The sequence below is a fragment of the Dendrobates tinctorius genome, unplaced genomic scaffold (assembly GCF_039654945.1).
Source record: "Dendrobates tinctorius isolate UK_male_01 unplaced genomic scaffold, ASM3965494v1 ptg000071l, whole genome shotgun sequence".
NCBI lineage: Eukaryota > Metazoa > Chordata > Amphibia > Anura > Dendrobatidae > Dendrobates > Dendrobates tinctorius.
In genome coordinates, this window is record NW_027361739.1 from 15,486,199 (window position 1) to 15,558,287 (window position 72,089).

The window sequence follows — 72,089 nt, forward strand, 5'->3', positions numbered from 1 at the left end:
ATTCTACAAGTCAACGGTGCTGGCAATGTGAGAAGTCAGATGTGTCTTTGTTGTAATCTCTGCACACGAGTCCTGGCTGGAGAAGTCGACATGTCAGTCTGGGCCAGATGAAAAAGACTGGAAAAGTGAACCCCACCTGAAAGAACGTTATCTGTAAGTCACCATCTATAACAGTACTGTAATCTCTTATATGTTGTGCAGGACTGGTATCTACCACTATATGTCACCATAAGGCAGTAATATCAGTGCTGGTCTTTGTATGGAGATTTACTTTTAATAACAGTGTGGTCATCTCCTGAGGTTCCCCTATACCACCATAGCTACAGTATAATCATGATTACCTGGTTAGAGGCCACAAGGAGGCACAGACAGAAAGGGCCCCTGTGCAAGAAGAATATATGGGCCCTTTGCAGCCCAAGAGCTCCTAAAAATGCAAAATTGCATCTTCTTTGGAGGTAGATATGGGCCCCCTTACCTCTTGCGCCCATGTGCGGTTGCGCAGGTACCACCATGAGTACATGAATGTACCAACAGTACCACCATGAGTACATGAACATATCACCAGTACCACCATGAGTGCATGAACATATCACCAGTACCACCATGAGTGCATGAACATATCACCAGTACCACCATGAGTGCATGAATGTATCACCAGTACCACCATGAGTACATGAACGAATCACCAGTACCACCATGAGTACATGAATGTATCACCAGTACCACCATGAGTACATGAACATATCACCAGTACCACCATGAGTGCATGAATGTATCACCAGTACCACCATGAGTGCATGAACATATCACCAGTACCACCATGAGTACATGAACATATCACCAGTACCACCATGAGTGCATGAATGTATCACCAGTACCACCATGAGTGCATGAACGTATCACCAGTATCACCATGAGTGCATGAATGTATCACCAGTAGGTCTCATGCTATGGCGAGGATGGGGTGCGTGGGGGGGGGCGTGGCGGCTTATCTCCCTGCAGTGCGGGAGGGTTGGAAACTATAACCGCAGTGCCCGCAGAGGGCTGGCGGCAGGAGAAACAGCCAGGCCAGTGGCCGCATCAGCTGGCCGCATCAGCGGCCCACATGACAGCGGCCCAGCGGGAAAATGCCCGGTTGGTTATATTACCAATCCGGGCCTGCCACCATGAGTACATGAACGTATCACCAGTACCACCATGAGTACATGAACATATCACCAGTACCACCATGAGTACATGAACATATCACCAGTACCACCATGAGTGCATGAATGTATCACCAGTACCACCATGAGTGCATGAACATATCACCAGTACCACCATGAGTACATGAATATATCACCAGTACCTCCATGAGTGCATGAACATATCACCAGTACCACCATGAGTGCATGAATGTATCACCAGTACCACCATGAGTACATGAACGTATCACCAGTACCACCATGAGTACATGAACGTATCACCAGTACCACCATGAGTACATGAACATATCACCAGTACCACCATGAGTACATGAATGTATCACCAGTACCACCATGAGTACATGAACATATCACCAGTACCACCATGAGTACATGAACATATCACCAGTACCACCATGAGTGCATGAATGTATCACCAGTACCACCATGAGTGCATGAACATATCACCAGTACCACCATGAGTACATGAACATATCACCAGTACCACCATGAGTGCATGAATGTATCACCAGTACCACCATGAGTGCATGAACGTATCACCAGTACCACCATGAGTACATGAATGTATCACCAGTACCACCATGAGTACATGAACATATCACCAGTACCACCATGAGTGCATGAATGTATCACCAGTACCACCATGAGTGCATGAACATATCACCAGTACCACCATGAGTACATGAACATATCACCAGTACCACCATGAGTGCATGAATGTATCACCAGTACCACCATGAGTGCATGAACGTATCACCAGTACCACCATGAGTACATGAATGTATCACCAGTACCAACATGAGTACATGAACATATCACCAGTACCACCATGAGTACATGAACATATCACCAGTACCACCATGAGTGCATGAATGTATCACCAGTACCACCATGAGTGCATGAACGTATCACCAGTACCACCATGAGTACATGAATGTATCACCAGTACCACCATGAGTACATGAACATATCACCAGTACCACCATGAGTACATGAACATATCACCAGTACCACCATGAGTGCATGAATGTATCACCAGTACCACCATGAGTGCATGAACATATCACCAGTACCACCATGAGTACATGAACATATCACCAGTACCACCATGAGTGCATGAATGTATCACCAGTACCACCATGAGTGCATGAACGTATCACCAGTATCACCATGAGTGCATGAATGTATCACCAGTAGGTCTCATGCTATGGCGAGGATGGGGTGCGTGGGGGGGGCGTGGCGGCTTATCTCCCTGCAGTGCGGGAGGGTTGGAAACTATAACCGCAGTGCCCGCAGATGGCTGGCGGCAGGAGAAACAGCCAGGCCAGTGGCCGCATCAGCTGGCAAGCGGCCAGATGATCGGGTGCTGCCGCCCGCGGCCCACATGACAGCGGCCCAGCGGGAAAATGCCCGGTTGGTTATATTACCAATCCGGGCCTGCCACCATGAGTACATGAACGTATCACCAGTACCACCATGAGTACATGAACGTATCGCCAGTACCACCATGAGTACATGAATGTATCACCAGTACCACCATGAGTGCATGAATGTATCACCAGTACCACCATGAGTGCATGAATGTATCACCAGTACCACCATGAGTACATGAACGTATCACCAGTACCACCATGAGTGCATGAATGTATCACCAGTACCACCATGAGTGCATGAATGTATCACCAGCACCACCATGAGTACATGAATATATCACCAGTACCACCATGAGTACATGAAAGTATCACCAGTACCACCATGAGTACATGAATGTATCACCAGTACCACCATGAGTGCATGAATGTATCACCAGTACCACCATGAGTGCATGAATGTATCACCAGCACCACCATGAGTACATGAATGTATCACCAGCACCACCATGAGTACATGAATATATCACCAGTACCACCATGAGTACATGAATGTATCACCAGTACCACCATGAGTACATGAATGTATCACCAGTACCACCATGAGTACATGAATGTATCACCAGCACCACCATGAGTACATGAATGTATCACCAGTACCACCATGAGTACATGAATATATTACCAGTACCACCATGAGTACATGAATGTATCACCAGCACCACCATGAGTACATGAATGTATCACCAGTACCACCATGAGTACATGAATATATCACCAGTACCACCATGAGTACATAAATATATTACCAGTACCACCATGAGTACATGAATGTATCACCAGTACCACCATGAGTACATGAATGTATTGTCAAGGTGAAAATATATTTTCTTATATAACTTTTATACTTTTATACTGTGAAACAATAAGTTTTTCCTAATTGCTTGCTAATGCAAATGTAACTGTATTAAAGATGGCTGCCAGTGTTCACTTTCACTTAAATTCAGTGTCTAAAGAGTTAAGTTAAGTTTCATTTCTCCTAAAAAAAGATAACTCAGGAATGTGAAGAAGAAGTAACCATCGGGAGACTTTTTGACGAATCAGAGAGAGACTGGACACTAGATGTATACTGCATAAACCCCGCCTAATGCACGCCTTCCCCTAACACTCAATATAGTATTGTGTATTTGTAAATAAAGCCAGTTGTTGTACTGCTCCTGACAGGTGTGGATGCGGGACATTAGCTAAGACTGAATCAGCTGCGTGTCTGAGTCATTCTTAATTGGTACCAGATGTTTTGCGCTCGCACAATGATTTGGAATGACTGGTGAATGAGGATTTATTGTCGTTTACGACCCCGACAATTTGGCGCCCAACGTGGGGCGTGGACAGTGATCCGAGGCTCCTCTGGACCCATGCCTGGATGTCTGTGGATGATACCTGTAGTGGCTGACCTCGAGGACTGATCACCCTCCAAAACACGGTAAGTGAGATCATATACACTGTATGTGTCACACTTGCTAGTGTCTCAGCCGTTATTGGTTTGTCTGTGGTCTCCTTGGGTCTGAGGGGTGACCGGTCGAGTGGTGAGACTGAGTGCGATCCTGTGCCACGCTCTGAACCAGCAACTGAGAGACGTCACATTCTGCGCGTCCTCGTGTACACCACACCTCCTCCACCGGTCATTGTACTCCATTTAACCACCCTACCCGTGACTATTGTCTAGTAGTGAAGTGGAGTGATAAATTGAGCTAGTTGCAGATTGTGGGGCAACTTAGAGGAAGGGATAGGAGACGCAGCCTCTGTGATATTGTACCAACTAGGTAATTAAGACGTCCCGAGAAGGGACCACCTGTATTTCTGTGGAGGGCTCTCACTAGGAGACCGCCTCCCGACTGTTGGAATATCGTGGCAGGATAATCTGTTAATCACTGCTGTTCAAGGTTAGGGAAAGGAAATATTGAGCGTGAGGCTCTTTTCCTAGTACGTCGAACGTGAGGCTCCGTACTGTGGAACATCAGTGTTGATATCGCTACCAGTGGTTTTTCTGCAGAGAACCATAGTATTCTGTAAGAGTCATGCTGCGTATCTTAAAGCAGAGGAAGTCTGTGCCCCACAAGTTAGATGAGGATGCTGTGGAGGTCAAGGCAATAGTAGCGTCACGGGAAGGCAAGAAGGCAGTCAAGAATGTTGAGAGATTGTATAAGCATGTAGGATTGCCCTCGTCAGGGAGATTACAGCCGGCTATGTGGCATAATCTCATAGAGAACAAACGAGGCATGTTGAAAGATAAAGGATTGTTAGAACAAGCACAAGCTCATCTGCGAGTTGCGCGAGGCTTGAAGAATGAAGGATGGAAAGAGATTGATGGGGAAGGAGGATCAGACAATGCGGAACCTGTGTTTGGTTATAAAATGCCTTTGAACTGTGATCTTATAGATTGTAAAATGGCCGCCGTGCCACTGATGATGAAAATGCAGTCCCAACCACCGCCCTATAATGGCGACAAGACGAGCTCTCCAGAAGCGTGGGTGTGTCCTGTTTGTGGCGTGCAGAATCCAACCTGGGTGGAAACCTGCCGTGTGTGTGGGGCGGGCCGTCCTTGGGGTTCCGCCCAGACCATGGACGGAAGTGGGGCATGCCACGCCTCCACCGGCAGCCATCTTGGTGCACCCGGAATTCCTCCCCAGCCACTATGTCCGCTGGTAACACTTTCCGGCGAGTACTATCAGGGACCACCACTTCCTGAGAAACCTCCGGCACCGACCGATGCTGTTCCCACCTCTAATGTTCCTGTTTCTGTTCCGGCCTCTGGGCCTAGTCTCCCGGTGCAACCCACTGTGATATTTGTAAATACACCTGGTCAAGGTCCCTTCACTCTTGATGCCCTGACCGGCAGTACGGCTTTCCGGTCCGTAATGCGTATGAGGCGCCAAGCTATCGGAGATGATGAGGGATCAGAAGATTCTGACAATCAGGTTGCTACAATTCCCCCTGCCCCGCCACTGCTATTAGGTCCGTTCGAATCCCCCCGGCCCGGAAGGAGCCCACTACCTACCTCTCTCAACAAATCCTCTAGGTTGCCCCATGACCCTGAAATCTGGTTCCCCTGTCATTCACGCTATTACATCACACCTCAGGGCTCCCAGGTTCTTTTCTCAGTGGGGTATGGGGACATAGTTACCCACCAGGTAGGAGCCATAGTGAACCCAGCTAACTCTACCCTGTCGCATAGAGGTGGTTTGGCCCAACAGATAGCTAAAAAGGGAGGCCCAGCCATAACCCAAGAGTGTCAGGCCTACCTTACCAATTATGGCCCCTTGCATCCAGGAGACGCTATGTCCACCCAGGGAGGGAATTTGCCCTGTGATATAGTGTTACACACTGCAGGCCCTATATATGATTACAGGACACCCGAGCATTGCCGTACAATATTGCAGACCGCCTTACAGACAGTGCTTATCTTTGCAGGACGGCTAGGGAGAGATACACTTCCTCGTAGAACTTTGGCTATACCATTGATATCTTCAGGACTCTTTGGATACCCACTGGGCCCCTGTATGAAGGAACACGTTGAAGTCATCAAGAATTGTCTCCAATCAACCCCAGATCTCGATTTACAAGAAGTTAGGATCGTCTGTTACCATGAATCCGGATTAGAGGGCATCATGCCCTTGGTAGCTGAATACATGATACCACTGATGCACACAGGTATAAAGCCCCTGGATGAGGTAATACCCACAGCACCCCCAACTGCCCCGAAGGATGAGGCAGTGACACATGACGAAGAAGAAGAAGGGCTGAAGCTGAAATACAAACCCTTCACTCCGGTACAAATTGATGCTATTGTTAACAAGTTACCTGACCCGGACAAATTTCCCATGCAGTATGTAAGGAAACTGGAACAGACTAGGAGCATCTACGGGGCTACATGGTCTGATCTATCAGGCATCACCTCAATCAAAGCCTCCGAATATTTTCTCCCCACCATCATGAAGGAATTGGACCCCACTAAAGCAGGACCTCTCAACAAGTTCAAGTCTGGAAAGGAGTTTATCGCTCAACTCACAAAGTGGGCCCAGGATCGTCTCTGTGACGAAGCAGGATCAATACAGGATATACAACAAGAATCTGGTGAAGCTGTGGAGAAATACGCTGCCAGACTAACTATGCAGTTTGAAGACTTGGGTTATTCAACTCATGTGAAGACGCAGGCAGCCTTGTTGGTCCGTGCTTTTATTGATGGTCTGGAAGATCCACTGAAGGATAAGGTCATGAAGCTTCGTCCCGAATTACCTGATGGTCCCCTAAAACAGGCCCTCACTGTTGTGAAGAGTTATCAGAAAATGCTTCAAAGGGAACAAAAAGAAGCAGAAAAGGAAGCAGAGAAGGAAGCACAGAAGGACAAAGGCAAGAAGAAACCAGCCATGTATATGGCAGAAGCCTCAGAAGTACCTGTTATGGTGTATCAGGCTCAGGATCGGTATGGATCACCACGCTTGAGGCCGAGAGGGTCCCAGGGCCAAAACTACAGGGACAGACCAGTTCGTGATGACCAAGGGAGACCTCTGTGTTGGGAGTGTGCCAGCCCTGGTCATATGAGAAGAAGTTATCCTCGCAGGGGGCACCCTCAGAGACCTCTTCCTCCTCTACACTCATGAAGTTCAGGCCAACCGGTGCCCACTTTTCCCGCCACCTGTACTTCCTCGTCTTGTGGTACAGTGACCCTGGAAGTGGACAATCAACCTCTCAAGTTCTTAGTGGACACTGGGGCGGCCACCTCTGTTATCTCGTCATCTCAGCTGCCTCCTACAATCTCCCTGTCTTCAGATTTCCTCACATGTATTGGAGTTGAAGGTCAACAAACCTCATCACCACTCACTGTTCCCGTCCCAGCTGGCCCATTCTCTGGTGTCTTTGCCAAATTTCTGGTGTCTGAAACCTGCCCCGTCAACCTTCTAGGAGCTGACCTCCTTCAAAGGCTTCACGCTACCATCATCTTCGGTGATCAAGGGATGGAATTGCAATTACAAGATCCTGCCTCACAACAAGGCACTGAAGATCGTTGTGTCCTTAAGGCTTTCCCTCTGATGATGATGACTCTGCAAACGACACCTTCCCCAGATTTGCCCAATCTACCTACCACTCTGTGGTCAACTGGACCTGAGGATGTGGGTCTGCTCAAAGTGCCTCCAGTAAAAGTCCACCTCAAACCTGGGCACCCATACCCCAGACTACCTCAGTATCCGCTTAAGGCTGCCCAAGAGCGGAGCCTTGGAGTTCAGATTACCTCCCTCTTACATTCTGGAGTGCTAATCAGATGTGTTTCACCCTGTAACACACCCCTGTTTCCAGTGAAGAAGAAGACAGCTCCTGGAGACCCTCCGAAGTACAGACTTGTACAGGACCTCAGAGCAGTCAATTCAGCCACCATCTTGGAAACTCCTGTGGTACCCAACCCAAACACCTTGCTTTCTCAAGTGCCTACTTCAGCAACACTCTTCACCGTTATTGACCTGGCTAATGCTTTCTTCAGTGTCCCGCTTCATGAAGACTCACAGTTTTTATTTGCCTTCACGTTTCAAGGATCTCAGCTGACCTGGACCAGGACACCACAGGGTGCCCAGAACTCCCCTAACCAGTTCACTCATGCTATGAAGATGACCCTGGATCCGTGGGTGTTACAGAATCTTCATGTCACGCTTCTCCAGTATGTTGATGACCTACTCCTCTGTGGAACTGAAGAGAATCTGTTTGCTGCTTCTGAGTCCTTGCTCCTTTTTCTTCATTCTGCCAACTGCAAAGTCTCAAAGGCCAAGGTCCAGTGGTGCAAAGAGAAAGTCGTCTTCCTCGGACACTGCATCTCTCAAGGCTCGAGACACCTCACCGAGGACAGAAAACATGCAATCGAGGATATCCCTTATCCAAAGACATACTCTGCTATGCAGTCTTTCTTAGGACTCATTACCTACTGCAGACAGTGGATTCCGGATGCTTCAAGACTCATGCAACCTTTGTATGATTGCCTCAAGACTGGAGGACCGGATTGGGATCATGCTGAAAATCCGTATATCTATGCTCAGCAAAAGGACTGTTTCCTGGCTCTCAAGGAAGCTGTTGTCAGCGCCCCTGCTCTGGGTCTCCCTGACTACACTCAGCCGTTTCATCTCTTTGTTTCAGAATCTGAAGGACATGCCTCTGGTGTGCTGGCACAGAAACATGCTGATCGTTTCCGTCCTCTGGCCTACTACTCAGCCAGGCTAGACCCTGTTGCCAGAACTGCTCCTTCCTGCCTCAAGGCTGTGCATGCAGCCCATGTTCTTCTGGATAAGTCTGCTGACATAGCACTTGGTCATGACTTGGTCATTCAAGCTGGACATGATCTCTCTGCTGTCCTCCAACAAACATCTCCTAAGCATCTAACGAGCCAAAGACATCTCAGACTTCAGTGCTCTCTACTTCTGCCCTCCAACATCACCTTCCAGAAATGTACTACCATCAACCCAGCCACTTTGCTTCCACATTCTAGGGGGGAGTTCCCTGACGGGTATAAGGATTTACCAGACGGGAGGTCACCTGATGACCCGCATGACTGTGTAAAAGCACTGGAACAAGAAGCCTCTGCACCACAAAATGTGGTAACTCAAGAACTTCTCAACCCTGATTTGCAACTATGGACTGATGGATCTCGATTTGCAGACTCTTATGGCAAGTTCCACACTGGATATGCGGTCACCACTGAAACAGAAGTCCTTCTGGCTGAAGCCTTGCCACCTCACCTTTCGGCTCAAGAAGCCGAACTTGTGGCCCTACAACAAGCATGTTATCTAGCAGAAGGGAAGACGGCCAATGTCTACACTGACTCAAGATACGGCTATGGAATCTGTCACGATTTTGGATTCCTGTGGAAGTCCCGAGGGTTCATTACGGCTACAGGAACCCCTGTTAAACATGCACTAAGGATTAAAGCCCTGATGAAGGCATTGGAGCTACCTGTACAAATTGCGGTGATCAAGGTCAAAGCTCACGGGAAAGTCAATTCGAAGGAGACTAGAGGAAACCATTTAGCAGATCAAGCTGCCAAAGCTGCTGCCATAAAGAATGTCTCAGCAAAGTGGGAAGAAGAAGAAACAGCACCAGAAAAACCCTGTTGGGAAGGCACTGATACACCTGTGATGCCTGTGCTTACCAGAGCACAAACAAGAGAACAGGCAACCAAAGAAGCTACCCAAGCCGAAGAAGAACGAGACTTTGAGAAGTCCGAAGCCCGAAGAAAGAAGAGGGAGTTGATAGAAGACATGGAAATGGAATACCCTGCCACCGGATCTGTCTGGAAGCCAGCCCGACCACCTGAAGAGAGATTGTGAGAAGAACAAAAGTTGACCTCTAAAGAAGAAAAGAAGCAGTGGGAAGCTGCAGGAGCCATTCATGGGAATCGTAGTTCTGCCGGACAATACCAATTTCCTAGACTCTATAAGGTGGATGGGAAACCCTGTCTACCCAAAAGAATGTATCCAGCCGTTGCAGCATGGGCTCATGGATCAACTCATCGAGGAAAGAACCAAGCTCTGGCCTGTATCAAGAAGCTCTACTGGGCCCCAGGAATCTCTACCACTGTCACAGCCTACTCAAGAGCCTGCCCAGTCTGTGCCATCTGTAACCCAACAGCCACCGCCAAGGTTCCACTTCAGCATCTTGCCAAACCAGACTACCCTTGGCAGAGAATCCAGGTTGATCATATTCAGATGCCCAAGTCAGGAAAGTATGAGTACGTCCTAGTGGCTGTGGATATGTTCTCAGGATGGCCCGAAGCCTACTCAGTGACCAACATGACTGCCAAAACTACAGCTAAGAAGCTCATCACTGAAATTTCGTGCAGATTTGGAATTCCCGAAGTTGTTGAATCAGATCAAGGCCCAGCCTTCACTGCCAATGTCTACGAGGAATTGTGGCACATGTTAGGGACAGATTTGGGTCTGCACACCCCCTATCACCCCTCCAGTTCAGCCAAAGTTGAGAGAATGAACTCCACAATTAAGACCCAGTTGCTTAAAATGAGCCAGGACCACCCACTCCCATGGCCAGATTTGCTCCCCGTGGTCCTATACCATATCAGACACACCCCACAGGGAAAACACGGCCTGACTCCCTTTGAGATTCTTTTTGGTGCTCCACCTAAAATAGGAGACATTAGGCCACAAGAGTTGTCTGAGACAAATGATAAAGTTGTACAATTTGTGATTGCATTGTCTAAGGAACTGTCTAACACCCACTCTACAGTTTCTGCTTCTCTTCCAGAATCCACAGGTGACGTGGTCCATGACTTTGTGCCAGGAGACCTGGTGTATGTGAAAAAGTTTGTGCGCAGAGATTGTCTCCAGCCGAGATTTGAAGGACCCCACACGGTGATCCTGGTCACCCCCACTGCAGTAAAACTTGAAGGAAAGAGCACCTGGATTCATGCTTCACACTGTAAAAGAGACCGAACCAGTGTTTAGTCACAGTAGTGACTGAAGGGAAATGTTGCTGTTGTTTTTGACCTTGGGACTGGGGGCCATCCTCGCCCCTACCTCTTCGGCCCCTATTGTAAATAAGAATTCTGGTCCCTTTATTCTCTGGGTAAACCTGACAGCCCCGGTGAATATCTGGCGATTTGATTTCTGTGATGTAGTCAAGTGCCTTGAGACTGAACGGGTGGTAGAGGGGATCATCCAGTTCTATATGTGTGTTACCAGACAAGACAACAATAATTGTCATTATTGGACAGATGCTGCCTGGAGTACGGGGAATGATTGGGGATATAAACCTAGCGAAGCCATGTTCCCCAAGGATGGGACGGGTAGGAGTCTTCGTGAGAGAATGCATCTAACAGCCCTTCTGCAACCATTTAGGGGCTGTAAATGGGGTAGAAGCTGTCACCCCCTTCTCCTAAATCTTGAAAGCCCTCAATCTGCTGATCTGCAGACGTTCGTACTAGGAAGGCATTATAATTATGTATTTAGTGCTGGACCTTATGCGTATTTAGGCCATATACGGCTTCAGGATATTAGCTTCAGACCAACCAAGGCCCCCGTTACCAGTACACCTAAAATAGGCCCAGGTGAGCGTTTGCAAAATGTAGTTAATGAAGTGATCCCCATTCCAGGTCTCAGTTGGCAAGAGGTTTTCTCCATAGAAACACAAACAGCCCCAAGGAAAAATTTGTGGTTAGAATGGGTGAGGTACAATGTAAAAGTCCAGAATATCTCTGTAGGATGTATTGCTTGTGCTGCTGCGAATACACACCTATACACACATGCATTGCTTTTCCCTGATGACAACACCACTGCCTGTGTCATGAATTTGTTGAAAGGTTTGAAGCCCACTGATTGCCCAGATTACGTCCCACTAATTCATAAGGAACCCAAACTAAAGGTCCCAGGAGAAGTAACTGTATTAGCTGACAATTACACCTGCTATAATTCCCACGACACCACAGGTACACCAGTAGGGATCTTCGAGACAGGTTTCTGCAAAGAGAATAGTTCTCTAGATACTGACTTGTTAATCAAACATACACAATATATGTATGACATTTATTGGTTATGTGGAGATGGTAAGCTCCGTCCTAGGTTGCCAAATGCCTGGACAGGCCAATGCACCCTTGTTAAACTAGCTATGCAGTTCAAGATTCTACCCTGGGATCCAAAGATACCTGATGAACCTACCAGGAAAAGGAGAAGCCTCGATCAGCTCCATATGAGTTATGAAGAAGATCCACTAGTATATATTGATGCTATTGGAGTGCCAAGGGGGGTGCCTGACCAATTTAAAGCCCAGAACCAGATCTATGCTGGCTTTGCTTCTATAATCCCACAGGTGCAGATTAATAAAAATGTTGAATGGATCAATTACATATATTACAGTGAACAAAGGTTTGTCAATTTCAGCCAAGATGCCTTCCAAGGTATAGTTGAAGAATTGGGCCCTAACACTAGAATGACACTCCAAAATCGACTAGCCCTTGATATGATATTAGCTGAGAAAGGAGGAGTTTGTGGGATGGTGGGAGAGGAGTGTTGTACCTATATCCCTCAGAACTCTGGAGTGAATGGAAAAACCATGATAGCCCTTAAAAAGATAACTGGGTTAGCAGCAGAATTGAAAACTAATGCTGGAGTAGACACATCTTTCTTTTCCGGCTGGTTGGGTGGACTCAAGGGATTCCTTCAACAAGCTTGTATAGTACTGATTGCCCTCCTTGTAATTGGATCGATAACTCTTTGTTGTGTTATTCCCTTGTATAAAAAGGTTATTGCCAAAGCAACTCCGACTGGCACCTTCCTCAATCAAGAAGTAGACCCACCAGAGTACGATGGTACTGATCTAGGGGAGATCCCTAAGTATATTCCCCTCAAGAGAGTAGACAAAACCCCCCATTCTCAGATGATGTTAAGAGACTTAGTTTAGGGACAGCGGGAGAACTCCATGTGAGGTTAGTGAAGGGTTCAGCTGCCTGGAGGCCTCTCGCTAGGGGAGAGCTTCTGAGGTGTCTGGATGAAGAAATCCACCTCCCCTTTTCCCATCGCATGGACAGTCTCGAAGGATCTTTCATTAAGGGAAAAACTTAGTGTTTAGGGGGGATTGTCAAGGTGAAAATATATTTTCTTATATAACTTTTATACTTTTATACTGTGAAACAATAAGTTTTTCCTAATTGCTTGCTAATGCAAATGTAACTGTATTAAAGATGGCTGCCAGTGTTCACTTTCACTTAAATTCAGTGTCTAAAGAGTTAAGTTAAGTTTCATTTCTCCTAAAAAAAGATAACTCAGGAATGTGAAGAAGAAGTAACCATCGGGAGACTTTTTGACGAATCAGAGAGAGACTGGACACTAGATGTATACTGCATAAACCCCGCCTAATGCACGCCTTCCCCTAACACTCAATATAGTATTGTGTATTTGTAAATAAAGCCAGTTGTTGTACTGCTCCTGACAGGTGTGGATGCGGGACATTAGCTAAGACTGAATCAGCTGCGTGTCTGAGTCATTCTTAATTGGTACCAGATGTTTTGCGCTCGCACAATGATTTGGAATGACTGGTGAATGAGGATTTATTGTCGTTTACGACCCCGACAGTATCACCAGTACCACCATGAGTACATGAATATATCACCAGTACCACCATGAGTACATAAATATATTACCAGTACCACCATGAGTACATGAATGTATCACCAGTACCACCATGAGTACATGAATGTATCACCAGTACCACCATGAGTACATGAATGCATCTTTTTCCCCTTTTTCAGTGCATTATGTGGTAAAACAAATATTGGCAATGGGTCCGACAGAAAAGTAAAAAATTTAGAGCACTTGGAAAAAAAATGAAAGGATAGGAAAATTGTCTGAAGAGTTTACAAAGCTGTGCACTTAAGGTGCCACTCATGGCAGCCTCTGGAGTGGGCACTAAAGTTGGCACGTCTGTGGTTGAGTCACTTATGGTGACTAGAGTTGAGCGAAACGGGTCGAAAAATTTCAAAAGTCGCCGACTTTTGGCAAAGTCGGGTTTCATGAAACGAAACCCGACCCTAGGATGAGGTCGGCCACGAGGTTGGCGACTTCCGCGCCAAAGTCGCATTTCAAAAGTTTGTTTTGCGCTCTTTTTCAGCCAATCAGGATCCACGGACACTGTGGGCAACGTGATGACATAGGCACGGGTCACCACCATCTTTCAGAAGGGCATGCAAGTGATTGGCTTGCTTTGGTGGGCGTCACAGGGGGTATAAAAGGGCGTGCACGCCGACCGCCATCTTACTTCTGCCGATCTTAGCATAGGGAGAGGTTGCTGCTGATTCTGTAGGGAGAGTGTTAGGCAGGGAAGAAGAAAAAAAACCTGCTTCTGCTGCTAGCGATTGTGCCTGTACAACACACCAGTCACTGTGTGTGCAGTGCAAGGGGAGGCTATATTGTGGTGTATCAGTGGTGTTGGTTGTTGGGCTGCCTTCTAAGGCTTCCTGACAGCTGCATTGCTGTTTACCCACTGCTCTGCAAACTGCTTTTTTAAAAGCAATCCCAATTTTTTTTTTTGTCCTGCTGAGGTACTGAGCTGCAAACTGCTTTTTTAAAAGCAATCCCAATTTTTTTTTTTTGTCCTGCTGAGGTACTGAGCGTGCATTTTTTCACACCATACAGCGGTGTACGCTCCTCACACAGTACCGTATAACGGCTGTTATCACAGCCACAGTGAAGCTATCTGTGTCACTCTGTGAGAATAAGTCGAGGACATGTTCCGTTCTTACAGACCTGCACTCTAGGGAGATTCCTACTCTGCCCAATTCTACATACACCTTGTAGTTTGTGATACACTAGCCAATTTCTGCCTGTGACATAGCGCTGTGATATTCAGTGGGCCTCACACAATCCAAAAGTGTCCAGTGTCCACAAGTGTGTGCAGAAATTCAAAATCTCCCTTATCCTCTAGTCACTTTGGTCACAGCTGTGCCATCGAGCCTGTGACATAGCGCTCAGATATTCAGTGGGCCTCACACAATCCAAAAGTGTCCAGTGTCTGCAGAAATTCAAAATCTCACTTATCCTCTAGTCACTTTGGTCACAGCTGTGCCATCGAGCCTGTGATATAGCGCTCAGATATTCAGTGGGCCTCACACAATCCAAAAGTGTCCAGTGTCCACAAGTGTCTGCAGAAATTCAAAATCTCACTTATCCTCTAGTCACTTTGGTCACAGCTGTGCCATCGAGCCTGTGACATAGCGCTCAGATATTCAGTGGGCCTCACACAATCCAAAAGTGTCCAGTGTACGCAAGTGTCTGCAGAAATTCAAAATCTCACTTATCCTCTAGTTACTTTGGTCACAGCTGTGCCATCGAGCCTGTGACATAGCGCTCAGATATTCAGTGGGCCTCACACAATCCAAAAGTGTCCAGTGTCCACAAGTGTCTGCAGAAATTCAAAATCTCACTTATCCTCTAGTCACTTTGGTCACAGCTGTGCCATCGAGCCTGTGACATAGCGCTCAGATATTCAGTGGGCCTCACACAATCCAAAAGTGTCCAGTGTCCACTAGTGTGAGCAGAAATTCAAAATCTCACTTATCCTCTAGTCACTTTGGTCACAGCTGTGCCATCGAGCCTGTGACATAGCGCTCAGATATTCAGTGGGCCTCACACAATCCAAAAGTGTCCAGTGTCCACAAGTGTCTGCAGAAATTCAAAATCTCACTTATCCTCTAGTCACTTTGGTCACAGCTGTGCCATCGAGCCTGTGACATAGCGCTCAGATATTCAGTGGGCCTCACACAATCCAAAAGTGTCCAGTGTCCACAGGTGTCTGCAGAAATTCAAAATCTCACTTATCCTCTAGTCACTTTGGTCACAGCTGTGCCATCGAGCCTGTGACATAGCGCTCAGATATTCAGTGGGCCTCACACAATCCAAAAGTGTCCAGTGTCCACAAGTGTCTGCAGAAATTCAAAATCTCACTTATCCTCTAGTCACTTTGGTCACAGCTGTGCCATCGAGCCTGTGACATAGCGCTCAGATATTCAGTGGGCCTCACACAATCCAAAAGTGTCCAGTGTCCACTAGTGTGAGCAGAAATTCAAAATCTCACTTATCCTCTAGTCACTTTGGTCACAGCTGTGCCATCGAGCCTGTGACATAGCGCTCAGATATTCAGTGGGCCTCACACAATCCAAAAGTGTCCAGTGTCCACAAGTGTCTGCAGAAATTCAAAATCTCACTTATCCTCTAGTCACTTTGGTCACAGCTGTGCCATCGAGCCTGTGACATAGCGCTCAGATATTCAGTGGGCCTCACACAATCCAAAAGTGTCCAGTGTCCACAAGTGTCTGCAGAAATTCAAAATCTCACTTATCCTCTAGTCACTTTGGTCACAGCTGTGCCATCGAGCCTGTGACATAGCGCTCAGATATTCAGTGGGCCTCACACAATCCAAAAGTGTCCAGTGTCCACAAGTGTCTGCAGAAATTCAAAATCTCACTTATCCTCTAGTCACTTTGGTCACAGCTGTGCCATCGAGCCTGTGACATAGCGCTCAGATATTCAGTGGGCCTCACACAATCCAAAAGTGTCCAGTGTCCACTAGTGTGAGCAGAAATTCAAAATCTCACTTATCCTCTAGTCACTTTGGTCACAGCTGTGTCATCGAGCCTGTGACATAGCGCTCAGATATTCAGTGGGCCTCACACAATCCAAAAGTGTCCAGTGTCCACTAGTGTGAGCAGAAATTCAAAATCTCCCCTGTCCTATAGACACCTTGTACCTTGTTTTACATTACTATATAGTTTGTTGGATTTTGTCTACATTTCTACCAAAAATGAGGAAGGCTGGTGGAAGAGGCCGTGGAATTGGGCGGGGGTTGGCAGCTGGTAATGATGGTGTTGGTGGTGGATCTGATGGTAGTGGCAAGAGCAAAATAGGACCGAATGCAGGAGGTGTTGAGCCTGCGTCATCGTCTGGCTCCATAAGGCTTCGAAGGCTTAGTTTTCTAGGAGTTGGCAAACCGCTTTTAAAGCCAGAGCATCAGGAAAAAGTTTTGTCTTACATTGCTGACTCAGCCTCCAGCTCTATCACCTCCTCTTCTTCAGTTGTAAAAAGCAAAAGCACTGAGTCGTCATTGGAAGCTCATGTTCATGAACCACACCTTTCCTTGTGTCCTTCACCCCAACCAAGATTGAAGGATGACGCTGGCCATACTACTGATTACTCCATGGAGCTGTTTTCACATACCATGCCTGGATTATCAAGTCAAATGGTGAATTACCCAGGCCAAGATGAATCTGACATGGAGTGCACTGATGCACAGCCGCTGATGGATGATTCTGCTGGTACATTCACTCAGAGCACTACATTGTCCTCGCAGTGTACAGAGCCAGATTCTGACCCTGTTGAGACTCAGGTGCCCCTTCCCGCACACTATACCACCATACACGGTGACTCAGAGGAAGGTGCACATGACATTGAAGAGGAGGTGATGGATGACCCAGTTGTTGACCCAGATTGGCATCCATTGGGGGAAGAGGGTGCTGCTTCCAATAGCTCAGATGAGGAGCATCCACAGCAGACATCGACATCGCAACAGCTGTTATCTGGCAGGCCCGGAGCACTCCAAAGACAGGTTCCAAACATCAAAAGAGTTGCTGGACAGCTTGTCCAGAGGGTCAAAAGATCACAGCGTGCTAGGCCGCAAAATGTCTGCCAAAGTAGGAAGAGTGCAGTGTGGCACTTTTTTGAACAAAATCCTCATGATCAGGCCAAGGTTATCTGTAAGAAGTGGGCAAAGACCTTTAGCCGAGGGAAAAATCTGAAAAATTTGAATACCAGTTGCATGCTTAGACATTTAAACACCATGCACTTGCAAGTGTGGACACAACACCAAACCTCAAGTGCCACATGTGCAACTGATCACAACGAAGGTAGTCAGCAATGCTACATTGTTTCCCCCACTGTAAGCCCACCGGTTAGCACAGCAGCAAATGTTGAGGTGTCGTTGCAAGGCCACAGCAGTCAGGGAATCCCACTGTTATATCAACGAAAGACTGATTCTAGGCCATCAGAAAGAACACCAACTCCATCACCATCATCAACCCTCTCTCAGTCCGCCCTGTCCACCGCTACTTCCACCATATGCAGCTCTCAAGTCCAGCTCACCCTCCCAGACACTATGAGTAGGTCAAGAAAGTACTCAGTCTCTCATCCGCGTACACTGGGTTTGAACGCCCACATTGCCAAACTAATCTCGTTTGAGATGATGCCCTTTCCGTTGGTGGAAAGCGCAGCTTTCCGCGAACTCATGGCCTGTGCAGTACCACGCTATGACCTACCCAGTCGCCACTTCTTCTCTCGCAAAGCCATCCCAGCCCTCCACCATCATGTGAAAGACCGCATTGTCCATGCACTCAAGCAGTCAGTGAGCGGAAAGGTGCACCTCACAACTGATGCATGGTCCAGTCGGCATGGCCAGGGCCGTTACGTGTCCATCACTGCGTACTGGGTTAATGTGGTGGATGCAGGGTCCACAGGGCACAGCGGTGGTGGGACAGTGCTGCCTAGCCCACGGTATAGGAAACAGTTGGCTGTAGGCGTTCGACCCTCCTCCAGAAGCGAAAGCTCGTCCACAGAGCGCAGTCGTACGAGCACTCCATCTGCAGCTGCCACTGTTGCACACGAGGTGTCCCCCTATCGAGCAGCTAGTGGAAAGCGTCAGCAGGCTGTGTTGCAGATGATGTGTTTGGGCGACAGACACACCGCCGAGGTGCTGGCCGAGTACTTGAAGCGACAAACTGAGTCATGGCTGGGCAGTGTACATCTTGAGGCAGGCAAGGTAGTTAGTGATAACGGCCGTAATTTTGTGGCAGCCATAGCCCTTTCAAAACTCAGCCACATACCTTGCTTGGCTCACACCTTGAACCTGGTGGTGCAGTGCTTCCTCAAAAATTATCCAGAGTTAACAGCCCTGATCCAGAAGGTGCAAAGACTGTGCGCGCACATCCGCCGGTCGCCTGTACACTCCGTTCGTATGCAGAAGCTGCAGCGATTGCTCCACCTTCCCAACCACCGCCTCATTATCGACATTGCAACAAGGTGGAACTCCACCCTGCACAAGGTGGAGCGGCTGTGCGAGCAGAGGCAGGCCATAATGCATTTGTGGGAGGATACACGGCCAGGCACTTTGAGAGCAGACATGGAGTTGACAGGTGTGCAGTGGTCGAAGCTGAAAGACCTCTGTAAAGTCCTTCAGTGTTTTGAGGAATGCACACGGCTGGTAAGCGCAGACGACGCCATCCTAAGCATGAGCATCCCACTTATGCGTCTGCTCATGCAAACTTTGATGCACCTTAAGGAGCAGGCGTCTGCAGCCAATGTTGATGAGGAGGAAGAGGAGGAGGGAATCCTTGATGACATTCAGCCATTGTCTGCTCAGGGACCTCTCCTGGACGAGGTGGAGGAAGAAGAGGAGGAGGAGGATGATTGGGATGATTACTTAGGGGAGGAGGATGCATCTCGTGGGGCAAGTGAAAATGTTGGCGTGGCAAGGTCTGGTACAGGGTTTGTGCGTGACTGGAGGGATGTGGATTTGCCAGAAAGTGCTCCTCCAACCAGCACTCGCAGTGCATCATTGACACCGGGAACATTGGCCCACATGTCAGATTATGCCTTGCAGATCCTAAAAAGGGACCCCCGCATTGCCAAAATGATGAACGATGACGACTACTGGTTGGCCAGCATCCTGGATCCACGCTATAAAGGCAAATTACAAAACATCATGCCACAGGAGAACCTTGACCTAATATTGGCTAATAAACAAGCAACTCTGGTAAATCGGTTGCTTGAGGCATTCCCAGCACACAGCAGCAGTGATGGTTCTCACACGAGCCGTACGGGCCGGGGTCAGCTTGGCAGAGGTGTTCGTGGTGCACACAGCAGAAGTGGCGTTGGAGACAGGGGTTTCATGACAATGTTGTGGACTGATTTTTCAAGTACCGCTCACACAACTGGTAATACTGCATCGATGGAAAGTGACAGGAGACAGCAGTTGTCAACTATGGTTACAAACTACTTTTCCTCCCATATCGATGTTCTCCCACACAGGTCATTCCCCTTTGACTATTGGGCCGCTAAACTGGACACCTGGCCTGAATTGGCCCAATATGCCTTACAGGAGCTCGCTTGCCCAGCTGCAAGTGTGCTATCGGAAAGAGTCTTCAGTGCAGCTGGATCAATCCTGACAGAAAAAAGGACCCGTCTGTCAACCCAAAATATGGATGATCTAACCTTCATTAAAATGAACCACGCATGGGTTTCCAAGGATTTTGTCCCACCTTCCACTGATGACACATAGGGTGACAGAAAAATGGCTTGCTTTGGTCCACCTCTTCCTGGGACTTGACCTATTTCACCTTTTGCATCAGCTGAATGTCCAACATCAACATATGCCACTTTCTAAAACTCCCTAACTGTGCCGCCTCCCCCCCCATGGCCGGGGTCACCACCTAGCGCACGACACCGTGCGAGTGCCGTTGCCCTGGACAGGTGGGTAGGCCGACTCTTGGGCGCGGGCACTGGCACAGGGTCCCTCATAGTGCAATCAAGTGTCTCTGACGGTGGTGGTGCACACCCGCCGTCAGACACACCGCCGTACTATGAGGGGCCCAGTGCCAGTACCGACGCCCACGAGTGGGCCCCCCTTGCTTGGGCAGGGCCCCAGCATTTGCAATCTTTACCTCTCCCTGCTCCTCCGCTGTGTAGTCTGGGCCGTCAAATCCATACTGTGCCTGACACCGTTTGAGCCTGCCTCCTGATGTATAGACATATATTTTGAATGTGTACGCTATCCATACATGTTATCTGGGGATACGGTACCCTTTCTCACCTTTGTGCAATCACGTGCAGTCCATACTGGGCCTAACACCGTCTGAGCCTGCCTCCTGATGTATAGACATATATTTTGAATGTGTACACTATCCATACATGTTATCTGGGGATACGGTACCCTTTCTCACCTTTGTGCAATCACGTGCAATCCATACTGGGCCTAACACCGTCTGAGCCTGCCTCCTGATGTATAGACATATATTTTGAATGTGTACGCTATCCATACATGTTATCTGGGGATACGGTACCCTTTCTAACCTTTGTGCAATCATGTGCAATCCATACTGGGCCTAACACCGTCTGAGCCTGCCTCCTGATGTATAGACATATATTTTGAATGTGTTCGCTATCCATACATGTTATCTGGGGATACGGTACCCTTTCTCACCTTTGTGCAATCACGTGTAATCCATACTGGGCGTGAGAACGGCTGGCGAGCTGTTAAGCAAGCTACAGCACCTGTGGTTTGCATACGTAAGTTTTTCATTTTTTCAGGAATGACGGTTAGGCCTAATTCCGGAACTGCGGTTGACCTGCACTTACTGGGAAATCATTGTTCGTGGGTAATAATTGTAATCAGTGATCCCCATCACTAACGTTGTTCAGCGGGTTATCTGCACCTGTAAGCGACAAACGCTGGCCTTTTCAGTGTAGCGCACATGCAGCCACGGACATGTAAGGGCATGACACACCAGTTATTGGCCAATCTCATGTGCCAGAGCCTCACGTGTCCCTCTAGTAAGCCGGACTCGGACCGCGGGGCATGACGGAGTCTCGTTCGTTAACGGAATTAAGCTTGCAATGTGTGCATCTGTTCTGTAGCTGGCATGGTTGAGGTTTCCCAGGTGGAGTTGAATTTAACCATAGGCTCCACTCCTGGTGGTGCCCTTCTGGACATTCCTTTAAGGTTCAGCTTTGCAACCATACTGCCCACGTAAAACAAACACTTTGCCTTCATGAACGCTGTTTGGAGGGTCATGACTCATGGGAATAACGCCTATCAGTTAACCTGCTAGAGAGATCGTTCGTTGCTCCCAAGCATGACATCACACTCCCTAGGAGGAAGGTAATGCCACTGTGGCGACCGTACTCCTGGGGGCGACACAAGTGCACTGATGCCCAGCCACTGCTCGATGAATCTGCTGGTACATTGACCCAGACCACTACATTCCCCTCGCACGCTACCCGGCCTGAATCTGACCCTGATGAAACTCAGGTTACCCTTCCCATATACAGTTCCATCTTACACGGTGACAAAGAGGAAGCTGCAGATGAAAGTGCAGGTTCGGCCCACCCGCCATCAGACACACCACCGTACTATCAGGGGCCCTGTGCCAGTGCCGTCGCCAACGAGTGGGCCCCCCTGCTTGCTCAGGATCACAGCACTTGCAAAGTTGAAATACTGTGCAGTGAGATGGAAGATGGGGACGACGAGGAGTCCAGACAAGTACAGGGATTCCCTAGCGAGGAGACTTATTTGATTGTTTTCAATGTTGGGACAGCAATTTTTGGGGAGCACTATACTCTGGAGAATGATAGATGGGGCCCACCATACACTGGAACATTCCAAAGGTGGACATCAGACACTGGAGCAGCATTTACAGGGCCCATTATACACTAGAGCATTAGAAATGGGGCCCATTATGTTTGGAGCATTATTTGGGCCCATAAGACAGTGGAGCTTCATCCATGGGGACCAACATATACTGTAGCATTATGTGGAGCTCATCATATACTGTTTCAAACATTATATGGGACCAACGATTCTGTATGGAGAAATAGATGGGCCTCGTCATGAGATGTAAAAAGTGAAGTATTTTTCATTGTACTATACCGCTATTTCTCTGCCGTATCGGAGCATGATGAGTTGTGGTATTATGTGTTAAAGGGGCGCTCTTTCGCCCAGGGCACATGAAAACCTGGAGCCAGCCCTACCCCCCCACAACTTTAGCCAAATAACCCCCATTTTTCAGTGCGTAACTAGTATTATGAAGTTAATTAAGGTTGACAAGCTTATGTAAGAAGAATTGATGCTTTTGGCATTCAAATGGGCGCTGTAGGTGTGTTTCCTGTCCTCCTCTCACTGCTGACTTTTATTCCCCATTGACTTACATTGGGTTTCGTGTTTCGGGACGACCCCGACTTTTCCCTATAATCGGACGATCTTGCTCGTCGGGTTTCACGAAACGAAACGCGACCCTAAAAAACCAAAAGTCGCTCAACTCTAATGGTGACATCTGTGGTCTGCGGTGAGGTAACGCCACGTGCACCGGGCAACCAGTCACAATTACACAAAAATACAGGAGGTTGAAGAGTACATAGGTGCATTATTAGATATGTCAGGGGTAGGAAACCCCCAAATAATTGCGTGACAGCGGGAAATCACCTGACTGGCAATATCTGCAGGAAAAGCACTGACCCGGGGAGGGGGACTGACTGAGGACAATGGAGGCGGGCTCGGCTGGATGCAAGGCCCTGGGAGGAGACTCGGTGCAGGGCGGGATGGGGAGGCGGGCTCGGCTGGATGCTCGGCCCTGGGAGGAGACTCGGTGCTGGGCGGGATGGGGAGGCGGGCTCCGCTGGATGCTCGGCCCTGGGAGGAGACTCGGTGCAGGGCGGGATGGGGAGGCGGGCTCCGCTGGATGCTCGGCCCTGGGAGGAGACTCGGTGCAGGGCGGGATGGGGAGGCGGGCTCCGCTGGATGCTCGGCCCTGGGAGGAGACTCGGTGCTGGGCGGGATGGGGAGGCGGGCTCCGCTGGATGCTCGGCCCTGGGAGGAGACTCGGTGCAGGGCGGGATGGGGAGGCGGGCTCGGCTGGATGCTCGGCCCTGGGAGGAGACTCGGTGCTGGGCGGGATGGGGAGGCGGGCTCCGCTGGATGCTCGGCCCTGGGAGGAGACTCGGTGCTGGGCGGGATGGGGAGGCGGGCTCCGCTGGATGCTCGGCCCTGGGAGGAGACTCGGTGCTGGGCGGGATGGGGAGGCGGGCTCCGCTGGATGCTCGGCCCTGGGAGGAGACTCGGTGCTGGGCGGGATGGGGAGGCGGGCTCGGCTGGATGCTCGGCCCTGGGAGGAGACTCGGTGCTGGGCGGGATGGGGAGGCGGGCACCGCTGCTGTTGCAGGCCCAACGAGGCCGAGGATTACGCCTGGACTCCCGGTGCTGCCGCTAGCTATCGGCGGGCATAGATGCCATGGCGTTACGGGAGTTGAAGGTCTGCCTGCTGGGGGTGAGTCAGAGGGCGCGGTGCCCACATGGAAATCCTGCATGTCCCCAGTGGGCACATCAGGGGCACGGCGCCTCAGTGAACACAGAGGGAGATATGGGCTGTAGCTGCCACCTGTGTAATCTCTGCTCATCTGTGCAAAGTCACCACCTTGTTGCTGCCGCTCTGAATCCTTGTGTGTTTGGGGGGTTACTGTCTTCTAGCTAGTATAATGTACGTAGATAATAAGTAGCATTATATACCGCGTCCCTTTAGAAGGCTGACTAACCTGATGTAAGGTATGTACGCCTGACAGCTGCTGTGTAACAGTGTGCCTGCCGTATCCTCAGATGCACAGGATTGCTGTCGCTGTGATTGGGGCGACGCGTAGACTGGAGATATGGAAACAGTTGTGGGCACAGCGGTGCCTGTGTATGGGGCAAAGGCAGTGTAGAACCAGCGGTCACAATGGGGTCCTGGTGCCCGACTGGACCCCCAAGGACCCCTGAGCCAAATTAGAACTTGAAGATACTAGTCTTCTAGATGGTATTGGGTAGAGTAAAGGCCTTGTTATAGATTTTGCATTGGTCACAGGAAAGTCAGGCTTCTGGGCATGGGGGTGCCATTTAGGGTTTGTTTTTTTTCTTTAAGTAACGCAAACCCGAAACCCCCTTTCTCAGAATAGGGGCTGCCGCCTCTGCCCTTCCTAGGATACTTTCTCTCCTCACTGCAGATCTGTCTATCGTCCCCTCCTGCTACCTCTAACACTGAGAGAAGGGAGGGAAACTGACTCCACGCTGATGGATTCGTAAGATTTAGGGTTATTAATTAAAACCCTCCCTACATGTCACAATTATATATTGGCCAACCAATGCTCGCTCCCCCCGTAATATCCGCACCAGTAACAGAAACCAGACGACCCCCTTGTCAGAATCGGGGCTTTGATGTACCTGACCAGACTTTAGTGTATGATACCATTAATGTCCAGTAACATCTACCCTGAGATTAGTAGCCCAGTATGTATTCATGGGGGGAGGGGAGGTCATTGTCCCATTTAAAAGCTTTCCGAATCTGATACCAGCCAAGTCTCTCTGAATGACAGATTTCCTTGGATACAGTGGCACCCAAACAGTAGGTATCTCTATGAGAGTGCGGGTTGTATGTAAAACAGCAGAGAGGAGGTATTATGTGTCCCACATCATGGCACCTCACCAGTAGCCATCACGGGGATAATTTTAAGTAATTATTTTAAACCATTTTTTAGGGTACATTCTGAATGGGATAAAAAAACGGGCACTAAAAGTAGGGCAACATTTTTGTGATTGAGCACAGATTTTTTTTTTTTTTTTTTTGGCGATTTAGGTCACTAGCGAATTGCTGCTGTGATTTTTACTTAGACTTGTCAGTAACAAAAAGACACAGCAGAGAGGAAATAAAAGTAATAATAAATAGAAACCATGCACCAATATTCATATAATCAGATAATTGTGTTCGAGTCAAATAGTGCATACATTCAATTTTTATAAATAGATCCTCCTGATGTGTCATGAAGATTGAATGGAACCCATTCGATTATTTAGTGTGAACAAACCACTATGTTGGACAGGTCTGTTATAAAGACGGGACAGCTAAATATATATAAAAACAGCCTTTAATAAATCGGATTTGGCAGTCGTAAACAATGTGCAAGAAAAAAGTGCCTAAGGCATACCAATAGTTAATACAGAATCACAACATACATATATAAAGATAATTCCTGAGATCTGTCAAAAAAATATTTTAAAAAACATTGTGCAACAATATAGTACATATGTATAGTTCATATCTTCATCCCGCAATTATAAGTGTGTATATATATATATATATATATATATATAAATTAACACATATCATAAAAAGTAATATTGTAAATATTTGTAAATTATTTTACCAAAATATATCACAAAAAGTGATTCCAACCACCATAATTTACACAACCCTCTTGTAAACCGTAATATATGTGTGTAAATACATATCCATGATATGCCATAATAATCATATCACATGTAACAATATAGCTATAAGAAACGGTGTGTGACCATTCAGTGATATGTGAGCCGATAAAACCATGTGTTGAATACCAGCGGTATAATGACAGCCTCTTGCGGTAATGCCAGGCACTCCCCGACGCGCGTTTCGGAACCAGCGTCCTTCGTCAGGGGTTGACAAAGGACGCTGGTTCCGAAACGCGCGTCGGGGAGTGCCTGGCATTACCGCAAGAGGCTGTCATTATACCGCTGGTATGTAACACATGGTTTTATCGGCTCACATATCACTGAATGGTCACACACCGTTTCTTATAGCTATATGGTTACATGTGATATGATTATTATGGCATATCATGGATATGTATTTACACACACATATATTACTGTTTACAAGAGGGTTGTGTAAATTAATGGTGGTTGGAATCACTTTTTGTGAGATATTTTGGTAAAATAATTTACAAATATTTACAATATTACTTTTTATGATATGTGTTAATTTTATATATATATATATATATATATACACACTTATAATTGCGGGATGAAGATATGAACTATACATATGTACTATATTGTTGCACAATGTTTTTAAAATATTTTTTTGACAGATCTCAGGAATTATCTTTATATATGTATGTTGTGATTCTGTATTAGCTATTGGTATGACTTAGGCCTGTTTCACACTTCCGTTTTTGTGTCCGCCAAACGGATCCGTTTCCGTTTTTTTGACGGAAACTGATGCAAACGGATCCGTTTTTTAAAAACTGATCCGTTTTTTTGACGGATCCGCGGTAACCGTAATGGAAGTCTATGGGACAAAAAAAAACGGATCCTGCAAAAAATGGCGGATCCGTTTTTTTACGGAAAACAACGGATTTTGACGGATTTGAAAAAACGGAAGTGTGAAACAGGCCTTTGGCACTTTTTTCTTGCACATTGTTTACGACTGCCAAATCCGATTTATTAAAGGCTGTTTTTATATATATTTAGTCTTCCCGTCTTTATAACAGACCTGTCCAACATAGTGGTTTGTTCACATTAGACTTGTTAGTGACTGATTTCCACAACCATGAGCTGATCATCCCAGTGATTTATAGTATTAAAGATTTACATATGTTTTAATGCAATTTTATTATGTAAGACTGTATTCACACGTTGACCATTTGGTCAGTATTTTACATCAGTATGTCTAAGCCAAAACCAGGAGTGGGTGATAAATCCAGAAGTGGTGACGGGTTTCTATTATATTTTTCCTCTGATTGTTCCTCTCCTGGTTTTGTATTACACATACTGAGGTAAAATACTGACCAAATATCCTGAATGTGGCCAAAATGTATCCATCAAATTTTAGGCGACATGCCGTTTGGAGACTTAACCATGTTTCAGATTTTTCACCTGTAGGAGTGTCTCACCCAGTAATATAGGCTGGATGTGCGATCTGTGTGTATCCAAGATACTGTCGTTTTCAGTAGCTAATACATCATTACAGCGTCAGTCCTGCATTTATTTTCTCTTCATGCGCTTTCTCTTTATAACCTGTTTCTCTTCCCTCCCTGAGTCTCTGCATGCTTTCTCCCTGTCCACACTGTTGATCTATATACTACCTCTTTACCCTTTGTGCTTTGTTCTTTAACTCTGAGAGAAGGAAGGAGTTGCAATAAGCTGTCAATCCCTAGCAGGAATTCAGAAAGCTTTGCTACAAAATTTTGCAGATCTCTCACCTGCAGGAGCAAAATGGTACAACATTTTGAGTGAACGCTTTTTATAAAATCGCGTAACTTTGCATTTATAAAACAAATGAATGACAAAAAATGATTTGCAAAGGCGTACATAGCCTATAAGTGCCCGTACATTAGTTATGCTGCTTGTCTCATGCCTGCTGTCACTGTAGATGGTGCAGGTGGTTGTCACAGAGGCTTTATATCCTATCTAGGCTTCCTCTCTGGAGGAAGACACATTACATTCCCTGATAACAAAAGTTAAAAATCAACCTGGCATCACTTCTCATTCCCACTGGGTACAATGGTCAATGCCCTTTTCATGATATTAGTCAGTGAAAGTTCCAGGTCCTATATCCTGATTCTGCAGGGTCACAGGGACTTTGTATAAACACCATTGATGGGTAATGCTCTGCTCTATTTGCAGGATACAGGGGTTGGAAAATCGAGCATTGTCTGGCGATTTGTAGAAGACAGCTTTGATCCCAACATCAATCCCACTATTGGGTAAGATGGGGTTTCTACTAAACTATTGGGGGCTGAGAGCTTTACATTGTGTTTGTTACTGTGCAAATTTAAAGGGCTTTTATGGGATTTAATAAAAATTGCCCATGTGAAAGAAGTGGTGTACCATAGTATATTGCTAGAGTAATAGTAGCCTATGTTGACCCCGCAGGAGCGCCACTAGTCTCTGCTTACCTCCTGCAGCATTGACGTGACCACTTCAGCCAATCTTTGCCCTCAGCGATCATGTGGCAATCACCGCTGAAGCCAGTGATTAGCTGCAGTGGTTGGCATGTCATCGCTGCAGGAAATAAGGAGAGACCAGCGAGGGCCACTCGAGAGGTGGTTACTTTTTTATTTTATGGTTTTAGTTACTCAATCGACTTGTCTGCAGTCTGGTTGTTTGTTTAGAGTGAAATCACAGCTCTTACTTTGTATAGCAATTTGTTTGGGAAATGCGGTCATCCAGCACCTCTCACCAGGTCGTCCCAGCCTAAATATTTACACCTCCCTTTCTTTGTAGTATACTCGTACACAGGGCTATAGACGCAGAGATTTGGGCTGCCTTATGTATGATTATGTCCTCAGAGTGAAGGCTGCAGGTAGTCACCAGTGAACAGTCAATTCCTTTCCCTGAGTCCTCATTTCACACGTCCGATTTCTCGTTCGCCTTATTGGGGGACACAGAGACCATGGGTGTACGCTGCTGCCACTAGGAGGCTGACACTATGCACAAAAAAAAGGGTTAGCTGAGCTCCTCCTCCGCAGTGTACACCCCACCGACCGGCAGGAAATTCCTCAGTTTAGCTTAGTGTCAGTAGGAGGTGGACACGGGTCTTTCATTAGACCCATATCTACCTCGATGTGCGTCGTTCCTTTTCAGGTTTCCGGAGGGATACAGTGTGAATGGTCACTACTGTACTCCCACAAGAGACTATGAGTACGGCGTGTACTGCCACCCCGTATCCTCATAGCTCTCAGTGGCGGGACCACAGATTAGCACGGGTGCGTGCCAGCGATCAGGAGAGTCCTCGCCCCCCGCCTCCCACCCACTCGCCTACCAGAGCCTGTCGGTCGGATGAGGCGCGGATACCACAAAGACGCAGACAGCGTGGGATATATCGGGTACCTTTATTGCAAACGGAGGTGAGTATGCAGTCCAAGACGCAGCCCCCTGGCGGTTTCAGGATTCTTGGGAGCGGTCGCCGAGGGAGTACTGTGGAGTCTCTGCGCCGCCCGCGCCTCCCGGCGGCCGCCGCATTCGTACGGGCCCCGGCTGTTGCGCGGGCCTTGTTCTATGCTTCTCCACCTCCTTCTTTCTTCGGCTTTCGGCAGGGGATCCAGGTGATAGGTAGGGAGGTGGCCGCGGCGACGCTGCGAGACCTCCGCGCTGCCCCGCGCTGACAGGCGGCCGTCGCCATTAATTTAGTCCCCGGCTTCATTTCGGGCCTTCTCTGACATCGCGGCCACGCCCCCCCCGCTCTCTCTCTCATAGGCGGGCTTCTCTCCCGCCCGTTCTAGGACCACCCACCGCCTCTCAGAGCCTGCGGTGGGCAGCGGGCGGTACCCTCTTTGCCTCAGCAGCTAGCTCCGCCCATCTTCTTCGTTTGAAGGCGCGCGTTTATCCTGGTTCCCTCAGGCTGCCGCCATTTTATCACCATGTCAGCCGGACACAGATGGATTCCACGTTCTCCTCTGCTGGGGCCCTGCATCTTCAGACGAGCCGTGTATCAGCACCTTTGGGGACACCGCATCGTGAGTAGCTCTGCAACTGCAGACTGACACCCTTCTCTGCCTTCTGTCCCCCAACCTTCCAGCATTTCCGCAGGTTTCTTCTTTTCTCCTTCATTATCCTATCTCTAAGGCTGAGCGTGGCCGTCCGCCTGCCCCCACCCCTCTGCCTGGACTGCAGCAATCCCATTCAGCATGACTCCGTCCAGGAGCCACCTATTGCGCCACGTGAAAGCGAACCCCCCATTCCTGGTTGGGCCTCGTCTCTTTCACAATTTGTGGCAGGCCTCACCAGGGTGTCTCAGTCCATAGTAGCCGTCCTTGATAAGTTGCCCCTGGACAATTCTGCAGGGTCCAGCAGGTCACATGAAGCTCCATCTGAGCCAGCCAGCAGAAGCCGCAAAGGCCCAGACAGGATCACCGGCCGGGATCCCCTCCTGGCCTCACATCCCCACATAGTCCTTCCCAGCAGTCGCCCTCCCGTGCCTCCTGACCCGAGTCAGGTGAAGCGTTCTCGGATGTGTCATCCGAAGGGATCTTAGAGCTGGACGCGGACATGAAGGTTACGGTACAGAACCTCATTGCTGCGATTTACCACACCTTCGAAATCTCAGACTCCCCTGCGAAATCCTCAGAACAGGAGGTTTCGTTCAGACGGGCAGAAACACCTTCCAGGGTCTTCGCCTCCCACTCTGAGTTTGGCAAGATCCTTACCAGGGAAAGAGAAAATCCGACCAGGCGCCTTCAAAGAGGGAAGCGCCTCGGCGTGCTGTACCCGTTTGCCAAGGAGCTCACCAACAACTGGTCTGCTTCCCCCTCGGTAGACGCACCCGTGTCCAGATTGTCTAACAGCACGGTCCTCCCGATTTCAGGTGTGGCGTCACTAAAGGATTCGAATGATAGAATTATAGAATCCTTAGCAAAGCATACGAAGCGGCTGCGGCGGTGCTAAGCCCAGCCTTCGCTTCCTCTTGGGTAGCGAAGGCCATAGCCACTTGGGCAGAGGATCTCTGCAGGGGCATCCTAGGTAAGGCCCAACCAGAGCAATTGTCCGAACTGGCCAACCAGATCTCCCATGCAGGGGATTATCTGCTCTCTGCCTCCTTGGATGTCGCGTCTTGCGCAGTTCAGGCGTCAAGCAGCGTTGTGGCAATCCGACGTACAATTTGGCTCAAGGCTTGGCAGGCGGATTTGAATTCAGATAAGTCTCTTACCAATCTGCCTTTTCAGGGAGCGCGTCTCTTCGGATCCCAGATGGATCAGATTATTTAGGACGCCACTGGAGGTACGAGTTCCCTCCTCCCTCAGTCCAAGCCTCGCAGACCTCCGCTAAAACGTCAGCTTCGGCCCTTTCGGACATTCCACCGTTTCAATACGGCAGACAACTTCTCTAACCAACAGAAAACGCAGGTACGCCAGGATAGAAAAAAGGCGTCTTTCAGACCCACTCCCTCCAGGCGATCTCACTCCTCCCAGGGCAGAACCTCCGGATCCAGATCTGGACAGTCCACATCAGCATGACTATCAACTAACCCCCGAGAGTCCTTCCCAATTGGGAGGTCGACGTCTTTTCTTCAGAGACGGCTGGCTTGCCTCAGTAGAGGACGCTTGGGTCAGGGAGGTGGTATCATCAGGATACAAGATAGAGTTCATTTCTCGTCCCCGGGATCGTTTCTTCGAGTCCCAACCTCCAAAAGATCCTGCCTTAGTTCCGGGGTTCTTTGCGTCCATCGCCTCTCTCCTCACTTCTGGAGTGATCGTGCCCGTCCCCGAGTCAGAACGGTTCACAGGGTTTTACTCAAACCTGTTTGTGGTACCGAAAAAAGGCGGTACAGTTCGCCCCATCTTGGACCTCAAGTTACTCAACAAGACAGTCCGACTGCGTCATTTCTGAATGGAGTCTCTGGTCGGTAATCGCTTCCATAGAGACGCAGGAGTTCATGTGTTAAATAGACATTCAAGATGCCTATCTACATGTTCCCATATTCTCCGGCCATCAGAAATTCCTAAGATTCGCCAGGAACATTACCAATTCGTTGCACTGCCGTTCGATCTCGCCACCGCACCCAGAGTACTTACGAAGATCATGGCAGCGTTGATGGCCTTGTTGAGAATCAAAGGTCTCGTTCTTTTTCCGTACCTCGACGACATTCTGATCGAAGCTCCATCCTTTCATCAAGCTCGCCAAAGTCTTACCATCGTCCCCGACACCCTGTCCAATTTCGGGTGGCTCATCAACAAAAGGAAGTCCTGCCTTTTTCCAACACAACGTCTTGTGTTTCTGGGTCTATTGTTCGGCAATCGTCTATCGAAGGTTTTCTCCCACAAGAAAAGACTTGCTCCCTGCAGCGGGATGTGCGAGAGCTGCATATCTTACGACTTCCATCTCTCCGGACAACCATGAAAGTCCTGGGAAAGATGGTGGCAGCGACAGAGGCGGTTCCCTTTCCCAATTTCACTCCAGACCCCTCCAACACGCCATACTGTCTCGGTGGAACAGGTCTGTTCTTTCCCTGGACCGCCCATTTCGTCTTTCATACCGGGTCAAGCAGTCCCTCAATTGGTGGCTGATGTCTCCTCTCATCTCCCTAGGACGGCCATTCCTTCCCATTCACTGGCAGATTGTGACAACGGATGCCAGCCTCCTCGGCCGGGGGCAGTGTTCCGCAGTCACACTGTTCAGGGTCGATGGTCGATTCAGGAGTCAGCTCTGCCGATCAACGTCCTCGAGATACGAGCGATTTATCTGTCTCTTGTTCACTGGGAGAGGCTTCTCAAGGGCCTGCCTATCCGGATTCAGACAGACAATACCACAGCAGTGGCATATGTCAACTGCCAGGGGGGACACGGAGTGTCTCAGCCCTGGCAGAAGTGTCCAAGATTCTTCATTGGGCAGAGCTTTCAGTCCCGGCAATATCCGCGGTGCACATTCCTGGCGTGGACAACTGGGCCGCCGATTTTCTCAGCCGCGAGGGTCTAGTGGCGGGAGAGTGGTCCCTACGTCCGGAGGTATTTCTTCAGCTATGCCGTCGTTGGGGAACCCCGGACGTAGACCTGCTAGATTCTCGCCTCAACAGGAAAGTTTGTATCCAGGGCTCGAGATCCTCTCGCAGTGGGCGCCAGCGCTCTGGCCATTCCTTGGTCGCAGTTCAAGCTCCCCTACCTATTCCCTCCTCTGCCTCTTCTTCCCAGGCTGTTGAAGAAAATCAAGGCGGAAGGAATTCCAGTCACTCATCGCCCCGAATTGGCCCAGAAGGGCTTGGTTCACGAACATCGTCAACCTTCTCGCGGACGCCCCCTGGAAGCTTCCAGACAGGGCAGATCTGCTGTCTCAAGGTCCGATTTGCCACTCCAATTCTCGGCCACTCAATTTAACGGCGTGGCTGTTGAAACCGAGGTTTTGAAACGATCAGGCTTTTCGGATCGAGTTATTCATACTATGATCCGGGCCAGAAAGCCATCGTCTTCCAAAGTTTATTACCGTACCTGGAAGGCCTATTTCACTTGGTGCGAGTCCACCGACATTCTGCCCATACATTTTTCGCTCCCTTCTGTCCTGGAGTTTCTTCAGGCAGGGCGTGATGCAGGCCTTGCCCTCAGCTCTTTAAAAGGTCAAGTTTCGGCGCTGTCCATTTTATTCCAGAAGACGTTGGCCTCCCGTCCTCAGGTCAAAACCTTCCTTCAAGGAGTGGCTCATACGGCTCCTCCGTACCGAGCGCCCGTAGATCCTTGGGATCTTAATCTGGTTCTTGAGGCTCTGCAAGGTCCTCCCTTTGAACCTCTCAGGGAACTTTCCCCTATCCCTCCTTTCATGGAAAGTAGCCTTCCTAGTGGCCATCGCCTCCATCCGTCGCGTGTCGGAATTGGCGGCCCTCTCTTGCCGCTCTCCTTTCTTGGTACTCCTCTAGGACAAGGTAGTTCTGCGGCCTCCGCCCGCTTTCCTTCTTAAAGTGCTGTCCACTTTCCACCTGAATGAGGATACTGTTCTCCCGTCCTTTTGTCCGGGTCCAGCTCGTCCTCGGGACCGCTCCTTGAACGAGCTGGACTTGGTCAGGGCGATGAAGGTCTACCTAGCTAGGACGACTTCTTTGCGGAAGACAGACTCTCTCTTCATCCTTCCAGATGGGGTGCAGAGAGGTCAGCCGGCCTCCAAAGCTACTATTGCTCGCTGGATCAGATCGGCAATTTTGGAGGCCTACCGGGTCATACATCGATTGACCCCTCCGGGAATTAGAGCTCACTCTACCCGGGCAGTGGGTACCTCCTGGACGGTGCGCCACAGAGCTTCCGCGCTGCAGCTTGTAAAGCTGCAACCTGGTCATCGGTTCACACATTTGTGAAATTCTACAAGGTCCACACCTATGCTTCGGTGGATGCCAGCCTAGGTGGAAGGATTCTGCAGGCAGTGGTGGTGAGTCCGCAGGCCTGATGGAAGTTTGCTTTCCCGCCCCAGGGACTGCTTTGGGACGTCCCATGGTGTCTGTGTCCCCCAATAAGGCGAACGAGAAAACAGGATTTTTGGGTTGCTTACCGTAAAATCTGTTTCTCGGAGTCTTCATTGGGGGACACAGCACCCTCCCATGTTCTGCAACTCCTGTTCTTATGTTTGTTGGTTATTTACAGTTGAGTTGTCCTGTTTTTCAATCTATTCTGTTACTTCTCCTACTGCTTTCTCACTAACTGAGGAATTTCCTGCCGGTGGGTGGGGTGTACACTGCGGAGGAGGAGCTAACCCTTTTTTGTGCATAGTGTCAGCCTCCTAGTGGCAGCAGCGTACACCCATGGTCTCTGTGTCCCCCAATGAAGGCTCCGAGAAACAGATTTTACGGTAAGCAACCCAAAAATCCTGTTTTTGCCATAATCGAGAAAAATGGACTGATTGTTCTGATCCAGTCGTGGTCTCAGTGTCATCTGTATTACTTCTACTTGAAGAAATAAAAAAAAAAAATGTATCCACTTTCTCCATTCTGACAGTCCATGAAAATCAGACTGCACTTGGACGTCATCTGAGTACGTGCCCTTTTTTTTTTTTTTTTTTTTTTATGCACCCATTGACTTTAAGTTGATTTTGATCCAACCCTCGGATTTAAATTGGACAGGTCTCTGTGATTTTCCACAGACCACTCTGTCTGTGAAAATCCTGGATATATGAATGGCCCGCCCCATGAAATATCATAGGTATGAGTTTTATGGAGAGCACCTTACATGAAAATCGGACGTCTGAATGAGCCCTGATTAAAATGGTGATGCTGTAAGCTTCAGATATTAGGCCTTATATAGCCATCACAGAGAAACCCATTCACTGGTGACCCCTGTGTACTATCTTCAGTTACTATTAAAGAGAATCTGTCAGTAACATCAACCTCCATTCACTCAATCCACATATATATGCATACAGGTCATTGATGTGTAAATCCATTGATACCTTTTATGTCTTCTATCTGTGTTTTTATTGGTATGCAAATGAGGTGTTAAGTGCTCGGGCATGACAGAGCACTTAAACCATTGCTTGCCTGTTTCTGCTCTCAGAAGAAACCTCTTCAACTTGATTGATAGCTCACTGACTTATTTCCTTGCCTGGTTCCTGAGGCTGGTGCTGGGCAGGGAAGCAACCTGGGGAGGCAGAGTCTCCTTAAATGTACTTGGGTGTGATTGAAAACGCTAAGTACTCTGAAATGCAGCAACAGATAGAAGATAAAGGTGTTTGATGCATTGACATTTCAAAGACCTGTATGTATGGTTATCTCTCTGACCGATTCTTTTTAAAGTGTTTTTTTTTTTCACCAAATTTCTCAATTCAAACTGCGTATTTTTATAAATGGATTTCTCTGACTTGATGAGTGTGGTGTATTTAGTTGAGAATCCTGTGTCAGAATGGCTGAATGATCCTGATATTAAGATTTTATGAATCCAGTCAATAGCGTAAGAGATCTCATGAGTCCAGGTATATTCAGCCCCTGCCCATCTGACTGATAGCTGCAGCTTTTACTGAGGAGTGTAATATTGCAGCAGAAGGGAGGAGGGACACTGAGGTGCTGTCAATCCGGTAAAATGAGCAGAGAGTGATTTTAAACGTTAAAGATTATACAGCCATTCTGGCATGTATTTTTATAGTAAGTGCCCCAGCCTCACCAGGTCTAAGAGGTTTATGAAATATGTAGGCAATTGGTATTGTGAAATGTGGTGACAGATCCCCCCCCCTATATCAATGCAAACGCATCCAGTTCCCTTTTTCTGAACGGGGTTTCTTTCACTGTTGTGATGTCCATGTGACAAAATGTCATATAAACATTTTTGCCAATCACAGCATATTCACCTCTGTGGATGCCAAATGGTGATCCATGTCAAGGGGCAAAACCCTTCACATGAATGGACAGCCATGGACTACGTAGCATAAGTGTTACTCATTGGGGCGGCTCTTTCCTGTCTGGCTAATACAACGGTAATCCAAGCAGATGATGCCCTTTGTGATGGCCGAAGGTCCTTAGGGCACGACCCAAATCCACCAATAATGTTACTATAACTAGGATATTCATCAGAATATAATGGGGCAGACGGCCGGAGAATTAAATGTAATTATTTTTTCATGTTTGATTATATCCATAATCCTGTCTACTACCATTAATGAAGCAATGTCATGTTCTCTCCGACTCCAGGGCCTCCTTTATGACCAAGACTGTCCAGTACCAGACTGAATTGCATAAGTTTCTTATATGGGACACTGCTGGGCAGGAGCGGGTAAGTGCCCATATTCAGTGGGGTGCCATTCTCATGGGTTCTGGCCTCACAACATCATTTCCATTTCTGGCAATGTAATCAATGGCCAATCTCATTTATGGTATATATAGATGTCGTATTGGTTTTTCTAGTTGCTAAATTTCAATCTTCTAGTATTGTGTATTTGTATATCAGTATAGACCAGGGGAGTCACTGCGATTATGGATATAAAAAACCTAGCCATGCCCAGCTAGAATAAAACCCCATTCTTTACACTGGCTGGAATAACAAAACTGGAAAATAATGCAAAGCTAGAAGTGAACTACATGTATGTAAACTATAAGGACAGTAGTATTGGGACACACAACTTTACCATTAATAAAGACACAGGAGCCCACCATGCTTACTGTTCATGCAGATGGCTGAGAACCTTGTAACCCAAGGGTGCTACATCCAGCTGGTGTAGCACAGCAATAACAAAAGGAGTGCGGGGGAATGCAGCATGTATATCCGGTAAGTGTAACAAAACTATTTATTTAAAGACATTAAAAAGAACAGTGTCCAAACGTTAAACTGATGCTTTTCTGGTGAAAAACGCAGTTAATCATAGTATGTACCGTATTTTTTGGATTATAAGACGCTCCGGATTATAAAACGCACCCCAAATTTTGAGGAGAAAAATAGTAAAAAAAAAAAAATGTTTTTAATAATATAGTGGTGCTTCTTATAATCCATGCGTCTTATTGCTTACTGGGGGTGGTGGCTGCGGTGACGTGGGGTCCCAGAGTCGCTCTTGTAGGAGGCAGGAGTGGGGTGATGCTGCAGGCTTGGACGAGGTGGTATCTGATGTGCAGGTGTACGGTGCTGCGGGGGTGTCCGGCACTGCTGCCTGGGGCACCGATGGTGCTGCTGGGGTCTCCGGTGCTGTGGGGTGGCTCTGCTGACATTTTGTGAAAGGCCAGAGCCCCCCGCAGTTCCGTGGTTTCCTGTGCGGTGGACTCCGGGAAAATGGCTGCCGGGGGGGGGGGGAGGGGGCCGCGCATGCGTACATGGAGATCTCAGAAGATGAGTTTTCAGCACTGAATTCTCACTGACACCAGCCCGGTCCGGTAATAGGGCGTCACTGGTGTAATAAGACAGGTCATGACATTTCTTCCCTCCTAAATTTTTCACCATCGCCTGTGAGTGATAATATTAAAAAGTTGAAGGAACTGCAGCGAATTAGCCACGTAAAGTTAGACAACGGGGGGTCATCACGTGCTGAAGAGCAGATGGAATATAGTGCCTTGAAAAAGTATTCATACCCTGTAAACGGTTTTCATATTTTTTCACATTACACCCACAAACTTAAATGTATTTTATTAGGATTTTATGTGATACACCACTACATAGTAACAAGTATTTGTGAAGTGTAAAGGAAAAGAATGATAGATGGTTTTCTAAATATTTAAAATATATAAATCTGAAAATTGTGACGTGAATTTATAGCGTGAGGCCTTTAAATAAGTTCTATGTCTTTCTTATACACCGGAGACCAGAACTGTACACAGTATTCTAAGTGTGGTCGCACTAGTGACTTATATAGAGGTAAAATTATGTTCTCCTCATGAGCATCTATGCCTCTTTTAATGCATCCCATTATTTTATTTGCCTTTGCAGCAGCTGCCTGACACTGGCCGCTAAATGTGAGTTTGTCGTCCACCCATACACCCAGGTCTTTCTCAGTGACAGTTGGGGATCAAACAGCATCATGAAATCCAAAGAACACATCATACAGGTCAGGGATAAAGTTGTGGAGAAGATGAAAGCAGGGTTAGGTTATAAAAATAAATAGCCAAAGATCTGAACATATCATGGAGCACTGTTAAATTCATCATCCAAAAATGGAAGGAGTATGGCACAACTGCAAACCTACCAAGACATGGCCATCCACCTAAACTGGCATCCCAAGCAAGGAGAGCACGAATTAGACAAGTAGCCAAGAGGCCCATGCTCACTCTGGAGGAGCTGCAGAAATCCACAGCTCAGATGGGAGAATCCATTCACAGAATCCATTCACTATTAGGCCAGGGTCACACTTGCGAGGGCAATGTGAGAAACTCGCCTCAATACTCGGTACTGCACTGCAAGTGTAACCAAGGCCTTAGTTGTATACTCCATAAATCTGGCCTTTATGTAAAAGTGGCAAGATGAAAGCCCATTTTGAAAACAACCCATAAGAATTCCTGTTTCCAGGAATCTAAATGCAAAACATTATATGTGGTGGTAAACTAACACTTCAGTACGAATAGCACTAGTGTATCCACTCCTCTTAAACTATTATAGCAGCCAATGTATAGGAATAATCATAAAATATAACTTTTATTATAAAAGTCTGTCTAACCAGAGTGTGGTACATACTGGATTGTGAGGTGAATATTTCATGTGCCAAATCTTTATACGGATCAGAAGGTATCCTGATGTCGTTTGGTTATGCATTCTCACCGGAGGGCATTGTTATAAGGCCGTGTGGGCAAGGTGCAATATTCAGTCTCAAGGTATAGTGGTGACTTTGGATAATATCCATGTGTGTATATCTTATGCCCTAGGGCAGTCTATTGATACAGGATCAATTTATAACATCCAATCAAGGTCTATATGACTAAAGAATGCAATAGAATTGGTGATTGATGCTGTATTTACCAGCTTTTCTCTCTTTTGTTCTGTTGTTCGCTATTCACTTGAGCACCTTTTCAGACTTTATATTTGTATAATAAAAGTTATATTTTATAATTATTCCTATCCATTGGCTGCTATAATAAACTAACACTGCACAGCAACCTGAAAACAGCATCCCCACCGTCAGATATGGTGGTGGCAGCATCATGCTGTAGGGATTCTTTTCTTCAACAAAGACAGAGAAGCTGGTCAGAGTTGAGGAGAAGATGGATGAAGCTAATTAAAGGGCAATTCTGATGGAAAACCTGTTAAAGGCTGCAAAAGACTTGAAACTGGGGCATAGGTTCACCTTCCAGCATGCCAGTGACCCTAACTTTGCTACCAGAGCTAACAATGGAAAGGTTTTGATCAAAGCATATCGATGTGGGTGATTGGTGCTGTCACAGTCTAGATCTAAATCCAATCTGTGACATTTGAGAATCTGTGGCAAGACTTGAAAATTGCTGTTCGCAGATGTCTCCATCCAATCTTGCTGAGCTAGAGCTAAATTGCAAAGAAGCATGGGAAAATTTTCAGCCTCAAGATGTGCAAAGCAGGGAGAGACAGACCACAAAAGACTTGCAGTAGTAATTGCAGTGAAAGATGGTCTTACAAGGCATTTACTTAGGGGGGCTGAATACAAATGCACATCACAGTTTACAAATTTAGATTTTTAGAGTAATTAACCACGTATCTTTTCCTTAAGTTTCACAAATACTTACTTTGTGTTGGTAGATTACATAAAATGCCAATAAAATACATTTTAGTTTGTGGGTGTAACATGAAAAAAATGTAGAAAAGTTCACTGGGTATGAATCAGCTCTGCTGATTCCATAACTGCAGAGTCCAAAATTCATCTGGTATTCACAAAAAAAGACTGTGTCCCAGGCCAGGGACTTCATGACATGGGTTTCCATGGTCGAGTAGCTGCCAGCAAGCCTTACATCACCAAGTATGATGCCAACTGTCAGATGGAGTGGTGTAAAGCTGCTACCACTGGACTCTGAAGCAATGATAACATGTCCTGTGCATTCATGGATCACACTTCTCTAAATGGCGTCTGATGGAGTCAGGTTTTGGTGAACTCCAGGAGAACGTTGCCTGACTGCAATGTGCTGGTGTAAAGTTTGGTGGAGGAGGGCTAATGCTATACGTTTGTTTTCCAGCGATCGATCTAGGCCAATTTGTTCCAGTAAAGTGAATACTTCAACATGTAAGACTTTTTGAATAGTTGTTGTTTGAACAGTCTGGGGAAGGCTCTTTTATGTTTCTATGACTGTGCACTAGTACCCAAGGTCCATAAAGACATGGTTGGGGGATTTAACTGAGGAAGAACATGACTGACTGCACAGAGTTCACAAGATTGAAAGGTGTTGCAGATACAAAACGGGACCAACTCTTTAACCCCTTTCTGACATCTGACGTACTATCCCGTCCATGGGACCCGGGCCCCTATGCCCATGGACGAGATAGTATGTCATAGCTATCAGCGGCGCTCACGTGATCGCGGCCGGGTGTCAGCTGATTATCACAGCTGACACCCGGTACTATGTGTCAGGGGCGGTCACGAACCGCCCCCGACACGTTTACCCCTGGCACACTGCGATCAAACACGATCGCAATGTACCTGGGGTTTAGGGAAGCATCGGCAGGACGGGGGCTCCCTCCGTGCTTCCCTGAGACCCCCACAGCAGTGCAATGTGCAGCGTTGCTGCGGGGGGCCTCCTTCCCTGCAGGTTCCCGGATCCAATATGGCGGCGGGGGCCTGCAGGGAGGTGGCTTCCTCATGCCTGCAAAGCGCCGGCATGAGGAAGCCTGCAGCACTGCCTGTGACAGATCGCTGATAAACTTCTGTGAAGACCTGGGAGGTTCAAAGTTCTCACCACACATCTAGATAAGTTCCTTGGGGGTCTAGTTTCCAAATTGGTGTCATTTGTGGGGGGTTTCCACTGTTTTGACACATCAGGGGCTTTCCACACGCGACAGCCAAAAAAGTCAAATGGCGCTGCTTCCCTTCCGAGCTCTGCTATGCGCCCAAATAGTCGTTTACACCCACATATGGGGTATCAGCGTACGCAGGACAAATTGCACAATAACTTTTGGGGTCCTGTTACCCTTGGGAAAATAAAAATTGGGGGTGAAAAGATCATTTTTGTGGAAAAAATATGATTTTTTAATTGTACGGCTGTACGTTATAAACTTCTGTGAAGCCCTTGTGGGTTCAAAGTTCTCACCACATATCTAGATAAGTTCCTTGGGGCGTCTAGTTTCCAAAATGGTGTCATTTGTGGGGGATTTCCACTGTTTAGGCACATCAGGGGCTCTCCAAACGTGACATGGCGTCCGATCTGAATTCCAGCCAATTTTGCATTGAAAAAGTCAAACGGCACTCCTTCCATTCTGAGCTCTGCCATGCGCCGAAACAGTGGTTCCCACCCACATATCAGGTATCAGCGTACTCAGAACAAACTGCACAATAACTTTTGCAGTCCAATTTCTCCTTTTACCCTTGGTAAAATAAAAAAAATTGGACCTGAAGTAATTTTTTTGTGAAAAAAAGTTAAATGTTCATTTTTCTTATATTATTTTTTTTTTTTTTTTTTTTTAAACATTCAAAAAATTCCTGTTAAGCACCTGAAGGGTTAAACTTCTTGAATGTGGTTTTGAGCACCTTGAGGGGTGCAGTTTTTAGAATGGTTTCACTTTTGGGTATTTTCTGTCATATAGACCCCTCAAAGTGACTTCAAATGTGATGTGGTCCGTAAAAATAAAATGGTGTTGCAAAAATGATAAATCGCTGGTCAACTTTTAACCCTTATAACTTCCTAACAAAAAAAAATTTTGGTTCCAAAATTGTACTGATGTAAAGTAAACATGTGGGAAATGTTACTTATCAAGTTTTTTGTGTGCCGTATCTCTGTGATTTAAGGGCATAAAAATTCAAAGTTGGAAAATTGCAAAATTTTCGCCAAATTTCTGTTTTTTTCACAAACGCAAGTTATATGAATGAACTTTTACCACTATCATGAAGTACAATATGTCACGAGAAAAAACAATGTCAGAATCACCGGGATCCATGGAAGCGTTTGAGTTATAACCTCATAAAGGGACAGTGGTCAGAATTGTAAAAATTGGCCCGGTCATTAACGTGCAAACCACCCTTGGGGGTGAAGGGGTTAATGGCTACTAGCTTGGCCGGTGCAAAATTTTCGCACATTGGTCGTCGGGGACGCAGGCAATTTCAGAAAAAGCAAGCTGTTCAATTTAAATGTATTTCATGAGCTGATGAACACAGACAGGTATTTATATATGTAGATTGGTAATACAATAAATTGTTTTGATAAGTAGAGGCCAAAAAATGTCTTCAGGTTGAGGTGCCACCATTGTGTCTTTCTGCAGGTTTATGAAAATGAATGTTTAAACTGTATTTTGTGATCAAATTGTGGATGTGTGGTTTGTTTTGGCTGTTTTCTTGCTAAAGGGAGCAAGTTTACCTTTCAAATGGTGTATCGTGTGGCGAAGTAATCAGCGAAAAAGCAGTGCATGTTTACAAATGTGTTGGTAGTGTGCTTTGGGGTGCTATGGTGCCACCTGCAGGTCCTTTTTCCTTACTGCAGGTTTTTGAAAATTAATGTTTAAACTGTATTTTGTAATCAAATCGTGGATGTGTGGGTTGTTTTGCTATTTTCTTGCTGAAGTGGGCAAGTTTACCTTTCAAATGGTGTATCATTTGTGTGTGTGGGTGCAGTATGAACAGGGATACAAGGGAATCACTGAAAAACAGTGTTTAGAAATAATAGAATAGATTTAGAATGGGAGGTAATAAAAACTCGTGTATGGGTATGTGGAGGAGGCCAATACAGTTTTCCATGTAGTGTGTATATATGTATGCACCTGTATACTAATAACATGTGAAAGGAACTGTAATGTAACTAACTCGTATTAATATCTTTTTCTTATATATTAGGAAGAGTTTGAGGTAAATTTGTTGTAATTATTTTGGTTTGTTCCCTTTTTGGTTTAGTTCCGAGCCTTAGCGCCAATGTACTACAGGGGATCAGCGGCAGCCATCATAGTCTATGACATCACAAAAGAGGTAAGAAATACCTGTGACTTGAAGGGTATTGATGGTTTTGGTGTCAGCGCCATATTTTTTTTTGGTTTTGGCTCTGGCCGATGTTAGTCTGGGAGCTGACCTCAAGGGGAGATTCTATACTTGAGGTCACGTTGGAGAATCATGCTCCACCTCCCGCTGTGCGCATCACTGAACCATGACGTGTATAATTTCATTGGTCAGTTTCTCCTTTTATGCGGCACCCATCCTCCACCCTGACACGCCAGCCAGAAGAACCTGAACGAAACACGCGTTGGGGTGGAGGGACACAAAGTCTTTCACTGTGCTGCAAATCTCTGTCCATTGCTATATCATGCCTTCCTCTTACTGTTGCACGATCATATACATTTATGTGCTGGTTTATTTTCTAGAAGTACATGTGCTATGGTGGATTTTTTTGTGGTCACTGATTTGGGACTCGTGTACCATTTACCATGCCTCTGTTTTATTTCACATGTATTCATCTGTTTATATGTGATGCACTGGTTACTTCAGTGTCCCTCACAAGAGGCATCTTTTTAATAAGATTTATTTTATGTTCATTATATACAATAAATATTTTCTGATGTTTATCTGTTTTTCTTATTGACTTCATTGTAAGTCCTGGGGGGTTATTTCCATTTCTGGGCCGTTTTTGTTATTATATGTGTATTGAAGTGCTGTTATGTCAAGTAGAACAAGAACTGAATCTTTCTCCTTTTGTTTCCCTGAGATAAGCGGTTCCATATGTGTCTGGCAGCTACTTATCCCCCATGCTTTGCGCTAATAATATTTGATCACTGCCTTGTGCCATCTTCTGGCTTATTTAAATGAGAGCATCCACTATAACAGGTTTTTGCTTGTGACAGATCCTGTTTAAGGTCCTGTTCACATCACGTTGAGCCGTGCACTTTGTAGATATGCTGGGAAAAGCTCTCGGCATATATGCTAAATGTATTCATAGGGCTGCAATCATCCAATGGAGGCTAAAAGACTGTCCGTTTGGGCCATTGTACAGTATTATTACTTTTTGAAAATAAACGTCTTGTATATCTGAGGTTTTCTGTTCAAATGCATTATTACATGGGAGTCAGTGGGTGATGTATGCTTGTAACCCGTGGTATACATCTGTCAGTACTCATGGCATATACACCACAGATAAAATACATTTGGATTTATTGTACCATCACCTGAGATTTGCTTTTTTTTGTTTTGCTGTTTATTAGTTATTGCAACGATAAAAAAAAAAACTGATCCAAAATCATATGTTTTGCAGGAAACTTTCACAACACTAAAAAATTGGGTTAAAGAGCTCCGTCAGCATGGACCTCCTAACATAGTGGTGGCAATAGCTGGAAACAAATGTGATCTGAATGATGTCAGGTAACTCGCAATAAGAAATACATGGTGCGGATGTCCTCCCCAGATTGTCTTGGACCAAAATCCGAGATTTTACCTGCGCATACCCAACCAACTTTGTGCCTTTTTGAGACTCTTTGAGGTTTTTTTGCTGAGTGAATTTTACAAAATATTGTGCTAATGAGAAATTTGGCAGCCGTCTGTCGACATCCCTGGCTCTCTTTTGATTAGCCAGCTGGCCATGACATCATGGCTGCGTCACACAAACTGAGGAGTGATCTACCATTCTGGCTAATGTAAAAACACTCAAGGGCATTTAATATACTTTGTTTTTTATTGCTTTCATTTTTCGATTCACATATAATACTTTTGATATTATGATAACCCAACTAAAGGTTCACATAGGCAGCTTTCTGCCAAAACTGAGCACTGATCGTTCACTGGGGTGAACGATCCTTAGTACAATTGTATGGTCCACATACACACAGTTGGCACATTTTTGGCAGCACATTCCCTGTTTGGGCCCACATGAATGATCTGATCAGCTGACAGACAAGCATTTTGCTCATTCGGTTCCTGACCGGTGGTGTGTTTGCACAGGCCAATGATTAAAACTGCTTGTTCCTATAAACTCTAGTATGGCTGATTTTACTGTGCCATGGAATGTTTTGTATAATCACCAGGACATTAATAAGGAATTTGCCTCATTGAGAGCATTGGATTGAGTGCTTCTGTTTAGGGTTAAGGAGGGGGTAGTTTGTCATCATCAGTGAATGCTTCTACCATAGTGGTATTTTGAAGCCCGACAAGGATCCACAATTGCTAGAGTCATATAGCCTGATATTTTTTTAAGACTTGTTGTAAAAATTGTTTCCAAGGTTTTAGCCAATTTGACTCACTAAAGTTATCACTTTAGGTATCCATTCTGACCAGGCAGGATTTATGCTGGATATGTCTATAGCTGTCAATATTTGTCAGCTAATTCCTAAAGGGGCTGTCCACTATCGGACAACCTCAACTTAATCAATTCAGGGTCCAAATTAAAATAAAAACAATGTGTACTCTCCTCCTTGAGCAATGTCTGTGCCACTGCTTCCTGATATGGCATGTCACATGCTGGCTGCAGGCAATGAATGTTAAGGTTCTGTCACACTTAGCGATGCACCAGCGATCCCGACCAGCGATATGACGCGGTCAGGATCGCTGGTGCATCGCTAAGTGGTCGCTAGTGAGCTGCCACACAGGCAGATCTCACCAGTCACATAGCAGGGGTTGGGGGTCGCTACTTACCTGTCAGACGCGGCGATCCTGACGTCCTCCCGCCCGGCTCCACGCTCATCTCTCCACAGAAAGCTGACGACGAGAAACAGTCCTGGATTTTCTTGCGCGATCAGCGATAACCAGCGGGGGAGCCAGTCGGAGGTAAGTATCAGACACAGCGATGTCGCTAGCAATATTGCTATAACGTCACAAGTTATAGCGATATTGCTAGAGATATCGCTTAGTGTGACAGGCCCTTTAGTGAGTGTTAGCTCATCAATATTTGCTCTGATAAAAGAATCTGGTTTCAGCATCCACTAATGATCAACCTGGTTTATTATATCAGAAATATAGAACTTCCGCAACGTTTCGACCCCTAGTATAATGCTTTGTCAATCGTACAGGCTGCAGCTGTCACGTGTGTCATGTCTCCTCCGGGAGCAGCGGCACTGACTGCTGTAATGCAGGAGGTGAGTACACACGGTTTTTATTTTAATTCCGTTTCTGAATTGACTAAGCTGGGGTCATCCTTTAGTGGACAATCCCTTTAACATTCAATGAAAAAACTACAGCATAATGCAAGCAGCCAATCTTCATTCAGCACTTCAGCAGGTCTCCTTGATATTTGCATGAACGGATATTGGTGAAGGGGCTGAAGTCTGGAGTCTGTTTTTTGGCTGCAGCGGTAACGTCACTTCGACAGCTTGCATCACTGCTGCAGCCAATCAGTGTGCTCAGTAGCTCATGTTCTCTACACTGTCGACATGCAATTTCTGCTACAGCCAAATCATAGAAACCAGATCAGCAGCATAGGCCTGACTCTGGACCAGAGGAGAGGAGTACCTGTCCTATATATTATTTTACAAATACAAACACATTCGGGGATAGCTTTTCTTTTTTTTTTTTTTTTTTTTTTTTTTTTTTCTTTTAAGCTGGAAAATCCCTTTAGGTTTTTTTTAGGAAAGTGCCGCATATTCGGGGCTAAGTACATGTGGATGAGAATGGCACTGTATTGGGTACTGCAGCGGTTGGTTCCGTATGCTTTGAAATGGGGGGGGGGGGGGGGGCTTGTGATCATCCCCATCCCAATCGCACATTGGTTTGTATCGCCCGTAAACTGTGCTAGTGACCTAATGTATTCTTTCTTGTCAATTTCTTTTAGAGAAGTGCTGGAAAAAGATGCCAAGGATTATGCTGACTCTATTAATGCTGTGTTTGTGGAGACAAGTGCCAAGAATGCCATCAACATCAATGAGCTCTTCATAGAAATTAGTAAGTAGCTAGGAGAATGGCTGCGTTCTTCATATAGATGTGCACATGGCTCTATTGATGCATTGATACAGTATCCCCCTAATGATGTGGAAAGATGATCGAGAACCCCTTTCTGGGGATACTTGCAGGTACAGAGGCGGGACCCGCATCTATCAAACATTTCTGACATATCCTAGGTCATCCTTTTTTTGTTCTTAAGTTATAACATATCCTCCACTGCAACATGACAGATGAGAAAACTCTATTTTGCTGGGTACCTGGAGAGGGTCACGTTTTACTGTGTTGTTGGCTGACTTCCATATTGTGCTTGTTTTATTTTAAAGGGAATCTGTCACCCCTTTTTTGAGATATCATATAATGATATAATTCAATTGTGTGTCACGTAAGGATTCTCTTAGTACTTTTGCTTCCCCCTGACCCCGCACCTTTCATGCATAAATACCTTTTTTATATCGGTTCAGATGTACAGTGCCTACAAGTAGTATTCAACCCCCTGCAGATTTAGCAGGTTTGATAAGATGCAAATAAGTTAGAGCCTTCAAACTTCACACAAGAGCAGGATTTATTAACAGATGCATAAATCTTACAAACCAAAAAGTTATGTTGCTCAGTTAAATTTTAATAAATTTTAAACATAAAAGTGTGGGTCAATTATTATTCAACCCCTAGGTTTAATATTTTGTGGATTAACCCTTGTTTGCAATTACAGCTAATAATCGTCTTTTATAAGACCTGATCAGGCCGGCACAGGTCTCTGGAGTTATCTTGGCCCACTCCTCCATGCAGATCTTCTCCAAGTTATCTAGGTTCTTTGGGTGTCTCATGTGGACTTTAATCTTGAGCTCCTTCCACAAGTTTTCAATTGGGTTAAGGTCAGGAGACTGACTAGGCCACTCCAACACCTTGATTTTTTGCCTCTTGAACCAGGCCATGGTTTTCTTGGCTGTGTGCTTTGGGTCGTTGTCTTGTTGGAAGATGAAATGATGACCCATCTTAAGATCCTTGATGGAGGAGCGGAGGTTCTTGGCCAAAATCTCCAGGTAGGCCGTGCTATCCATCTTCCCATGGATGCGGACCAGATGGCTAGGCCCCTTGGCTGAGAAACAGCCCCACAGCATGATGCTGCCACAACCATGCTTGACTGTAGGGATGGTATTATTGGGGTCGTATGCAGTGCCATCCAGTCTCCAAACGTCACGTGTGTGGTTGGCACCAAAGATCTCGATCTTGGTCTCATCAGACCAGAGAACCTTGAACCAGTCTGTCTCAGAGTCCTCCAAGTGATCATGAGCAAACTGTAGACGAGCCTTGACATGACGCTTTGAAAGTAAAGGTACCTTACGGGCTCGTCTGGAACGGAGACCATTGCGGTGGAGTACGTTACTTATGGTATTGACTGAAACCAATGTCCCCACTGCCATGAGATCTTCCCGGAGCTCCTTCCTTGTTGTCCTTGGGTTAGCCTTGACTCTTCGGACAAGCCTGGCCTCGGCACGGGAGGAAACTTTCAAAGGCTGTCCAGGCCGTGGAAGGCTAACAGTAGTTCCATAAGCCTTCCACTTCCGGATGATGCTCCCAACAGTGGAGACAAGTAGGCCCAACTCCTTGGAAAGGGTTTTGTACCCCTTGCCAGCCTTGTGACCCTCCACGATCTTGTCTCTGATGGCCTTGGAATGCTCCTTTGTCTTTCCCATGTTGACCATGTATGAGTGCTGTTCACAAGTTTGGGGAGGGTCTTAAATAGTCAGAAAAGGCTGGAAAAAGAGATAATTAATCCAAACATGTGAAGCTCATTGTTCTTTGTGCCTGAAATACTTCTTAATACTTTAGGGGAACCAAACAGAATTCTGGTGGTTTGAGGGGTTGAATAATAAATGACCCTCTGAATAAACTTTTCACAATTTAAAAAAAAAATTAAACAAAGAAATAACATTCTTTTTTGCTGCAGTGCATTTCACACTTCCAGGCTGATCTACAGTCCAAATGTCACAATGCCAAGTTAATTCCGAATGTGTAAACCTGCTAAATCTGCAGGGGGTTGAATACTACTTGTAGGCACTGTATGTGAACTGCCGCTGTCCGGTCCGCTGGGCGGGGCTTATTCACCTGCTCCCCCCCCCCCCTGTTTTGCTCTATGCATTTCTTCTTGTGTAGAGCAAGACAGGGAGGGGGGGAGCAGGTGAATAAGCCCCGCCCAGCGGACCAGACAGCGGCAGTTTACATACATATGAACCGATATAAAAAAGGTATTTATGCATGAAAGGTGCAGGGTCACGGGGAAGCAAAAGTACTAAGAGAATCCTTATGTGACACACAATTGAATGATATCATTATATGATATCTCAAAAAAGGGGTGACAGATTCCCTTTAAAGACCTGCTTGAGAAGCTGCATGTTCAGAGCTTAGTGGGCATTCCCATTTCTTCTTTCCCTTTTGTCTATCAGTCTGAATTTGCCTGTGCAATAAAAGTTCAGTTCAGAAGTGCGTATATGACATGGTGGTTGTGACTAATACTAAGAGAATGTTAGCAAAAGGCAAAGGAGTAATAAACTATTGCAGGATTATACTATTATACATAGGGTTTGGTTGTAGACCAGGACAATTCTACATCGATAACTCAGTCTGGTGTACATTGATTTATACACAAATCTTTAGTAGATTTTTAATAAAGACCATATGCAAATATCATTTCTAAATGAAATGTAACACTCATATTTTTTTTTTAACTAATTACAACCAGAAAGTGATACGTATTCTTTCTTTATCATTTGTTTTTAAATTCTGATGATAGATCTTGATGGGTGAACCCGAACAGTAAAGTACTGTTCGAACATGGACTTCTCCAAGAAGTCCGTTTTACTGTATGGGTTTGGCACCACGAACATTGGGTGTTCACCACGCTGTCATCTGCATGACAGCGCGAGAAACACCAGCGGCTCTGATTGGTGGTAAGATTATTACCGCCGTTCAGAGCGCCGGCAGCTGTGACCGGCGTAAAAAGTTGAGGGAGTACTACCATTAGCCTACACCTGCTGCTGGTAATAACAGCGAGAGCAGGCGCCGCTGGTGGGAGCATTCATTAACCTGCACTTTTTAAGTAAATACATGGAAAAAAATGGTGTTGGTTCCTCTCTATTTTTGATGATCAGCATGGCAACCCTCAACTGTCAGATTTAGCATGGCTAAGGCCTCTTTCACACATCAGTTTTTTGCCGTCAGGCGTGATCCGGCTTTTTTTTGTAAAACCGGATCCAGCAAAATGCAATGCCGGATCCAGTTTTTCCCCATTGACTTGCATTAGCGCCGGATCGCGCCGGATGGCATTGCGTTTCATCCGTTTTTTGCCGGATCCGGCTACTTGTCTCATTCCGGCGTCTGGAAAAAACGGCTACTGTAACGTTTTTTGTCTCCGGCGAAAAAGCCGGAAGCGCCGGATCCGGCGCTTCCAGCTTTTTGCTACAATGAAAGTCTATGGGCGCCGGAATGCGCCGGATCCAGAAAAAGACGGATCCAGCCACCGGATCCGTTTTTTTATGTCTGCGCATGCTCAGATCCAATTGGCCAGCCCCCAGGAAACAGATATAACCTGCTAGACGGATCCAGCAAAAAAACGGATCCGTTTCTACAGTTCTCCAAAATTTATGCCGGATCCGTTTTTTCTAAAAATAGCCGGATCCTGCCTGACGGCAAAAAACTGATGTGTGAAAGTAGCCTTAATAGTGGGGTCCTCATGCCATTTTTTTTTTTTTTTTTTTTTTTTTTTTTTTTTTTAAAAACAGCCTGCAGCTGCCCAGAAAAGGCGTATCTATTAGATGCGCCAATTCTGGTGCTTTGCCCAACTCTACCCATTTGCCCTGTGGCAGTGGCAAGTGGGATTAATATTTGTGGGGTTGATGTCAACTTTGTATTTGTATTGTCAGGTGACATCAAGCCCACGGATTAGTAATGGAGAGTCGTCTATAAGACAAATTCCCAGTACTAATCCTATAGTTATATTGTAAATAAACACACAAGAATAATGTCCTTTATTTTAAATCAAAATACGCACCGTTTTACTTGTTTATTTAAAAATAAAGTTATTTGTAATTCCCTCGTTTTTCCCACGAAAAACTAGCGTTTTGCAAGTGTAATTAGCTTGCAGAATACTAGCGTTTTCCAAGCGATCTGTATTATCGCTTGGAAAACTGATTGACAGGTTGGTCACACTCGTCAAACATAGTGTTTGACTAGTGTGACCAACTTTTTACTATTGAGGCTGCCTATGCAGCATCAGTAGTAAAAAGATATAAACTTTAAAATGATTAAAAAAAATAAAAAAATCATGTTACTCTCACCTTCCGGCGCCCACGCAGCGTGCCTAGGCCTCAGTGATGCTCCCGGCAAGTCCCGTTCCCAGCGATGCCTTGCGACAATGACTTCTGATGACGTAGCGGCTACGTCATTAAAGGTCATTGTCGCAAGGCATCGCTGGGAAAAGGACTTGCCGGGAGCATCGCTGAGGCCTGGTGACGCTGCGAGGGACGCCGGAAGGTGAGAATAACACTATTTTTTATTCTATTTTTTATAGGGATATGGTACCCAGAGCCTGGAGGAGAATCTCCTCTCCTGCAGACCGTGGGTACCATCCGCACATTTTCCGCTTACTTTGCGCATGGTGGGCATAGCCACATACGGAAAGTAAGCGCAACAATGCATTCCTATGTGTGCGGAATTCCTGCAATTCCACACAAAGAATGAGCATGCTGCGTGTTTTTCCACGATGCGATTTTGCTGCATAAAAATACGCAGCATTAGCACAGCATGTGCGGAATGCCATTGAATAGAATGGGTTGCTTATTTTCTGCATTTTTGCAGCGATTTCGCTGCGAAAAAGCGCAGCAAAAATGCATAAAATCCGTGGGAATTCCGGACGTGTGCACATAGACTAAGGCTGTGTCCACTCAGTCATATTTTTGGTCCAAGTTCTGGTCAAGGAAACATCTGAAATAGCATGGATACCACTAGGACCAATGTTATTCTTTTGGGCAGTTGTAGATTAATTTTTTTTTTTTTAATGGTCCAAATGTCCATGTGAAAACATTTGCAGTAAGCACTATTCTATATAGTGTGTTAGTGTACAAAAAAAAATCAAGTCCCATACAGATCATCTATACAGAATCCAATTTTTTTGGCTATATTGCCAACATTAACATGGGAAACTGTTTTCGGTCTTGTACATTTCATTCACTTCTGACTTATAAAAACGGAACGCACACCAATGACAATCCAGATGAAAAATCTTTTATTTTTTCGGAATGAGAATCGGACAATCTTTTAAATGGTATTGTAAACTTTCATAGCGCTGGTGACCCTAGAATATGTATGAGTGGACCCGTGTAAGGTCGGGTTTGACCAAACTTTATTCCGATGTTCAGTTCGGGAACCAGAGCCCTAACGCCATAAAAGGCAATGGAGACTCGAACTTTGGTTTTGTAAAATGGTCGCAGTAAGTGCTAGGTGGCTGCCAAAGGAAGCAGAGTACCCACACAGAATCTCTTCCCCACTCTTCCCCTCGCTTCCCCTCTCTTGTTTGCTTATCTCTACCCTGGAATAAGGAAATATCACAAATGGCGTAGCTGCAATTATCCTTTTCCTTACCCGTTTAGGTAGACGGATACCCTCCGGTAATGCCAGCGCTGCCACTGTGAAGGGATTCAAGCTTCGAAGACAATCATCAGAGGCCAATCACAGATGCTGTTGACCAGACGCACCAATATACAGGACTTTATGGCAGTCAAGCATCCTCCGGACTGATACCACTATGCACACAGTGTGTATGCTTCCACCGCTACCAGCATTGCACAGACTGTATCTACTTTAAAGGGAGAATATTGTATATAAACCGTCCACCTTTTTATAACTTACGACGCTGAGTCGTGTACATAATCTGTGATTTCACCCTTTGTCCTCTTCTATCTCACACTATAACTCGTGGTTTCCATGTTTGTCCTCTAGGAGGACATTAAGCCCCATCAGAATAGGAAATGATTACCATCCAGTAGTTAATCTGAACTTTTTAGGACTTTATTTCTGGATATCATCACAAAGGTGACCAACCTCTTATTTTATTTTTCTCTTCATGGGTATTTACATTTTTGCTTGCTGTCCGTGAATGAAACCATCCATTGTTAAATGCAAAAGATGGTACCCTGTCCTGATCATGTCCTACTGGCACTAGTATATAGCTCACTGGTATATGTTCAGACTTGGGCGAAATTTTCCATTGTGGAATTTGCAGCAGACCTGCAAGGCATCCACTGGAAAATCTGTATGTCCTAAATGCAGATTATAACGCTCATTTCATCTTTTGTTTTGCAGATAGTAAAGGCCACATAAAAACTTCTGGCCTTGTTCCCACAGTCAGGAGAAAATAAGGGACATACATGTCCTCCTTCAGGCAGTCTGTGGGGGTCCCATCTGAGACTAAGACCCTTTAGGGGTCAAAATAATCATAGGGCAGGAGGGGACAGGGCACTTCTGAATATAGGGGGAAGGCCTGAATTGTATCAGCAGTGTAGATTGCAACACTCTTAATTGTGTTTTTGACATTTTGTTACCTCTTAAAGGGAAGTATCACTGTCATATGGACGCCCGTTCCTCTTGTGTGCATATTTTAAGTAATGTTATTTTACTACTTGCAATGCTTTTCTGAACTGTGCTACTTTCTGTTTTACTTGATATATCTTTTATTAATACTTAAAGGGGTAGTCCTATTTGGACAATCTCGTTTTGTTAAAAGGGTCCCTGGATTATAAGCTGATCATGGGGTATCCAGGTTCAAGATTTTGTGAGATCAGCTGTCATATTATCTAGTAATCAGTAAAGATGACCGAATTGATACACCGGATCCCTGTAAATCGTCTCCTACCTGCTGAAATCCCCAGTGCCTCTTCCGATTTGAATACAAAGTCACAATGTCATCGTTATGATGTGACCCATGATGGGCCTGATAATAAGCAGAGGCGCTGGGTATGTCGGCAGATAAGAAGTGGTTCGCAGGGATCCTGTCCTGCTGGACCCAAGGTCCTGCAAATGTCTTTTCTCATCTCTAGTAGTATGTGTTCAGTTTCCTCGCAGCAGAATTTTACAGTTCCTATTGAAATCAAAAGGCCTCATCCAGTCGTCCACTTTTTTTTCTCAGTGTTTTGGATCAGATTTTCATCACTGTTTGGTAAGAATTGCAGTTTTCACCGTCACTGATTTTTTTTTTTTTTTTTTTTTTTTTTTTTTTGGGCATATGAAAAAGAAAAATGGCAACGCTTCTATTAAAATTGGTCAGCACACGGGTGACAGTGTCGTTCGTGATTTTCATATACCTTTAGACTTTAATTCTAATGGAAAATTTTCAGATCAAAAACAGACATTTCTGCTTGATATTTTTTTTTTTTACATTTTTTCATTTTGTGAACACTTGATCTGCAAAACAACCCTAAAGACTATGACAGGAATTTGTTCTGTGAAAAGCATGGATAGGGCATGTACATGAAAGATGGATGTCTGAATAAGGATTACAGAGTTTCTCCAGGAATAGAAAAAACTAAATGTCTAAAAAGTAATGTCAATATAAATAATTTCCTAAGTACATTTAATTAGCAAATCACAATCATTTGTTTAGGGAGGTAATTTCTATAGAATTAAAACTGCTGCCACCTTCTTTCTCTAAAAGTAACTGCTCTTAGATTGTTAGGACAGGTGCCACTAAGCATGTGCAGTAGGAAGCTCTGCCCTCCTAATACTACTAGAGATACCAGGAGTACTGAGTTAAGAAGAAGCTGCTCACACTGCTATCCACCCTGTCTATTTGAACAATTACTGGAGATACCAGGAGTGCAGAGGTAAGAAGAGTTTGCTCACACTGCTACACACCCTGTCTGTTTGATCTAATACTGGAGAAACCAGACATGCTGAGGAAAGAGGCTGGTCACACTGCTGTCCACCCTTTCTATCTGATCTACTATTGGAGATATCACATGTGCTGAGGTAAGGAGAGGCTGCTCACACTGCTGTCCACCCTGTCTATTTGACCAATTACTGGAGATACCAGGAGTGCAGAGGTAAGAAGAGTCTGCTCACACTGCTGTCCACCCTATTTGCTTGACCGAATATTGGAGATACCAGAGGTGCTGAGGTAAGAGACTGCTCACAGGGCTGTCCACCCTGTCTATCTGATCTAATACTGAAGATGCCAGAGGTGCTGAGGTAAGAAGAGGCTGCTCACACTGCTGTCCACCCTGTCTATCTGATCTAATACTGGAGATGCCAGAGGTGCTGAGGTAAGAAGAGGCTGTTCACACTGCTGTCCATACTTTCTTTCTGAATAGCAACATGGGTATCCTCCAGGTCACAGCAGTGGAGCTTCCTACTGCACATGCTCAGTGGCGCCTTTCTTAACATTCTAGGACAGGCTTCTGTCAGTGAAACAAGGTGGCAGCCATTCTAATTCTATAGTGATTACCTCCCTAGACAAAAAAAAATGTGATTAGCTAATTAAATGTCATTGCAAATAAATTCCTAAATACATTTCCTTCAGGTATTTTATTTTTCTTTTCTATTCTCGAAGAACCTTTTTTAAGCCTAGCCATACACACACAAAAGCTGTCGGGCAATTGTTTGTTATATCTCCTGAATCCACCATAAACATGAAGGCGCTGTTCCTCGCTGAGCATAGCTATTTCAAAATGCTGAAACTGCATACCTCCTGCAGGTACAATAGATTGGGTATGTTGCATTTCTCAACAACCTCTGCTATGGAACCTTTGGAAGACACCTCCATACATATTATATATCCTGCCATTTTTTTTCTTATAAATTAAAGGGCAGCATCATATACAATAGGAAGTCCTAGAATGAAATGTGTGTACTGTCACAGAGTAACATGTAGCATCTACGACTCCTAACTTTTCATTGAATCCATTGCAGAAGTAAAAGGGTAGAAACGTAATGGCCAATTCTGCTGAATTTTGCCCAGTGCAGTAATATAGTGCCTGTAGAGTCACAGTGCAATTTGTGAGGTCCACGGGGTAACAGCCGGCTTGTTCTCTCTACAGCACACAAAGGAAAATAACACTTGCTTTAGCTGATATTTTGCATTATGTCAAATCTCCTCGTCCTTTCCGGCTAGTGTGTGGGTTGTGATCCTTTCCGAGTTGGAAATGGATAATTGTCATTGTAACCTTATTAATGTTTAACGCAGGTTTGTGTACACAAGATGCTTGGTAGTTGCTATAATATAGACCTGATGGGCACTGTGAATGGCATCATTGCAAATCACCGACACAGTAGTGCAGATTTATTAAAGGAATTGTTTTCTGTATACTCACAACACTCGGACCTAATTCTGGTAGAATCAGTCAGCATGTGATCATTTCTGTAGTGCCACCGCTGGGCAAACAAAGTATTACACAATTTGCATTCAAATTTATAAGCATTCCATGTAATATTCAGATGTTGTGAATTCTCCCAAGAGAGTTTCTCATTATAGTTGTAGAAGAAGGGTGAGCAAGGAACCCCAATTCCCTGTTTGGGTACTGGCACTCCTTGGGTCACAAAAGTTGATAATGGAAATTAAAGGGAATCTGTCGCCTCATTTTTCCCCTATGAGATGCGGCCACTGCTGTCAGGGACTTATCTACAGCATTCTGTAATGCTGTAGATAAGCCCCCGATGTAACCTGAAAGATAAGCAAAAACAAATTATATTATACTCACCCGGGGGCGCTCCGGTCCAATGGGTGTCGCTGTCTGGGTCCGACGCCTCCCATCTTTTGCGATGACGTCCTCTTCCTTGCTTCGTGTCGTGGCTCCTGCACAGGCGTAATTCTCTGCCCTGTTGAGGGCAGAGCAGAGTCCTGCAGTGCGCAGGTGCCGGGAAAGGTCAGAGAAGCCCAGCGCCTGCGCACTACACTTTAGTGTGATCTTATTCTGTCACGTCAGAGAATCGGAGCACAATGAGGAGAAGATGGATAACAAAACTTATCCATCTTATCCATTGTGTCAGTGTGCGGAAGTTAGACTGCACTCGGATGTCATCATAGTTCAGTCCAATGGCTTTCCACTCGCTCATTGACTTACATGGCTGAGTGCGTTCTGCATATCAAATGAAACTGACATGCTGCAGTTGTTTTCCTCAGACAGACTCTGGGGAAAAAATCTGACATTTTCATGACCCCAAAGAATAACATTGGTCTGGGTGCAGTCTGAACAAGCCTTTAATGTGTGGAAAATCCTGGGAGTGTTCAGTTTCCTTGCAGCGCCACCACAGGAAAAATGAAGCATTACACTGTGCTCATTCAAATCCATAGGTTATCTTTGCAGTAAAGGACAAGACAGGTCCTCCAGAGTGAGAGACCCTCTTTGTAGCCCCTCACCACTCAGCCAAAGAGATGAGGATCCTGGATTGTCTAAGCTAGATAACCACAATAAAAATTGGCATAAAAAGATCAGGGATGGCTGTCGCCATATTTGTAGAACAGCCTCGTCATTTATGAAGTTTGCCTTATAAGAGATGCGTAGTGATGGAAGTGAATTGTTAATGCCCACCTATTCAATAGATGAAGGTCAGCAGAACAAGACAACTATCTAATATGTACGGGAGCCTCATGATCAGGTAGTTGGATTTTCAAGGCTTGATCTTTTTGTTTTCGGGGGAGAAAAAGATTCTGGCAGCAGCTTTTGCCTTTATCGTCATGGGGGGGCCGGAATGGATAGATGTCTGCTGAACGAATGTCCGTCCGACAGCAATCTCATGTATATGGGCGGCTTTAGATGATGATGTAACCAGCACCACTAACTTCTGCAGTGAAGATGGTCCGATGATATTATGACTCTACTCAACTGCTGAGGCGCATGTACGATCGGCAAGTGCGTTGGGTTGTAACATCGTTGGCTCAGCTTCCCTAATGCAGGCGTGAGCTTTGCTGTATAACCCCTTTAATGGCGGGTTTAGAAAGATCAGAAGTTTAATGATATAACTCCGCTCCTGATAACAGAACGGCCAGTAACAGAAATACCATAATAAATTTGGGAATTTCATGGACATACTACAGAACACTAGGCCCAATGTAGAAATAATGTAAAACTTGCAGCTCCCATGGCAACCAATTCAGATTCCAATGAAAGTAGCGTTCTGATTGGTTGTAGTGACTTTGAGTATCTTGTTTTACATATATGCCTGTTTTTGAAACTTAGATGGTTGCCCTTGGAAACAGATGGGCGGTCTATAGTGCTAATGTGCAGCCAATCGTGTTACCTTAGGGATAAGATTAAGTATATAACTATCCTCTAAACTCCCACAATGCAAACAAGAAGCCTGCCAGAAGTGTCATTCTGCTGGAAACCGAAATTAATGCAAAATTAAGTCCACGTACAGAATTGCCACCAGTCATGATTTTGGCGTGATAATCCCGTGAACTGAGCCTTAAAAGGGACACTCACATAGAAATGAATGGAGAAAGCCGCGTATGCGCAACCGCGTCTTCATACCCATAGGTACAAAATGGGGCCCTGTTCTTAAACAGGCGTGGATCCCATAGCAACCATTTTATGTAGACACATACCTAAAAGGCATCCATCTTGGTACTTTTCTTAGGCTTGTTGGCTGACACTGCACATTACATTTTACGACACTAAGGGTATGTGCACATGTTAAGTATTTGGTGCAGAAATTTCTGCATCTCTTGGCAAGAAATACACACATTTTTGCTGTGTTTTGTACTTGTGTTTTTGGTGCAAATCTTTCCCATTCATTAGTATGGGTGAAATCTGCAGCAAAAAAGCTTAAAGAATTGACATGCTGCAGATTAAAATCTGCAAGTCATAAATGAGCAATGTGTGTACAAGACCTCAGGATTCCCATTCACTTTGCTGGCATAAGGAAACCCTTGTGACAAATCTACACTGAAAAAAAAAAAAACCTGCAACGTGTGCCCACAGCCTAATACTCACTGACATGTAGGTGACAGTGCCGGTAGTATAGAATCATGCATTTTCTATGGATTATCGCTATATTTTTTGATATATAATGTATAGATAAGATGAATGTCTAATTACCTTCACCCATCGCATATTGTAGTTTTTGTAACACTTTGGCAAAACCCCACAATATGTGAGAGACCTTATACATAGATAACCTATGGAGCAAATGATATGTCGTACTATTTAATTTTCCTCTAATCTGCCATGTGCCCGGTATCCTGCTTAATATTTAGTTTTTAATATTAAAATGCTACGCTAAAAAATGTCATTTTTGTACCTCGGACTTGGGCTGGTACCAAGAAAAAAATGTAATCATTGTGTTTTGTGCTAATAATTATTTTCCTTAATTTTTGTTACTAGCACCTATTGTAAAGGGAAGGAATTATGCTTTTCGAACGCAATTTATTTTAATCGTCTTTGTTTTTGTTTCTTAAGTCAGTAAAATAATTTCTAATAAAAAAAAAAAAAAAAGCTCTTGTTTTTGTGAATGAGTAACATGCTTCTTAATTCTTGGGGCAACTCCAACACTTTTTACAAGCCTACACATATATAAAAATAAGCCTATTTACCAAGACCTGACCTAATGATCCATCAAAGGCCGAAGAGGGCCATTCCAGATGGCGTCCGGTGAGGGCCAGCTCAGGTAACTTCAGCATTAACCCTCACTCAGATGTCCATTTTTTTTGTCAGACATGAAAAATACAGATGATTTTTCTCAGTTTGGCATCCGTCTTGATACTATGCAAATTCCTAGGTTTTCCTACCAATTAAACAATAAGAATTAACAGCATGTGTGTGCTATCCAGTTTTGATATGTTTTTTTTATATAGATCCATTGACTTGAAAATGGACATGTCACTGATTTGTGTTTTTGGACACTTAGTCCTGAACCTATGAACAGCCCCATAGACTACACTGGGTTTGGGCTTTGTTTAACCATGAAAAACACAAAACATGTTCATGAAAAATTGACTTGTTAATGAGCCTATAAGGAACATTAGATACTGAAGCTTGCCATACACATAAGATGGCTATTGGCTAAATGAGCATAAATGTAATGGAGTCAGGAGAAATGTGTCATACCCAGTCAAGCCAGATTATTGTAATCATATTACCAGAGGGCTTAGGCCTGGGTCACACTTGCGAGAAACTCAGACAAGTCAATACCCGGCACTGCCACCTGCACTCGGGCCGGAATGTGCGGTTGCATGTCTTTCTCGGGTATTGATGAGCGAGACTCGTCCGAGTTTCTCACGAGTCTGACCCCGGCCTTATTCAGATGTCAGTGTTTGCTGTCCATGTGCGGTCGTTTTTTTTTTTTTCCACGGACAACACTCACACATATTCTATCTAGTTATTGTTTCTCTTACACGTAAAAAAAAAATATTTGGAAATGTGCCAATCTGGTCCGTTTTGCATCCAGGATTTGCCCATCAAGGTGAATGGGTCAGTGAACAGACAGACTAGTTGCTGTGTGACACCTAAGAAACCTCTTTCCAATTTTTTTAGCGTAAGAGAAAAACCGACTACAGGAAATGCAAAAGAATGGCACCGTATTCTCATCAGAGATGACAGCAGGATGATATGATATGAGCATGTGCCAGACATGAAGGAGTATGGAGATGAAATAGTGAAGGTTATATACTGTATGTAAAATCATCCAACATGACCGGCTTGGGCAGTAAGTCAGTGAATATCTAGTGAAGCATATCCTTGGAGAGTAAAGGTACTGTCACACTTATAGCGATATTGCTAGCGATATCGCTAACTTGTGACGTTATAGCGATATTGCTAGCGATATCGCTGTGTCTGATAACTACGACCCGCTCCCCCGCTGGTTATCGCTGATCGCGCGAGAACGTCCTGGACTGTTTCTCGTCAGCTTCCTGCGGCGCTTCCTGCTGTGACGATGAGCGACGCGTGGAGCCGGGCGGGAGGACGGCAGGATCGCCTCGTCTGACAGGTAAGTAACGACCCCCATCCCCAGCGATGTCGCTGGTGAGATCTGCCTGTGTGGCAGCTCACTAGCGACTACTTAGCGATGTACCAGCGATCCTGACCGCGTCATATCGCTGGTCGGGATCGCTGGTACATCGCTAAGTGTGACAGTACCTTAACACAAGCCTCTATGAGATAGCTAACTGCAGTTAGGTCCCTGAATGAAATCATAATCATTGTCAGACCTTAGGCTGGTGTACTAAGCCCAGGGTTCCTCGTGCTGCAGGAGAATGCGTGGCCACATGTGGATAAAGTGTGTAGGCAGATCCTGGATGATGAAGACATTGATGACAGTGACTGGTCATTGTGTTCCTCAATCTAATAGAAACTCTCTTGGACATTGTGTATCCGTGTATTTGAAGTAATGACACAGACAGACCAGCAGGTCACTGAAGCCTTGATCTAGATCTAAGAGATCCACCAGGACACCATCGCCATCTCAGATGGAGCATGATCAGACATTGTCAGATGTGCGTACAGACAACAGGAAGGCAATAAACACTACTGAGTCAGAATATGAGCTGGCAAAATAAAATTCATGTGAATTGGGTGCCTGTAATTTTCAATATTTTGCTTTGATTTTGGGATAATTGGGAATGCACCAAACAATTGGTAGACTTTTAGCTTACACTGACCGTTGATTAGCCATTTTGTTCTCAATGAATTACAGAAATTATATCACTAAGTACTTCCTTATAATGCTTGTGATGACATACATAAATTGAAACATTAGATTGTACAGTTAATATAGAGTCCTCTGTCCAGGATTCTCATCTTTTGGACAGATCTGAGGGCTGCTACCAGGACGTGTCCTATCCTACATTAGGCCGGAGTCACACTTGTGAGCGTGATGCGAGTTTCTCGCATCAATGACCGGCGTATACGACTGTATAGAAATACATGCAGCCACACACTTCGGTCTGAGTGCCGGCGGCAGTGACGGGTATTGATGTGAGATTCTTGCATCACACTCGCAAGTGTGACCCCGGCCTTACACAGACAATTTAATTTAAAGGGGGTTTCCACTACTAGGTCAACCCCTTCTCAATCTCCATAGTCCCCGTGTTAAACAATAGTTACACTCGCCTCTGGTGTGGGTGCCATTCCAACGACATCAGTGCTTGCACTCCCAGGCTTTTGAGCCCAGGCAGCAACCACTTAGCATCTGCTTCCCTCTCACTTTCTTTGGACGAAGCTAACACCCAGAAGAAGTGCTCCCTCATAAGGGTGTTTTTACATTATGTTTAGGAACCCGTTTAATTGTCCTTTCCTCCCTGCAATACAGGACTCGAAGGTGTGTGCCAGTGAGGCCATAGACTTTAATGGTGCCAACAGAGCGAAATTGCGCTCAGCCGTGCATCTTTTTTGGGCATACAGTATAAGCCTCCTGGAGGTGGGTACTAAGACGTAGTAGACTGTGTCTGGAAGTCCTTCTCCAGTAGGTGTATATACCTGAAAATGATGCACGGCAGAGTGCACGTTCGCTCTATTGGCACCATTATAGTCTATTTACCTGTTGGTGCATACGTCCAAACCCCATTTTGCAGGTGGTTTGGACCTAAGCTCCAATGGGGTCACTGTATGGGTGCATAAACGCAATATGAAAGCAACCTAAGTCATGGAAGTCCAAAGGAAGTGGCTGCTGATTGGCTGCAGGGCCCGGGAGAGCAGGCTCTGACATTGCTGGAATGATGCCTGCGCCAGAGGTGATTATAGCTGTTATTATTTTACTTGGGGGAACTATGGAGATTGAAAAATTGTTGTCCCAGGAGTGAACAACTCCTTTAAATGTCCACAGAGTAATGCCTAGTTTCTCCTGTGGTGTTACTACATGGGAAGTTAACCCTCACTGCCAGGTTTTCCTACTGATCCATGGAGGTCCCAGCCGGAAAATTTGTGTTTTTGTTTATTGTCAAGAAAATTATTTTATCATGGATATTCCGAAGAGAAGAACACCATTAGCAGATATTCACACATTGTGTTTTTGTTTTGTTTTTTTTCATTTTTCTTGTGCTTGCATTTTTCATCCATTGAATCGGTGTAAAGCTCTGAAAAAATGCTGAAAGAATTGACCTGCTGCGTAAAATGCAGCAGAACCCAAAATACGTGCACAAGATTTCAGTAATGTAATTTATTATGCTGATACTATACAATGCTGTGGATTTTATAAGCCAAATATGTTGCGTAAGGGCAGAGACACACTGCCGTATTTCTTGTGCGAGAATCGTATCGTAAAACTTGCACTGGCTGTCGAGTCTCCTGACCTGAGTTTGTCAGCTGCTTAGTAATCCATCACGCTGTTGTAAAAAGGAAAGCATTTCCTTTGACGCAGTGAGTAACCAGAGACAGAGAAAGGGTTAACAAGTATTTACTAAACAATAACAGTAATACTCCTCGCAGGGAGGTAAAGGCGATGGCAAAAGGTTATATAAGATAAGTGTTACGTTTATCGGTTGAAGCTCTGACAGGGGGAAGGCATGAATATCTCCCGGCAATGTCTCAAACGATACACAAAGTCTCTGGCTCTGTTACGAAGAAATTATTATTATTAGGCATTTATATAGTGCCATTTATTCCATGGCGCTTTACATGTGAAAAGGGGAAATATAGACAAGTATAAAAAACATGTGTAAGACAAGGGACACACAAGTACATAAGGAGAGGGGACCCTGCCCGCGAGGGCTCACAGTCTACAGGGATGGGTGAGGATACAGTAGGAGGAGGGTAGAGCAGGTCGTGCGGTGGTTCAGTAGACCGAGGATCATTGCAGGCTGTAGGCTTGTCCGAAGAAATTAACACTGCCGCCCGACATTGCCAAAGGATTCAGTCTTCTTTGACTTTGGTATGCTGGAACGTGGAAACAGTCCTTTGCTTGAATGTCCCAGAAATGGCGCCGGGCACGGGTCGCAAGCACGTGCACTAGCCGCCACAATCCGCGGTCGTTCGGAGTAGTCCTTAGGCTGTTGTTCCGGTATCTTGGGTAAAACAGGAGCAGTCAGCGGTACTGTAGCAGACGGTAATGCAATAGTGTCAAGAGTATTCTCAAAGTCCGCACGTGGAGGTCTGGGAGCAGAGTCGTCAGTAGGAACTGTGGAGAGGAAGTCAAATGTCTCCTGTCGCCTTCCCGCCAAGTTTCACCCATTGCCGCACTCAGGCCCTCTTAAATACCTCGCGCCTCCGGCTGTCTGACCAGATGGTCTCTCCCTCTCAGAGGAAGTCTCCACCGCTAGCAGTGGTGACAGCCCCGATAGTCTTGGCCTTAAAGGGCACCGCACACTGCTGAATCCGTCTTGTCTCCCCTCCTTACCCCCCCCCCCCTTTCTTTTCACTCGCCATTCCACGGGCGAGACTTCTGGAACACAGCTAGGGAGTCTGTTTACAGGTTCAGCAGTTCGCCACCAAATGAACTGGTCTTGATTACACTGAATGGGGGGGCTGGCCGGCCATTGCTCGTTCGGAGGGACATGGATCGGAAGGAATAGTGGAGTCTTCTGATAAAGGCAAAACCGAATCTTCATTCACCGTGATGTTGTCTTCCGTCGTCTCAGGGCCCTGATCCGCGGGTGCACTTCCAGATGGTTGTTCTAAATCTTCCTATTCTTCCTCCTCTACAGTCACAGGAAGCACTTCTTCAGACACTTTGAGAGGCTCTTCCCTCTGTCTGGGATCTTCGGAGAGACATGGCCGGAGCATATTCCTAAGGACCACTCTGGTGGGTGCATTCTCTTCTTCTTTTTGAAAAACTTCATACACAGGCACTCCCACACCATCTCGACGCTTCACTCTGTATGGCCTACTTTCCCAACAATTCTCCAGCTTGTCAAGGGGATGCTTGTCCCGCAAAAACACTCGATCACCCACCTGAAGGTCTGTCCCTCGGAAAGGAAGTTTCTCAAAATCTTCCAGCTCCCGGAGCCGGGTTAGCACTAGACGATGCAAGGTCTGCAGACGGTGACGATGTTCTTGGACCCAGGTAGACACCCCCGTCCGTGGCTAGTCTTACCCTGGATCCAGTTCCAGCTGCGTGACGTCCTTCCCTGCTCGGCCAAGCAACAAGGAGTAAGGCGTGTGTCCGGTGGTTTGATGGACTCGATTGTTATAGACCCATACGAGTTCAAAGACGTATTCTGGCCACCTGGCCTTCCGATCATCTTCCAGAGTTCTTAACATTTGAATCAGGGTATGGTGGAATCGTTCGCAGGCCCTGTTTCCCTGAGGATGGTATGGTGTAGTATGAGACCTGTCAAATCGGTAGGTCCGCTGCAATTCATCCATCACTTTGCCTAAAAAACACGCTCCCTCATCTGAATGGATCCACTGTGGACACCCGTACACCTGAATGAAATGTTTGCAGATAGCATACACAGTAGTCTCAGCTGTCTGATCTCGGGTGGGCATCACAACCGCAAATTTTGTGAAATGGTCTACCATCACTAGGCAGTGGTCATATCCCTGATGGGCTGGCCCGATTGTTAAATAATCAACAGTCAACAGTTCCAGGAGAGCTGAGGTCACTATCGTCTGTACGGGGCTCATTGTTCTGGGGATTTAGACAATTCACAGGCCTGACAGACCCTACAAGCCTCCTCGACCGCTGTTCTCAATCGTGATTGGTAAACAAACTGTTGAAGCCACTGAAACGTTTTCTCCAGGCCGAAGTGAGCCCCCCTCTCATGAGCTTTGGTAGCCAGCATAGGCAGTACTATTTCCGGGATCACCACCTGCCAGGAAGCTCCCAGTTCTCTCCCGAGTTGCACTTTCCGGTATAACAGTCCATTTCTCATCTGCAGCCGCTCCTACTGCTGGAAGATCTTCAAAGCTTCTGGGGTCAAAGCACTTTGCTGCTCTGGACTAGGCAGCTCCCCCGCTGTCACCCAGTGCCTGAACAAAGCGAGTTCACGGTCCTCCTGCTGTAATTGGACCACTCATCTCAAGATCTTCCCAATACCACTTCATGGCGGAAAGCTTGAAACCTGGTCCAGCGTGGCCGCCGCCGTCCCAGCAGTCCTCCAAAATCGGGGTACTTCCTCCCTCTCCAGCAATTCATCTCTACTCTTTCCCAGTAGTGCATGTCTTGCTCTAGACAGGGCGTCAGCATGTGTATTCTCTGCCCCTCTCCTGTAGGCGATCCGGTACCGGAACTTTGCCATCCTGGCCACCCAATGTTGCTCTAAGGCGCTTAGTTTAGCGTTCTCCAGGTGCGCCAATGGGTTATTATCGGTACATATCAGCACCTCCGAGCCAAGACAGGTATTCTGCGAATCTCTCCGTCATAGCCCACACCAATGCCAGCAACTCCAGCTTGAAGGAGCTGTAGTTGTCCATGTTGCGGAATCATGAAGGGACCGACTAGCATAGGTGATCACCCTCTCTCTTCCATCCTGCACCTGTGATAACACAGTATTGAGCCCATGCAGGCTGCCATCAGTGTGGAGAAGGAATGGTAAAGAGAAGTCTGCATAAGCCAGTAGTGGGGCCTCGGTCAGCGCTTTTTTAGTTCACAGAACGCCTTCTCCTGTCTATCTTCCCAGCGAATGGGCCAACCCTTGGCATTCGGGGGTACTCCCTTCAGGAGTTCGAGAAACGGTTGTACCACCCGTGTAAAGTTCTTCACGAAGCGACGGTAGTATCCCTAGCCCCAGGAAGGCACGCACATCCTTTACGCTCTCTGGAGTCGGCCAATCTTTGATCACTGCAATCTTCTCTTGCGACGGTCTCACTCCCTGGGCAGCAGGGTCGGACTGGGGTGTCTGGGGCCCACCGTACAGCTATATACAAATATCTATCAGTCGTTATAGTGGAGCATCAGCTGTAAAACACAGGCGGCTCCTGCACATCTACTCTGTGCCACCACAAATGGGATGTATATTTACGGTAGTTTACATTAATGGGTTTTTTTGGTTAGAACAAGTTATCCATGGGCTCCACAGGATAGGTGATCGCTTATGTCCGACCATTAGAAACTGCACCGATTGAAGAATGAAAAAGTTTTATCGTTGATAGGACACTTATTCACATTTTAAAATGGAACGGCAGGTGGGATATCTGACTACAGCTCCATTCATTCTCTTTGGAGCGTCTAGAAAAAAACAAGTGCAGCCACTGAGTGAAAGAATGGATCAGTGGTCAAGTCGGACATGCCACTCCAGTCTAATGGGGATAAAACGTTCCACATTTTGCTGAATGGGTCCAAGTAGTCAGACCCCCACCAATCAATACGTTATCACTTATCCTGTGGAGAGAAGATTACTTTTTTCCACAGGAAACCCCCTGTAACTATATCTCTGATGCTGTGTACAAAGTATTTAATCTCTAGTTGAAATAAAGAATCTTCTCCTAAATAATATCAGAGAGAACAAATGACTGCCATACACATCACAATCCACTATACCAAGACCAATGCCACCACATACATGATGAAATACCAAAACACCATGATCAGACCACATGGAGACCGAATAATACCACATACAAGGAGAAATACTGCCACACCGTGACCAGACCACAAATTACCACCACATAGTGACCGAATACTACAATACTGATGATGAATACAAACCACAATACTAACAACACTTATTACTACCAGTGACATTATACACAGTACCTCTGTATAAAGTGTCAGCGTACAGGTAATACAGTGATCACCAGTGACATTATACTCAGGAGCTCTATATAGTGTCAGTGTACAGGTAATGCAGTAATCACTGCTGACATTATACACAGGAACTCTAAATATATTGTATCAGTGTACAGGTAATACAGGGATGACCAGTGACATTATACACAGGAACTCTGTATATAGCATATAGTGTACAGGTAATACAGGGATCACCAGTTACATTATACACAGGAGCTCTGTATATAGTGACAGTATACAGGTAAGGCGCCGACCTGCGCCAAACGCAACCTGCTGCAGTTTGGTTGCGCTCGGCGCACCGTCAAAAAGGCGCATGCGCCGCCAAACGCATACTGCGCACGGCCTGCGCCCCCAGTGATAAAGATAGGGGACGCAGGACGCATGCAGCGTCATGCGCCGGTAGGCGGAGCTACCGGCGGAGGCGCGGCAGGGGGCGGGGCTTAGCGGCGGCCGTGCGCAGGCCGTCGCTGCGCTTAAAAGCGCTAGTGTGAAACTAGCCTAATACAGTACTCACTGGTGACATTATACACAGGAACTCTATATATAGTGTCAGTGTACAGGTAATACAGGGATCACCAGTGACATTATGCACAGGAGATCTGTATATAGTGACAGTGTACAGGTAATGCAGTAAACACTGCTGACATTATACACAGGAACTCTCTATATAGTGTCAGTGTACAGGTAATACCAGTGACATTATACACAGGAGATCTGTATATAGTGTCAGTGTACAGGTAATACAGTGATCACCAGTGACATTATACACAGGACCTCTGTATATAGCATATAGTGTACAGGTAATACAGTGATCACCAGTGACATTATACACAAGGAGCTCTATATATAGTGTCAGTGTACAGGAAATGCAGTAATCACTGCTGACATTATACACAGGAACTCTATATATAGTATCAGTGTACAGGTAATACAGGGATCACCAGTGACATTATACACAGGAACTCTGTATATAGCATATAGTGTACAGGTAATACAGGGATCACCAGTTACATTATACACAGGAGCTCTGTATATAGTGTCAGTGTACAGGCTTGTACAGTACTCACTGGTGACATTATACACAGGAGCTCTGTATATAGTGTCAGTGTACAGGTAATACAGTGATCACCAGTGACATTATACACAGATCTGTATATAGTGACAGTGTACAGGTAATAGAGTGATCACCAGTGACATTATACACAGATCTGTATATAGTGACAGTGTACAGGTAATAGAGTGACCACCAGTGACATTATACACAGGAACTCTGTATATTGTATTTAGTGTGCAGGTAATACAGTGACCACTAGTAGCATTATACAAAGGAGCTCTGTACACAGTGTATAGAGTGTGTGTGTGCATGTAATACACTGACTCACCAGTGACGTCTGTAGTTGAAGTCCTTCATCTTCGCTTTTCTTCAACCAGCACAGACCGCCGTCACTTCTTCCAGCCAGGACTCGTCTCTGCAAAAAATAACACACAATCATCAATAGCTGATCGATTCCAGAGCATTTTCCTTACTTTTTCCCTGACTTCTACACTATGTCAGATGAAGAAGAAAAGCAACGTAGTACCGCCCTGCACAGTAACAGGATCCCCTTTTGCTCCCTCCATGGAAAACCGTTTCCTAAAAAGTAAATTATATTACAATAGTAATAATGTCCCTAATTGGACCCTAAAGAAATTATGTTCCCCACTTGTCACCATAAACTAATATAGCATGTTCCTCATTCTGGCCCGCAAACAGTAATAAAGTCCCTCATCCTGGCCCCCTTTATTTATTAATCTCGCCCAGCCTGACCCCCTATGTCCCTTGTCCAGACTGGCCCCCAGATATCCATCCCGCTTCCCCAGGTAAACATACTGGCCCTCATATGTCCCTTGTCCTGCCTCACCATATATCTCTCCTGGACCCGCATATATCCTTCCTGGTCCCTTGTCCTGCCCCCCCATATAGCCATACTGGCCCTACATATATGCAACCTGCCCCCCTTATATATATCCACCCTGACCCCTCTCCATATATCTGCATCCTGGTCCCTTGCCCTGCCCCCTCACCCATAAATCTATCTTGGGCCCCCATATATCTGCATCCTGGTCCCTTCTCCCCATATATCCATCCTGGCCCCCCATATATGAATTCTTGCCCACTCATATATATCCATCCTGCCCCCACTCCATATATTCATCCTGGCCACCACCTCCCCCCCATATATCCATCCTGGCTGCCCCATAAATGCATCCTGGCCTGCCATTTATATGCATCCAGGCCCCCCTATATATATATGCATACTGGTCCCTTGTCCTGCCCCTCCCCCATATATCCATCCAAGCCCCCCATATATATCCATCCTAGCCGCTCCATATATGCATCCTGACCCACCCACCATATATATGCATCCTGGTCCCTTGTCCTGTCCCCCATAAATCCATCCTGGCCCCCCACATATATGCATCCTGGCTCCCTCATATATCCATCCTCGTTTCTTATCCTGCCCCCCATATACAGTACAGACCAAAAGTTTGGACACACCTTCTCATTCAGAGTTTTCTTTATTTTCATGATATGAAAATTGTAGATTCACTCTGAAGGCATCAAAACTATGAATTAACACATGTGGAATTATATAATTAACAAAAAAGTGTGAAACAACTGAAAATATGTCTTATATTCTAGGTTCTTCAAAGTAGCCACCTTTTGCTTTAATTACTGCTTTGCACACTCTTGGCATTCTCTTGATTAGCTTCAAGAGGTAGTCACCGGAAATGGTTTTCACTTCACAGGTGTGCCCTGTCTGGTTTAATAAATGGGATTTCTTGCCTTATAAATGGGGTTGGGACCATCAGTTGTGTTGTGCAGAAGTCAGGTTGATACACAGCTGATAGTCCTACTGAATAGACTGATAGAATTTGTATTATGGCAAGAAAAAAAGCAGCTAAGTAAAGAAAAACGAGTGGCCATCATTACTTTAAGAAATGAAGGTCAGTCAGTCCGAAAAATTGGGAAAACTTTGAAAGTGTCCCCAAGTGCAGTGGCAAAAACCATCAAGCGCTACAAAGAAACTGGCTCACATGAGGACCGCCCCAGGAAAGGAAGACCAAGAGTCACTTCTGCTGAGGAGGATAAGTTCATCTGAGTCACCAGCCTCAGAAATCGCAGGTTAACAGCAGCGCAGATTAGAGACCAGGTCAATGCCACACAGAGTTCTAACAGCAGACACATCTCTACAACACCTGTTAAGAGGAGGCTTTGTGCAGCAGGCCTTCATGATAAAATAGCTGCTAGAAAACCACTGCTAAGGACAGGCAACAAGCAGAAGAGACTTGTTTGGGCTAAAGAACACAAGGAATGGACATTAGACCAGTGGAAATCTGTGCTTTGGTCTGAGGAGTCCAAATTTGAGATCTTTGGTTCCAACCACCGTGTCTTTGTGCGACACAGCAAAGGTGAACGGATGGACTCTACATGCCTGTTTCCCACCGTGAAGCATGGAGGAGGAGGTGTGCTGGTATGGGGCTGCTTTTCTGGTGACACTATTGGGGATTTATTCAAAATTGAAGGCATACTGAACCAGCATTGCTACCACAGCATCTTGCAGCGGCATGCTATTCCATCCGGTTTGCGTTTAGTTGGACCATCATTTATTTTTCAACAGGACAATGACTCCAAACACACCTCCAGGTTGTGTAAGGGCTATTTGACCAAGAAGGAGAGTGATGGGGTGCTACGCCAGATGACCTGGCCTCCACAGTCACCAGACCTGAACCCAATCGAGATGGTTTGGGGTGAGCTGGACCACAGAGTGAAGGCAAAAGGGCCAACAAGACTGTTGGAAGACCATTTCCGGTGATTACCTCTTGAAGCTCATCAAGAGAA

The 72,089-nt window shown here is 45.9% G+C and overlaps 1 protein-coding gene across 1 annotated transcript; it reads left to right on the plus strand.

Annotated features, from left to right (window-relative positions):
• The first annotated feature begins 24,042 nt into the window (after nt 1-24,042).
• On the plus strand, nt 24,043-60,096 carry RAB22A (RAB22A, member RAS oncogene family). Its single transcript, XM_073582444.1, has 7 exons — nt 24,043-24,203; nt 28,352-28,431; nt 36,816-36,897; nt 43,598-43,669; nt 44,943-45,049; nt 47,448-47,557; nt 53,203-60,096. The coding sequence occupies exons 1-7, from the start codon at nt 24,168-24,170 to the stop codon at nt 53,295-53,297; spliced, it is 582 nt and encodes a 193-aa protein (XP_073438545.1). The 5' UTR covers nt 24,043-24,167; the 3' UTR covers nt 53,298-60,096.
• The last annotated feature ends 11,993 nt before the right edge of the window (nt 60,097-72,089 follow it).

Bases quoted from the DNA above. Each gene is read 5' to 3' on its own strand.
- RAB22A (XM_073582444.1), top strand. From the start codon at position 24,168: ATGGCGTTACGGGAGTTGAAGGTCTGCCTGCTGGGG. The intron at 24,204-28,351 runs GTGAGTCAGAGG...CTCTATTTGCAG, and splicing joins TGAAGGTCTGCCTGCTGGGG to GATACAGGGGTTGGAAAATC. The intron at 43,670-44,942 runs GTAAGAAATACC...TATGTTTTGCAG, and splicing joins TCTATGACATCACAAAAGAG to GAAACTTTCACAACACTAAA.